Source organism: Ovis canadensis, chromosome 14 (assembly GCF_042477335.2).
Source record: "Ovis canadensis isolate MfBH-ARS-UI-01 breed Bighorn chromosome 14, ARS-UI_OviCan_v2, whole genome shotgun sequence".
In the NCBI taxonomy this organism is placed as follows: Eukaryota; Metazoa; Chordata; class Mammalia; order Artiodactyla; family Bovidae; genus Ovis; species Ovis canadensis.
This window is the reverse complement of record NC_091258.1, coordinates 59,520,593-59,588,272: the sequence shown is the minus strand read 5'-3', so window position 1 is coordinate 59,588,272 and position 67,680 is coordinate 59,520,593. Positions and strand designations below refer to the sequence as shown.

Sequence of the window (67,680 nt, the reverse complement as noted above, 5' to 3'; positions counted from 1 at the left end):
TCATCGCTGCTGAGTTCTTTTCCTCCCTGTTGCCTTATTTCGTTCCAGTTCTGTCTCCTGATCCTCTTTTATCTCTCTGGCCTGGTTTCAATTTATCCTTATCTTTTCCATTTCCTTTTATCTTTAGTACCCATTTTCACTATATTTCCTTTTGTAGCAGGGCACACTGTTGGAGATTTAACTTGTTTTATAATCCCTGTTTTATTCTTTAGTGGCTTTAATGAGGGAACTCTGTGATTGTCTCTAGGAGGGTGATGGTCTAGGAAAGCATTTGTCCCATCCTCGCCAACCCGCCCAGCAAGGTGGATGGGACTTGTGTGATTTTCAGGTGTGAGCCCTCTGTGGAATCGACTGACGATGGCCATCTTCGAAATGGAATGGAGAAAAGCTTGTTAGATTTCCAGGATTGACTGAGAAAGAAATCAAGTGATTACCTTTGGAGGTTTTGGCTTGTGGGGAGGCAAAGGGAACCCAGATACTGGGTTTACAAGGCATGGACCCCAGACCTTGGGAGGCCCACTCCTCTGCAGCCGGGTGTCAGGGGCGGTACCCCTGGGCCAGCCTGACAGTGAGGACAGGGAGCCATCCCCAGCCATCCATGCAAAGCTGGAGTTGGGTGAGACATGTCAGCTGCACCTGGGTTACAGCCACCATCAGCGACCACATGTGGCCACAGTGGACGTTCCAACCTTGCCTGGATGACTGTCATGGTAACCCACTCTTGGAGTGTGTCAGCCCAGGTTTTGTTTGCAGCAAGAGAAGGGAAAAGGGAGTAGGGAGTCCCTAGCAATGGCAGATTAAACAGTCCTGTTCACCTAGCAGTGGTGGAGCTTGAGCTAGCTTGAATATGATTCAGAAAAAAACCCCCAAAGCTGAGATGTCACCATGTTAGAACTCCAAACACATGGAGCAGGTCACACTGTACAAACCCAAAGCCTAATCTCTATATAACCTCCTCCCCCATTTTCTTTTTAACCTCTGGTCTGAGTTCCTTTGCAGGCTTTCCAGATGGTTCAGTGGGTAAAGAATCCACCTGCAATGCAGAAGATGCAGGTTCGATCCCTGGGTTGAGAAGATCCCTTGGAGGAGGGCATGGAAATCTATTCCAGTATTCTTTCCTGGAAAATCCCATGGGCAGAGGAGCCTGGCGGGCTACAGTCCATAGGGCTGCAACGAGTCAGACACGACTGAAGTGACTGAGCATGCACTGAGTTCCTTTGCAGCTGGGCTGCCTCACTCCATTTCCCCCATGATCCCTGGACCCTCCTGCTTGATCTCTTTTTCTTCCTGCAGCTTGACTTGAATCTAGCTGTCATCTGGAAATACTTAGTTCTCTTTACTACTTAAATCTGCTCATATCCCTTCAACCTTGCCTCCCCAGCTGCCTAGTTAAACTTCTATTTTTTTTTTTTTCTGGCCACGCCTTGCAACATGCAGGATCTATCTTAGTTCCCCAACCAGGGATCGAACCCATGCTCCATGTAGTGAAAGCACAGCACCCTAACCACTGGGCCACCAGGGAAGTCCTGATTATGTTTTATTCTTGCTGTTGGATTTCCTTTTTCTGTCTGTTGCTGTTTACTTTTGCTGCCTTCTTTCTTTTTACCACTGCTGCCACATTCCTTTTGCCTTCTCTGCCTGATTTCCTTTGTAACCCTGCGGCTTCACTTCCAGTGCTGCAGCCTGGGATATCAGTAGGTGTTCCTCCAGCCCTCCCTCCACCTCGCTCCCCCACCCGAACTGCCCGCCGCCTGGACCCTGCACCTGTACACGAGGATGTCGTCGGCTGAGCTGTTGTACTGGATCTGGTACATGCGGATGCCCGGGATAGGCCGCTGATCTGGCCACTGGACGAGAGCCGCTGTGGCGCCATGCTCCGTCACCTGGACACCACGGTCAGTAGGGGCCCCGGCCTCAGCCGCCTTGGCAGAGGCAGAGGCAGAAGCGGCAGAGGGCGGAGTGAGGGCATCAGGCTCCCCGTCCCGCGGGGGGTCACAGCTGGTGCTGTTGGCTAGCTGAGGGGGTGGTGGGGGACCCACGGTCAGCTCAACAGCGGCCGTGGCCTCGCCAGCTGCGTTAGCTGCGATGCACGTGAAGATGCCACCATCTCCCGGCTCGGTGACCAGCAGCTCCAGTGTCCCGTTGGGGAAGGCGCGCGCTCGGCTGGAGTTGCCCAGCAGCCGGCCCTGGGGTGACACCCACCGCACGCGGGGCTCAGGGTCCCCCACTGCCCGGCAGCGCAGGGCGGCCGGCCGACCAGCAGGCACGGCCAGGGGCGGCGAGCGGTGGGTCACCACGGGGGGCTCGCACACAAACTCCTCCTCGCCCACTGCCCAGAAGTAGCGGCCGCCCAGGGCCGGCGGGGAGGCGCAGGCCTCCAGGTCGTCCTCCCGCGCCAGCCGCCGCAGCCACACCAGCTCGCAGTTGCAGTGCAGGGGGTTGCCGCCGAAGGCCAGCACCAAGGCGGAAGCGGGCGAGCCGCGGGGCCGGGCCAGCAGCGGCAGGCGGGAGAAGAGCGGGTCCGGCGGGATGGTGGTCAGGCGGTTGGAGGTCATGTCCAGCCGCGCCAGCTTGTGCAGGCGGGAAAAGGCGCCGGCGGGCACGGAAGCCAGCAGGTTGTGGTCGAGGCCCAGCGTGTTGACGTTGCCTAGGCGGCCCAGCGCCTCCCAGGGCAGCTGTTCCAGGTTGTTGTAGGAGAGGTCGAGGTCCTCCAGCGTCTCGGCGCAGTCATCCAGGGCCCCGGCCGCCAGGGCTGCCAGCTGGTTGTTGCTCAGGATGAGGTGGCGCAGGTTGACCAGGCCGCGCAGCTGCCCCTCACCCAGCGAGGTCAGCCGGTTGCCATCCAGGTGCAGCGCGCGCAGGGCGCGCAGGTCTGAAAAGGCGCCGGCGGCCACGTGGCGGATGGTATTGCGGGACAAGCTTAGGTGCAGCAGGCCCGTCATGTTGGCCAGGTCCCGGCGCCGCACAGTCGCGATGAAGTTGTCCGCCAGGCGCAGCTCGGCCGCCCGACGGTCCAGCGAGGGTGGCACGAAAAGGAGGCCTGCCCCGGGGCACAGCACGCTTAGGGGCAGGGACTGTGTCTGGCAGCGGCAGCGCCGGGGACACGGGCTGGGTGAGGCTGGCTGAGGTGGAGATGAGGCGGGGGCCAGCGGCAGCAGGCAGAGGAGCAGCGGGAGGACGGCCATCGCGGGCAGGGGCGGCCTGCTGGGAAGAGGAGGGGTCGTCAGCGCAGGCTGAGGCCAGAAGAGGGGTGCTGGAGGGGGTCGGGGTGGTCTGGGACCAGAAGAGAGGGTCACAGCGGGCTGAGAGCAGAGAACTTGATCAACGATGGCCAGAGAGGAGTGGTCAGACAGACCAGAAGCCAGAGAAGATGGTTAAAGACTCAGAGAGGTGTGTCACGAGGGAAGAGAGGGAAAAGAACAAAGAAAGTCAGAGGGAAGAGAGGTGATTAGAAACGAGACAGGCAGAGAACAGGAGCAGTGATCAGGGTGGGGAGAAGGTAAGCCAGAGAGCTTTAGATGTGGTCAAAGAGAGATACTCAGAGATGGCCAAAGAGAGAAGAGGTGGTCAGGGCGGTGGGAATGATTAGGAGTAGCCAGACAGGACCAGACGAGAGAGGTTGTTAGAGATGGTCACGAAGATGAGGAGTGGCCAAAGAGAGGGGAAGTGGCAGGGGGGGCCAGATCCAGGAGAGGTGGTCAAAGATGGTCTGAAATGGTCAAAAGGCAGAGAGGCGGTCAGAGAGAGGAGGAGGGGACAGACATGTCAGAGACAGCTGGAGACGGGACAGCTGGTGAGATTGATGGGTGTGGGGAGAGGGCACCAGCGAGAGGAAGGGCAGTCAGAGATGTTAGAAATGATCAGAGAGCATCAATGAGCAAGAGAGACTGAGAGAAGAGAGGTGGTCAGTGATGGCCAGGACGGTCGGAGACTGGCAGCTGGAGTCAGGGGTGTGTAGAGGGCAAGAGAGACAGTGAAAGATGGTTAGACAGAGGAAAAGGTGGGTAGAGGGAGTCAGAGAGGAGAGACAGAAGACAGAAAGAGAGGGTGAAAGATGGTCAGGGACAGTCACGGGTCAAGGCTTAGAGTCAGGGGTAGACACGGGTAAGAGAGCTGCTGAAAGATGATTAGAGAGAGGTACTACAGACAGATGTCAAGGGTGGTCATTGAGTGAAACAGTAGACAGAGGTGGCTGGAGAGAGATGCTGTGGACAGGGGTGTTAAAGGCGATGATCAAAGACAGCAGTGGCAGACAGAGATGGTCACTTGAGAGGAGTGGGGGCTAGAGGTAGCCAGGGAGAAAAGCCAGTGGACATAAGTGTCAAAGATGATCAGAGAGACAAGAGGTGAATAGAGATGGTCAGTGAGAGGAAGAGATGGAGAAAGGAGATTGGAGAGCGGAGTGGTGGACACGAGAGGCAGCTGGAGATGATCAAATAAGACAGATGGTAGGAAGAAGCTGGAGAGCCTGAGCAGGGTGGGGGGAGGGGGGCAGTCACAGACCTGGAGATGCCATCAGCTGGGGATGAGGAGGTCAGAGAGGGGCAGGGCTGGCCAAATGTCCACAGTGTTCGAGGCAGACTCTTGTGAAGGGACATCTGTTCCCTGGGGAAATTCCAAGGGTGCCCAGGGGGACATGGTCCTCCTTACCTCCACCCCCAGCGATGAAGTTCCTCCCAAGTCCCTCCCCACCACAGGGTCTCCCAGTAGCCTTACCTGAGCTGGAAGCTGCCCCAGGGAGCAAGAATCCTCAAGCTCCGAGGGGTCAGGGGTCAGGGCTCTGGAGGGGTTGCCTGGTCATGCCTTCCCTGCTCCCAAAGCCTCTGTCTGTTATGTCTCTGCTCAGATTTATGGCCAGAGTCTCTAGACCTTGATACTTAGGGTCTTAGATCTCCAAATATTGGGCCTCTTAAGGGCCCAATTTTAGGGACCCAGGCCCCAATTTGGGTTGCCCGGAGTCACCGTCTCCCAGCTCCTGTCTTGGGATGCTAAACAGATAGCTGGAGAGTCTAAGATCTGACTCCCAAGCCCAATCTTGGGATTTGATGCTAGGGGTCTGGGTTTAGATATTGGGGCGCTGAGTCAAGATTCTCCCCAGATTTCAGCATTCAGCTTAGCAGCAAGGATTTCAGGCCCATGAGTTTGGGCCCTTTGCAATGCCAGGGTTCAGATCTTGGACTCTGAGGCCTAAATTTCAGGGTTCGAGTCTCAAATAGTAGGCTCCAGGGTGTAGAAATGAGAATCCAGTCCCAGATTTGAAGGTCCCAGGCATAGAACTCAAAGCTCAGCTCCAAATTTGGGGATTCAGATGCCAAATCTCCAGGTTCAGGCTCCAAATATTGGGGTGCACATTCCAATTCTTGGGGTTCCAGCTCCAAATCTTGGGGTCCCAGGGACTGATGTTGCGATTTCAGCCCCAAATACTGCTGTTCAAGCTCCAGGTCTTAGGGTCCCAGCCCCAAATCAGGCTCCGAGGCTCAGGTTTCCAGACCTCTGGATCCAATCTCGGGGTGCAGGCTCCCCAGTTTCGGGTTGCGGGTCCTGGTTGTGGGGCGGCGGCGTCTCCACTCGCATCGCGGGATGCAGCGGGGGCTGGTCCAGAGAGAGGGGGGCGGCTGCGGTAGGGGGGGAGCGGTCAGGCAGCCCCGGGGGCTGGGGTGGGGCGAGGCCTGGGCGCGGACAGACGGACAGACAGGGACACGCGGGGTGGGGGCACCGCAGCAAAGGCCGGAACGCAGGGGGGAGGGGCCGCGCTCAGAGACCCCTCCCCCGCCGGGGCCGGGGCGGGGGCCGGGCGGGGGCCGGGCAGGCGGGCCGGGTCCGGGCGCTCTCGCGGCCTCCTCGCCGGGAACCCAGGGCCGTGCGCGCGCCCGCGCTTAAAGGCGCAGGTCCCCCGCGCGCCCGCGCTTAAAGGTGTAGGCAGGTCCCCTCTCTCAAAGGCACGCCCCTAGCCCCACCTTTCATGGAGTCGTCCTGGCTTTCCTTGGGAGAGAGAATCCTTGGATAAAGAGTCAGGAAGACAGAGAGGGACATAGAGACTGAAACCGAGAGACATACAGAGACAGAGAAAGACAGAGCAGAAAGATAGGCAGGCTTAGATTGAGGGACAGAGAGGAGCAGAATCAGAGAGGCAGGGACAGAGAGATAGGAAAAGACACACATATTCAAGGAGAGATGGAGATACAGAGACAGTGAGTGACCCAGAAAGAGAAAAAAGAGACGAGAGACGGTACAAGTTAGAGATAGGCAAAGAGACATAGAGATAGTCAAAGAGACAGAGCCTGAAGGAGAGAGAGAGAGAGAGCGACAGACTGAACTGGGCAGCTTAGCTGTGAGGGTGTGTGTGTGTGTATCTGTCTGTGTCCAGCTCTCACTCGCAGCCTTGAATGTGATTCTCTATCCCAGAGCCCTTTGCCCCCCAAGCCTGTCCCCTTCTGCCTTCCTGTCTCAGCATCACCTCTCTGGGATGTCCTTTAGGTGGAATTTCCTTGCTTGGGCCCTTCCTGTATCAAGCCTGATCTTTCAGGCCAGTGTGGAGACTCTGCCCTGTCCCAAAGCTCTTTGCATTGGTTGCAAGGGGAAAACTTGGCTCTGGAAGTACAGCTAGATGTCAAGTCACACTGGCCAGATATCCCATGGAGGAAGGAGAAGATAGGAATTGGAACAGAGGCAGGGGGCCAGCCAGGTTGACCCAGAAAAGTCTATCCACTGCCTCCCCCCTCCTCAACTCAGGTCCACTGCCCCACAGAATATCCTACTAGAATCGTACTAACACATGACTCACCAGGAGTGGTGTCTGCCTGTGCTGATGCTCGCAGAGGATAGTGGAGGGGAGGATGAGGGTGGGGGGATCCCACGTGTTTCCTGGCAGATGGTGTTGCGGGAAGAGGAATGTGGGCCGTGGTCTACAAGCCTGGCCTCGGAACTTGGTTATAGCAACCTGGGGACCTAATCTTTTGGGAGCCCTGGTCCAAGGAGGACACACCCTTGGCTCATGGTCATCGCCCTACCCTGGGGGAACCTGGTTACAAACCCTCCCCCGCACCCCAGAATCCCCCATCTGAGTGGAGGAGTAAAGTAACCCTGTTGGGGGCGGGGGCATGAATGCACATCCACCCTGGCATCACTAGCTCTGCTGAAGGTTTCAGAACAGACTTTTGGCTCCTTCCACTTGTGTCTATTGAAAAATTGCAGCTAAAATTAACTCAGCTCTAGGGCCCGCCTTTCCCGATCATTAGCAAAGTTCATCAGTGTTCCTGGCCCAGTACAACAGATACTGGTTTCTCAGACACTCAGGAAAAGGATGAGAAGTTTCAGAGATGCTATATCAGTGGCGGAGGTGGGGGAGACAGAGGAAAATACCTGGAGAGTGAAACTGATCTTCCCGACCCAGGGATCAAACCAAAGTCCCTTCCATTGCAGGCGGATTCTTTACCAACGGAGCCACCAGGGAAGCCTGAAGATACCTGGAGACAATCCCAAACAGACTGGGATTAGAATTCAGTGGAACTGGCTGATTTGGGGTGTGGCCCCGGGAAATGCGCAAGAGGGGAGGGAAAGAGTGAGGCAGAGGAGGGACCAAGTAAATAGAAGGTGCGGACAAGGAGTAGGTTACCCTTTTGGGCAACTGGGGCTTGATTCTGCTGGGGAACATTAAGGAACCTTTTAGAACACATCAGAAGTGTTGTTCCTTCCCTTCTTTCCCTGATGCAGAGTTCAGACAGCCTGGGGCATTTATCCACAGTCTTGCCTTCTTTGATGATGACTGTTCCTTGGTGAGAGGGGGTGGTATTGAAAGCCATCTGAGATCAGAGGGGGCTGCCTTGCATGATCTAGATCCGAGGTCCTCACATTTCAGCCTTATCAGAATTACCTAGAGGATGTGTTATCCAGAGATCTTCAGGTCCCAGTTCCAGAGTTTCTGATTTGCATTTCTACCTTCCAGGCTGGAGGTAATGCTGCTGGCCCAGGGACCACACTCAGAGAAGCACTGGGCCAAACCAGGAACATCTGCAATGTGTGTGGTCCTGGCCACCACACTGAGCCAACACCTGGTGGATTGAGGGGACATAGCAGTGCCGTATGTTGGGGGACATAGTGCCAAAGAAGCTAACATGTTTAGAGGCATAAAGAGAGACTTGGCAACAGAGAAAGAAAGAGGCAAAGATGCTAGTTCAACATTTACTTTGGGTTTCTGGGCATGGTTGTGCACTTGATGACACTACAGTAAAAGTGTTACCAAGACAGTGTCAGGTCCTGCTTCACTGAGCTCACACTCTAACAGGGAGAAAGACAGCCTGGGGTGGTCGGGGCTGGCATGGGGGAAGCTTGGGCTAGAACGACTGGGACTAGACAGAGCGGTCAGAGTATGACAGAAGCACAGGGCAAAATAATAAGGGCTTTGATGACAAAGCACAGGGCCGGGTGGAGGAACCGGAGGGTATTCTGATGGAGGAAATGGAGGGTGTGCATCTCGGAGGCAGAGTGCAGCCTTTTCCTCCACCTTCCCACCCTCCAGGAGTCAGGAGGACTTCCTGGAGGAAGAGACCTTTATACTGCGATTGAAGGATAAGTAACAAATGAAGCAGGTGGCCAAAGGGACCCCTATGCTGTTTGTATGCCCTTAGGCCATAGCATGTGCAGGCTGGGGGGAGTTCGTTTCTGAATAGTTCCGTGCGTGTGTCTGCATGTGCTGTAATCCCTCATTAGCTCCTGGAAGGAGATCCTGGTGGGATGGTTGTTTGGGGGACTCCGCTTAATTGCTGCATTTACTTAATTGCAACATCTGGAGAAGGGGACCGAAGCATCGGAAACAGCCACAGCAGGAAGAATGAGGTTAAACTGCCTGAGAGCTGAGGGAGCCTTGGGAGGAAGGGAACTGCTCATATCCACACACACAGTCTATCCAAAAATACACATCCATACTCACAATGCACATCACATCCTCAGAGGCTCACCAGCACACACACGGATACAGAAGGCACACGGAACACACATCACGTCCAAATAGAGACTTATACAAGTTGGGCTTCCCCAGTGGCTCAGCTGGTAAAAAAAAAAAAAAAAAAATCCCACCTGCCAATGCAGGAGACACAAGAGCCGCGGGTTCAATCACTGGGTTGGGGAGATCCCCTGGAGAAGGAAATGGCAACCTGCTCCAGTATTCTTGCCTGGAAAATTCCATGGACAGAGGAGCCTGGTGGGCTACAATCCTTGGAGTCACAAAGAGTCTGACATGAATGGGGACGCACACATGCAGCGGGGTTGGGGGGCACACACATACATACTTAGACACACTTCCAAAACACACACACAAGCTCACATTCAGACATGAGAAGTCACATGTGCAAAAACACACTTGGCACACAGATTCTCTCTTGTACACGTGTGTGAGCCACATTCCCACACATAGACACAAGGAATATTCTGAGAGTCACATCAGACGTCTACACAGGATGGACACAACGCATGCACATACATGTACATTCAAATCAACAGATTCAGTCTATCTGCCAAAAAAGGGTGGCTTTTTAAATAAACTGAGGCCCCTTCCAAGTCAGGGGGTTGTTAGAGCAAGAAGGGACGGAGGTGGTATATCTCCTTATCCTCAACTAGTACCTACCAACTCTTCATACAACACAAGTCCAGCCAATGGGGATTCATTGAAATTAGCTCAGCTTTGTAATTAGCACATGAATCAGTGCTGAGGACTAGGGACTCACTTTAAAAAGATCATGTCTGAATGTGCACCCCCAAGTGGAAAGGGGCCAGGAGATGAGTACATCTTCTCCACCCACCCCCTGTACATACACACTAACCACCCTAAATCAGACTGATGGGTCCCAGGCAAGCACTGACTTCTACATGGTAACCATGAGACCCTGTATTGAGGTTCTGCTGAACTATGGTAGAAGACAGAATACAGCTTTCAGGGACTGTTTTAATGACTTCCAGCTATCAACATGGAAAAAGACTTCTGTAAAAACATGGGGGAAAGTTTACATTTGTGCCAAGAATTGAGGGAAATATGTTGAAAACTTTTAGCCAGCAAACGTAGAGACTCAGGGCCATTGTAGAGACCTGTTCTGTGAAATCCTGAAAACCACAGTTAGGGATTTGAGACTCAGTTTACAGAATGACAGGAGGGCTCAAGCTTTATTGATATCTGGGGACCAGAAAGGAAGGGGCAGTGTATTAGTGAATGTAATGCCAACTGCTGTAACAAATAACCCCCTGAATTTCAGTGACTTCATACAATAGTTTATTTCTTGCCAGAGGTGTCTTGCCACAGGTAGCCAGCTATCCTCCAGTCAGTCAGTTAGTTCAGTTGCTCAGTCGTGTCCGACTATTTGTGACCCCATGGACTGCAGCACGCCAGGCCACCCTGTCCATCACCAACTCCCGGAGTTTACTCAGACTCTTGTCCACTGAGTCGGTGATGCCATCCAACCACCTCATCCTCTCTCGTCCCCTTCTCCTCCAGCCTTCATCTGCTGATAAACAAACCAGTTGTTTATCTTGCACCTCTGTTATTTCCTGGGGCTCAGAATTATCTGCTTTCACCAGGTGGCACTAGTGGTAAAGAACCCGCCTGCCAATGCAGAAGACGTGGGTTCCATCCCTGGGTCAGCAAGATCCTCTGGAGAAAGAAATGGCAACCCATTCTAGTATTCTTGCCTGGAGAATCCCATGGACAGAGGAGCCAGGTGGCTATAGTCCATGGGGTCTCAAAGAGTTGGACAGCAGTGAAGTGACTTAGCATGCATGCACGCACCTGGTAAATGGGGGGGAGACAGGGTGGAGAAGGTGGTGAGTTTCTTTCAAAACCTTGGTCCAGAAATGACCTTCCACAAACTTCCCTCTTGCCCATATTTTATTGGAGAGATGCAGTGGGGCTGGGAACATATTTCCAGGCTGGATAGCTCCTCCCCCACCCAGTCACAGTTATACAGAGTATGGATTTAATGGGCCCAACATCAACCACAACCAGATCCACAACTTCAGGGGGCTGTGGAATCTTCTTCCATCCACTACAACGAATCCTGCTCCAGAGGATGTTCCCAGCCCCACCCTGACTACCCTCCCACCCACCTACCCTGGTCCTCTGCTTTTGGGGTGGGTGACCACAAATTTGACTCTTTTAAGAGTGAAGAGAATCTGGCTTGACTTGATACATGTTTAGATCACTGCAAAATTTTAATGGTGAGTTTAATGCTCTTTCTCCAAGCATTTATTGAGCTGTTACTGTGTGCCAGGACGATACTGGGAACATGCCCATGAATGAGACACAGTTAAGGGTTTGGAATTGCATCTCCTCTTTCTCAGGCAGAAAGAGAACAGACGATTTCTGAACCTGTGCTTGTCGCTGTGATATTTCACTATGAACAACATGGGAGAGAGGGGAGGGGCAAGGAAATCATCAAGTCTGTCTGCCCGTTGGTGATAGAGGGGGTAGGGTTCAGGGAAAGGATGGGGGCAACATTTCAGGGGGGAGGTCACCTGGATCAAAAGGGGTGGGGAGGGCTTTCTAGGTGTGAATAGAATCTCTGTGTGCAGACTCATGGTCTAATCAGAGACCTGTAGTTCCAGCTTCTAACGCAAACCATTGCTGATTCAAGTGCTAATCAGAAATCTTATCCCTGTGAAAGCAAACCTGGGCTGATTCATGTGCTAATTATAAATCTAAGCTGATTTGTAAACTCTGTCCTGGAGCAGGATCTAAATCACAAACGGGCAGGAACTTCTGCTGACAATCATCAGCTCAAAGAGGTCTGCGTTGCTAATGGCCATCTAGAGTTGATTCGTGTGCTAATTACAACCTTGGGATAGTTTAATAGAATGATCAGAGCGTGTCAAATTCATAGTGAAGAAGAGCACAGACTCTGAAGCCTGACAGTCTGGGTTCAAATTCCATTCCTGTAAAGAGGGGGCTGATAGAACACCAAATGTCTTTGGGAGGATTAAACGAGTAAATACAAGTAAACCACTGGGAGCAATGCCTGGCACCTAAGTGCTTACTCTTTTAAGTAGTAGCTGTAACATTAATAATATACAGGCAACAGTTATTCTGATTTCATTTAATTCTTCATGACAGGCCCCACTTCCAATTTCTTCACCACCTTCCTAAGCCCAGGTCTGAGGGCCTCACCCTCTGGAAAGGCTTCCCAGGGGCCTGGGAGTCCCCAGTCCCGCCCCCGCCGCTATCCCTTTCAGCACCCTTCCCAGGTCTGGACGTCACCGCTCAATCGCCACTGGAGGGCAGCAACACACCGTCCAGCCGCTGCGCGCGGTGCATTGTGAGGCGCGTAGTCTTTGGGCTGATTAAGCGGTAGCTTGGGCCTGGCATGCGAACTGCATCTCCCGGAAGGCCATGCGACACACTATGCCTCACCTTGCTTAAACCTGTAGGCGGAGATCTCGCCCTCCTCAGAGAGCGAGCCTGTAGAGCGGCGCGGGGGATTCATGGGGTGTAGGGACAGCCCGGCGCCTAGAGGAGGGATTGCTGCGCAGGCGCGGCAGCCTGTGTCTCCTACTGGGGGCATTAGGAAGCGGGTGACCCTATAGCCACAGACTCCGGAGCTGAAGTTGAAGCAGCTGTGGAGGCTTGTTGTTCAGTCGTGTCCGACTCTTTGCGACCCCATGGACTGCGGCACGCCAGGTTTCTACGTAGTCCTGACTCGTGGAAGAGCTTAATACCGCCTGGCTCCACCCCCACCCCCGTTGTGTGCCCGGTAGCCTGCTCGCCCGCCTTCCTGCTCTCCTGCATCTCCACTCTTCCTAGTATTTTCTTGGCGCTCTAGTCTTAAGAGGAAAAAATAAAATCCTTTCCTTTCTTTTACCTTTTCCTCACAGGCACGCACCCCCTTAAAACACACAAACCCCTTATGGTAATGTTCAACCAAGCACAAAACTAGAAAAGTATAATGATCCTCCAGCTACCCATCACCTTTCTTCAATAATTATCAACGTATGATCTTGTTTTATTTTTTCCGCTTCCCTCCCCAGGCGAATTCATTTAAAGCAAATCCCAGACATATTATTTCATCCATAAACACTTCTGTATGTATCTCTAAAATAGAGGGTTCTTTAAAAACAATATTTTATAACACCTAAAAATGAATAATAATTCCATAATATTATCTAATATCCAACCCATCTCCAAATTTTCCTGATCATCTTATGTCTTCTGTTTGCTTGTTCAAATCAGACTCCAAACAAGGTAGTGTATTCCATTGTGTTGACACCTCTTTAAGGCTTATTTGCTGACAGTTCCCCCTTATTCTCATCTGTTTCACAGTCTGATCTGGCAGGTTGCGCTTCTTGGTGTCCTTTAATATGTTCTGTCCCACCTATGCTGTGTAAACTGGTAAATCTAGAGGCTGGGTCAGATTCAGATTCAATTTAGGGGTAAGTGTACTTCATGGCTTACCTGGTGGCTCAGATGGTAAGGAATCCACCTGCAATGCAGGACACCTGGGTTCGATCCCTGGTTTGGGAAGATCCATGGAGAAGGAAATGGCAACCCACTCCAGTATTCTTGTCCAGATAATTTTATGGACAGAAGAACCTGGCAGGTCCTATAGTCCACCGGGTTGCAAAGGGTCGGACATAACTGAGCAACCAAGCTCAACTCCACTTCTTCCATCAGTTATCATGTGATAATGCCCGGTTGCTTCTTTTTTGTGTGTGATGTTAATATTCACTGTTGGGGCTGAGTGTTGTCACCCTAATCCATCCATTATAAAAGCACGGCCAAACTTCAGGAAGTGTGTCCATGCTCTCCCTTCCAGCTCTCTCCGGCTGTTTCACAAATGTGGTCTGTTGCTAAAGCTCTTCCTTGTTGCTAAACTCAGGAAGTAATCCTCCATCCTTAACTCGCTGGTCCTGTAATAAGTGGCTACTGAGAGCTTGTGCCTGCGAGCATGCGGGACACACAAGAAGTCACTACAGTTGTGTTCAACTCTTTGCGACCCGCCAGGTTCCTCTGCCCATGGGATTCTCCAGGCGAGAATACTGGGGTGGGTTACCATACTCTCCTCCAGGGGCTCTTTTTGACCTAGGGCTCGAACCCACGTCTCTTATGTGTCTCTGATGCAGGGTCTTTACTGCTAGTGCCACCTGGGAAGCCCTTTTGAGAGCTTAACTAGTCCTAATTGAGATGTGTGCTGTACGTATAAAATACACACTGGGATTTCAAAGAGTACCAAAAAAAAAAAAAAGAATTTGATGATGAGAAGCCCATGCTCTGCAACAAAGAGTAGGCCCTGCTCACAAGTAGAGAAAGCCTATGTACAGCACTGAAGACCTGGTGCAACCAAAAGAAATAAGTAAATTATTTTTTTTTAAAGAGTGTAAAATATCTCAAGACTTTTAAAAATATGGATAATGTTGAAATGATAGTCTTTGGTATATAGTAACAATAAAATACATGTGTGAGCTATCTAATTAAAAATTACTTTCACCTGTTGCTTTTTACCTTTTAAATGTGGCTACTAGAAATGTTAAAATCACATATGTGGCTACGAGTTATATTTCTAGCAGAAGGTGTTGTTCCAGAACAGTGGTTTTCAAAGTGTGATCTCTGGATCAGCAGCGTCAGCATCAACATCATATGACAACATGTTAGAAATGCAAATTCTATGTTGCGCTGGGCCTACTGAACCCAAGTCTCCGGGGATTGGGGCCCAGCAGTCTGCAGTTGATTAAGTCCTCCAGATCATTTGTGTCTGAAAACTCCCTTCCCAGTTTGTGTGACACAGAACCCTCCCAAACCCACCTACTTCTCACCCCTTCACTGTTAACACCTTGGTCTGAGCATCTCTTGGTTCTACCTGGACCCCTGCAGTCGCTTGCAAATTGGTTTCCCAGCATCTAATCTTGTGCCCTACTTGTAGCCCTCACACTCCCATTTTGGGCCTCCTCCAAAAACATAAATCAGCTCACATTACTTCCTTTCTTAAAAACTTCCAATGGCTTCCTATTGCACTTTAGAGTAAAATCCAAACCCTTTCCTGTGGCTCCTGCAGCCTCCCCATCTTCACATAGACCCCCCGACTCCACCTTCACTCTTTCTGCCCCAGCCTTGCCATCCTTCCTGCTATTGCTCACACACTCCCAGCTCCTCCCTGCCTCAGGGAATTCGTGATGGCCATTCCCTCTTCTAAGAATGTGGTTCTTTGTAGGACTGGCTTGCTCTTCCTTTGGGCCTCAGCTTAGATGCCCCCACCTCAATTGTCACTAAAACCAAGCCCATATCCATATTCACACAATGTCACCCACCTTTCATTCTCTGCATGGTACTATATAACACACACTGTTCTTGTCATTTGTCTGTTTCTCCCACTATCAGGTATTCCTACAAGGGCAGGAACTCATCTCTCAAGCTCACCACTTTGACCCCAGCTCCTCCCACAGGGCCTGCACACAATAGGTGCTTTTAAAAAGTCTGTTCATTGACCCAGCATGTGAACTGCTGCAGCTGCTCCTCTTCAGTCTCTCTCGCTGCCTCCATCCACTCTGAAGCCAGAGGACCATTGCCATCCATGGTGTTTGAACTCTCGGAACCTTCCCCATGACCTCCTCATTTCTGGCTTCTGCCACACTGGGATATCTGACAACACAGAGCCCACTTTCTGATTTGGGATCGGCACGCTGGAGCTGCTATGCCTGTGAGGGCTTCATGAGGATACAGAAACCACTTCAGTGTTAGAACAGAGGGATGTTAACACATTGGGGTGGTTATGCAGTGGATAGAGGAGCTGAGGAGCCAACAAGAGCTAGTGAAGCCAGTGGAAATTAACAGCAGTGGGAAGCCACCACTGCTCCAGGCTGGAGGAATAAAGCGAGGAGGTGGGGTCACCAGGGCCTGGAGACAAAGTTACCTGATGGAAGTTGGAAACCCAGTGGGATTGTCTAGCTGGCTGGAGTGGTGGAGGGGGCAGAGCCACAGGGAGAGAGGCGGGCTTACCAGGCAGGGGGAGGATTGCCCTGGCCTCTTCCTCCTCTCTTCCAGGCTCCTGCCACTGCTTTGCAGTGGCGGAACCCAAGGTAAATCCAGATGAAGGGGAGATGATCTGTGGCCTGGGATGCAGCAGGAGGGCGAGGAACAGATTGGGGCAAATACAGCCCAAAGTAGCACAGCATGGTTTCCTCTGTGCACCAAAGAGCCCACCTGGCCACCCACACTAGGCCTCGAATTGTTGTGTTCAGTCGCTAAGTCATATCCGACTCTTTGCAACCCCATGTACTGCAGCATGTCAGGCTTCCTGGTCCTTCACTGTCTCCCGAAGTTTGCTCAAAATCATGTCTGTTGAGTCGGTGATGCCATCCAACCATCTCCTCCTCTGCCACCCGCTTCTCCTCCTGCTCTTGATCTTTCCCAGCATCAAGGTCTTTTCCAATGAGCTGGCTCTTCGCAGCTTACTGAATTACATCACGTGTCTGGCTGCTATAGGATTAGGATTTTTTTTTAAATGTTTATTTATTTGACTCTGCCGGGTCTTAATTGCATGTGAGGCCTAGTTCCCTGACCAGGGATTGAACCCTGGCCCCCTGCACTGGGAGCATGGACTCTTAGCTACTGGACCACCAGGGAAGTCCCTAGGGTTAGGGTTGAGTTTGCAACCCCAGTGTTTCAGATATCTATTGCTGCATTACAAATTATCCCTAAATTAAGCAGCTAAAGATGACCATTTTCTTTTTCCTCTAACTTTAAGGATCAGAAACAAAGGTTTCAGCGGGATTGTTTTCATATGGTGTCTGTCCTATGGTTGAGTCAGATGTTGACTGGGGTGGTCACTTGAAAACTCGACTGTCCAAGGTGCCTTACTCACAATGTTGCTGGCTGTCATTTGAGAACTCAGTGGGCTGTTGATCAGAGAGGCTGCACATGGCCACTCCAGCATCATGATATTACTTGGGGGCAGGCTTCTTCCAGAGCATGTGTTCCAAAAGACCCAGGCAGAAACTATTTTTTTTTAATGACTTGGCATAAAAAATTCACACAGCATCACTTCTGCAGTCAAGATCCACCCAGATTCAAAATGAAGCTACATAGATCCCATCTTTTGATGAAAGGAATTGATGGCCACATCTTGCTCCAAAGAATGTTATTTGAGGCACTGATATGAGTTCTTTTCTGTCCTGACTTTAGACAGTCTCCTGAGATGAACATCTCTGTTATATTCTGGGGGCTCTGATGACTAACTGCATGGCTACGTTTTCAAGCCTTATATGCAGCCCAGCCCATCTCTTGATCCACAGCATAGTTCCTAACTGGACATTCCTCCTCCCAGGTGTTGTTTCAGTTCAGTTCAGTCACTCAGTCAAGTCTGACTCTTTGCAATCCCATGGACCACAGCATGCCAGGCTTCCCTATCCATCACCAACTCCCAGAGCTTACTCAAACTTGTGTTCATGGAGTTGGTGATGCCATCCAACCATCTCATCATCTGTCACCACCTTTTCCATCAGCCTTCAGTCTTTCCCAGCATCAGGGTCTTTTCTAAGGAGTCACTTCTTCGTATCAGGTGGCCAAAGTTCTGGAGTTTCAGCTTCAGCATCAGACCTTTCAATGAATATTCAGGACTGATTTCCTTTAGGATGGACTGGTTGGATCTCCTTGCAGTCCAAAGAACTCAAGAGTTTTCTCCAACACCACAGTTCAAAAGCATCAATTCTTCAGTGCTCAGCTTTCTTTAAAGTCCAACTCTCACATCCATACATGACTACTGGAAAAACCATAGCTTTGACTAGACGGACCCTTTTTGGCAAAGTAATGTCTCTGCTTTTTAATATGCTGTATAGGTTGGTCACAACTTTTCTTCCAAGGAGCCAGTGTCTTTTAATTTCATGGCTGCAGTCACCATCTCCAGTGATTTTGGAGCCCCCCAAAATAAAGTCTGTCACTGTTTCCATTGTTTCTCCATCTATTTGCCATGAAGTGATGGGACTGGATGCCATGATCTTAGTTTTCTGAATGTTGAATTTTAAGTCAACTTTTTCTTCTCCTCTTTCACTTTCATCAAGAGGCTCTTTAGTTATTTTTTGCTTTCTGCCATAAGGGTGGTGTCATCTGCATATCTGAGGTTATTGATATTTCTCCCAGCAATCTTGATTCCAGCTTGTGCTTCATCCAGCCCAGAATTTCTCATGATGTACTCTGCATATAAGTTAAATAAGCAGGGGGACAATATACAGCCTTGACGTACTCCTTTCCCGATTTAGAACCAGTCTGTTGTTCCATGTCCAGTTCTAACTGTTGCTTCTTGACCAGCATACAGATTTCTCAGGAGGCAGATCAGGTTGGTCTGGTATTCCCATCTCTTAAAGAGTTTTCCACAGTTTGTTGTGATCCACAGAGTCAAAGGTTTTGGCATAGTCAATAAAGCAGAAGTAGATGTTTTTCTGGAACTCTCTGGCTCTTTTTATGATCCAGCAGATGTTGGCAATTTGAACTCTGGTTCTTCTGCCTTTTCTAAATCCAGCTTGGACATCTGGAAGTTCACAGTTCATGTTGAAGCCTGACTTGGAGAATTTTGAGCATTACTTTGCTAGCGTGTGAGATGAGTGCAATTGTGTGGTAGTTTGAACATTTTTTGGCATTGCCTTTCTTTGGGGTTGGAATGAAAACTGACCTTTTTCCAGTCCTGTGGCCACTGCTGTGTTTTCCCAATTTGCTGGCATATTGAATGCAGCACTTTCACAGCATCATCTTTTAGGATTTGAAATAACTCAACTGGAATTCCATCACCTCCTCTAGCTTTGTTCATAGGGATGCTTCCTAAGGCCCACTTGACTTCACATTCCAGGATGTCTGGCTCTAGGTGAGTGATCATACCATCGTGATTATCTTGGTCGTGAAGATCTTTTCTGTACAATTCTTCTGTGTATTCTTGTCACCGCTTCTTAATATCTTCTGCTTCTGTTAGGTCCATACCATTTCTGTCCTTCATTGTGCTCATCTTTGCATGAAATGTTCCCTTGGTATTTCTAATTTTCTTGATGAGATCTCTAGCCTTTCCTATCCCATTGTTTTCCTCTATTTCTTTGCACTGATCACTGAGGAAGGCTTTCTTATCTCTCCTTGCTGTTCTTTGGAACTCTGCTTTCAAATGGGTATATCCTTCCTTTCCTCCTTTGCCTTTCGCGTCTTTTCTTTTCTCAGCTATTTGTAAGGCCTTCTCGAACAACTATTTTGCCTTTTTGCATTTCTTTTTCTTGATCCCTGCCTCCTGTACAATGTCCCAAACCTCTGTCCATAGTTCTTTAAGCACTCTGTCTATCAGATCTAATCCCTTGAATCTATTTGTCATTTCCACTGTATAATCATAAGGGATTTGATTTAGGTCATACCTGAATGGTCTAGTGGTTTTCCCTACTTTCTTCAATTTCAGTCTGAATTTGGCAATAAGGAGTTCATGATCTGAGCCACAGTCAGCTCCCGGTCTTGTTTTTGCTAACTGTACAGAGCTTCTCCATCTTTGGCTACAAAGGATATAGTCAATCTGATTTTCGTATTGACCATCTGATGATGTCCATGTGTAGAGTCTTCTCTTGTGTTCTTGAAAGAGGGTGTTTGCTATGACCAGTGCATTCTCTTGGCAAAACTGTATTAGCCTTTGCCCTACTTTATTCTGTACTTCAAGGCCAAATTTGCCTGTTACTCCAGGTATTTCTTGACTTCCTACTTTTGCAAGATGGACAAGTCATGGTGGAGAGTTCTGATGAAACGTGATGCACCGGAGAAGGGAATGGCAAACCACTGCAGTATTCTTGCCTTGAGTATCCCATGAACAGTATGAAAAGGCAAAAAGATAGGACACTGAAAGATGAACTCCCCAGATTCATAGGTGCCCAATATGATACCGGAGATCAGTAGAGAGCTAACTCCAGAAAGATTGAAGAGACAGAGCCAAAGCAAAAACAATGCCCAGCTGTGGATGTGACTGGTGATGGAAGTCAAGTCCGATGCTGTAAACAGCAATATTGCATAGGAACCTGAAATGTTAGGTCCATGAATCAAGGCAAATTGGAAGTGGTCAAACAGGAAATGGCTAGAGTGAACATCGACATTTTAGGAATCAGCAAACTAAAATGGACTGGAATGGGTGAGTTTAACTCAGATGACCATTATTTCTACTACTGCGGGCAAGAATCGCTTAGAAGAAATGGAGTAGCCACCATAGTACAAAAGAGTCCAAAATGCAGCACTTGGATGCAGTCTCAAAAATGACAGAATGATCTCTTTGTTTCCAAGGCAAACCATTAAATATCACAGTAATCCAAGTATATGCCCCAATCAGTAATGCTGAAGAAGCTGAAGTTAAATGGTTCTATGAAGACCTACAAGACCTTCTAGAACTAACACCCAGAAAAGATGTCCTTTTCATTATAGGGGACTGGAATGCAAAAGTAGGAAGTCAAGAGATACCTGGAGGTATTGTTTAAACACATCGAAATAGCTAAACTCAGGTAATTCTGATACCCATTTGCTGGTTGGGAATCACTGTTCTTCAAGATGAGTGCTAAAAACTTCCCTGATGGTCCAGTGGTTAAGAATCAAGGGATGCAGTTTTGATCCCTGGTCGGGGAACTAAGATCCCACATGTCACAGGGCAAATAAGACCTGATGCAGCCAAATAAATAATAAATAAATATTTACAAAGATGAATGTTAGATTTCTTACAGTGATACCCAGGGCCTCCATCATCTCCCGTTATATAGGTTCTGATTTGGCCCCAGCCTCATCTCTCTGCCTTTAGACTTTAGGGGTTCAGCAAGACAGTCTCTAAGTGGTTTATCACCTGTGTACCCTAGGTGACCTCCTGACTTTTAAGGCGCATCCCTGGGGTTATGGCCAATGGAATCCACCCTCTCTCCGACTGGGAGAGGTACCTGCCTCAGGGCCCAGTAATGGCCTGGGCCCCCACATTCACTGCATTTCAGGAGCCTGTGTCTGTGAGGCCTGCCAATAGCACCTGCTTCCAGCCTGGCCCTTGTGAATGGTCAAGGGAGCCATTTACTGAATAGTGGAAGGCAGTTTTATACTAAGATTCCCAAAGAGCTATACCTCCCTATTCATACTCGTGTAATCCTCTCTCCTTGAATCTGCCTTGGATGTGTGAATGTGACTCACTTTAACCAATAGAGTATGAAAGAAGTCACTGCTCCCTGCAGCCAGTTCTGGCCTAAATGTTAAGATTGGGAGCTTTTGCTTTTGTGTACTCAGGAGCTCTGAGCTCCATACTGGGAAGACCACATGGAAAGGCCACGTGGAGACCTAAGGAAGCCAGGTGACAGTGAGAATAGATGCCCCTGATATATGACCCCAGTGCAGCTGTTCAAGTTATCCCTTAGCCATTTGAACTTTTCCCAAAGCAGCAGGCTCACAAGTGAAGAAGCCCCTTGGATGTTCTTTTCCTCTTGGGTGTCCTAGCCAGAGCTGACATCATGTCGAACAGAGACAAACTATCTCTGCTGTGTCCTTTTCAAATTCTTGAAATGCAGGACAGTGAGCAAATAAAGTTGCTGTTCTTCTTTTTTTTTTTTAATGGGGAAAATCAGGGTGTTTTATTGATAATGGTAATATACATGACTTCATGGTTAGGTAGGCGGGGCTATAAGGCCTGAGCCTAGGCTCCGTGCTTCTCCTTGGGCTTCCTGGGGACAAACTTCTGCAGTTTCTTCCACGTGCCTTTATTCATCTCCTTAAACTCGTCCAACATATCTGTGGACAGGATCAGTTTGTACTCTTCCAAGGACAGGCCACCGAAGCTTGTGTCTCTGGGGTGAGGGTACTTGTGTTTGCAGTAGTTTGAATGGAGCCAGGCTAAGCTCTTGCACACCTGACTATAGGCCTCAGGCTCTGCAATCTGGGTGTCCTCTCTCTCCTGAAAGGCCTGCGCTACCCACTGCCACAAATAAGTGCCCAAGTTCCTGTCTGTTTGGCCTCGTCCCCGGCCATTCCTCACAGAGCTTAAGAAAAAGCCCTTAGTGGCTGGCTGCCGATTTAGGCCTCGCTTGACTCTGCTCCTGAGGGAAGAGTTGGCCCTTGGTTGTGGTTTTAAGCCATTAGTTGTGAGGAATTTCATTATGCAGCAATGGCTACCTGATATAGGCTGAGTTAACTGTTTCCTGTTTATCCTTGGGCCTCACAGAGGAACGAGCAGAATGTTGTAACCAACATAAATACACTCACTGCCCAGATCAGGGCTAGCGTATTGTATATATGCATTTATTTGCTCACTCATTCATTCACTCACTCATTCATTCATTCACTCATTTATTCTTTCACTAGATATGGAGATCGTGGCATATGCCAAGCTCTGCTCTAGGTGCTATGGATACACTGGTGACAAGATAGACAAAATCATGGAACTCATATCATATGAAGTGTGATGTCAGTATAAGAGCAATCATCCTGTGTAATATACCAGAATGACTGGCTAAAGACAGAGTAAAGAAAGCAAGACTATTATTGAACAGAAGCATAATGTCACACCAGTTGGGTTTATGTCTCAGCCATTTGGGGGAAAATATCAATTTGGAGCCTCATCTTGCATGATAAATGAAAATAAATTCCAGATGGACTAGAGTAAAATGTGGGAAGAAAATTACACAATAAAAATCTTGAAGATGAAATAAATATTTAATAACCTCTGGGTTGAGAAAGACTTTCTGAACTTTAAGAGAGCAAATCACAGGGACTTCCCTGGTGGTCCTCTGGTTAAGACTCCATGCTTCTACTGCAGGAGGCGTAAGTTGGATCCCTGGAGATCCTGCATGCCTACCACTGGGTGTGGCTGAGAAAAAATCCTGTTTAAAAAAGAGGGAGAGAATATATCATAAAGGAAAAGACTGACAGATTTGACTGTATAAAAAGTTGAATATCCCATGTGTTTGAAAAGGGCATGACTAGGGACTTCCCTGGTATTCCAAAGGTAAAGGCTCCTTGCTCCCTAATGCAGTGGGTGCTGGTTCAATCCCTGGTTGGGGAACTAAGACCCCACATACCGACTAAAACAAACAAAAATAATTATTTTTAAAAAGACATGACTAAAATTGAAGTGAACTAGTAGAGAAAAATATTTGCAACAGGTATAATAGAAAAGTGATAAACATAATAAACATATTAATAAATTAACATGGAATTAACAGGAAAAGCCAGTACCCAAAAGAAAGATGGGCAATTAATATGAAAGGACAATTCAAAGAAGAAACACGAAGAGCCAAAAAAGATAAAGGCCAAGTTTATCCCTGGTAATATTCAAATAATTTACCCTTTGAAATACTGAGAGGCAGCCCTTTGCCTGTCAAATCAGCAAAGATGTTTGAAATGTGGTTCCCTTTGGTGAGGAGAGTTTGGGGAAATGGGAGACCCTGTTCACATTCACCACAATTGGGATGTGAAGGGGAGCAAATTTTTATAGAGAAGGATTGGGCCCCAAGTCTAAAACTTGAAAATGCTCATATCTGTTAATTCATCATTTACACTACTGGAAAGGATCTGGCAAGTGGAAAGGATTTCTCCCCAAGGATTTTTATGGCATCATTAAATTTTTTTTAAATTTGTTTATTTTTGGCTGTGCTGGATCTTTGACTTCTTGCGGTGGCTTCTCTTGTTGTGGAACATGGGTTCTAGGGTGCATGGGCTTGAGTCATTGTGGTGCAGGGGGCTCAGTTCCCCTGTGGCATGTGGGATCTTAGTTCCCGGACCAGAAATTGAACCCACATTTGCTGCATTGCAAGGTGGATTCTTAACCACTGGACCATCAGGAAAGTCTCTATGGCACCATTTTTTAATAAAGCAAAACAAACAAAACCAAATTGGGAATAATTTGACTATGACCTACTAACATTTGACAAAGGTCCATGGGATATTAATTGGTGTTTGAGAATAAAAGCCTCCTTAATAAAATGAATGTGGGAAATGCTGACTTGAATGAAGCTAAGCGAGATGCAGGAGCTTTAATTAACATGCTAGCGTCCATGATAACTGTAATAAGAAGGGCCCTCCTAGGTATTTTTTTCTAAACAAATTTATGTATCACTTTATTTTCAGTTTTTCGGCAATTGTTGTCAACTATCAAGTCATTTCTTCCACTTCATTCTATTGGCCACCTCATGACCCAAGACCTACTCAGATCAAGGGGTGGGGAAATAGATTCCTCCCTTTGATGGAAGTTGCTGTGAAATCAGATGGCAAAGGGCAAGGAGACAGGAAGGGGTGAAAAACTGGAGCCATTTTTGCAGTCTGCCAGAGCCCTTTCTTCATGTGTATGAGGAAAGGTAAATTACTAGCAGTTAAAAAAAATTATTTATTTATTTATTTGCGTGTACCAGGCCTTAGTTTCGGCATGTGGAATATAGTTCCCTGACCAGGAATCAAATCTGGGCCCCCTGCATTGGGAGCACAGAGTCTTAGCCACTGGACCACCAGGGAAGTCCCAAATTAATAGCAGTTGTTACTTGAAGAAGTAAGTCTCCTTCCCCAAGTCTCAGTGGCTTGATACAACCTTTTCATTTTATTTTTTTCCCAGGATAGCATGATGCACTCAGTGGGGTAGAGCGACCCCGTCTGGCAGCTCTGGGCTCCTTTAGCTCCCCTGCTCCCGCCCCTCATCCTCTCCATCAGTGAATGTTGAAAGAGAGGAGGGGCATACTTGAGAGGTTTTGGGGATCACTCCTGGAAGTCGACTGGAAGTCGACACACATCTGCTCACTAGCTCTTTGGGTCACATATCCAATTGCAAGGGAGGATGGGAAATGTAGTCCAGTCCCGAAGGGGCAAAGGAGAGTAGTGTTGGTGAGCCATTAGTCTCTACAACGTGTTTAGGAACATGCTGTATCTGAAAGTAAAGAAGGGTTATTGTGTTTATTTATTTGTTTTCTTGTATATCACTTGTCTTCCTTCTCTAGGTTGTAAGCTCCAGGAAGGCAGTTTTGTTCACCATTTCACCAACTAGGGGCCCGGTAAGCACTCAACAAATATATGTGGAATAAATCAGTGAATGCATGAGTGAATGAAAAATTCAGCAGTTTCACAGGATGCAATACTATGAACCAATTAAGACTGATATGTCTAAGATTCTGGGAACACGAAAAATTGTTTACATGTGAACATTTAGGTAGGGCCTAGGTTAAGTATGATAGATCCTCTGGAGGAGGAAATGGCAACCCATTCCAGTAGGTTTGCTTGGAGAACTCCATGGACAGAGGAACCTGGAGGGCTACAGTCCAGGGGGTCGCAAAGAGTCTGACATGACTGAGGGACTCACACTTTCACTTTCAGGCTAGGTACGATAGGAGTCCATAACAGAACACAATATAACAGTAGCTTAAACAAAGGAGAACTTTATTTCTCTCTAACCAATAGAAGTATCAGTAACCTCAGATATGCAGATGATACCACCCTATGGCAGAAAGTGAAGAACTGAAGAGCCTCTTGATGAAAGTGAAAGAGGAGAGTGAAAAAGTTGGCTTAAAGCTCAACATTCAGAAAACAAAGATCATGGCATCTGGTCCCATCAGTTCAGTTCAGTTCAGTTGCTCAGTCATGTCTGACTCTTTGCGACCCCATGAATCACAGCACACCAGGCCTCCCTGTCCATCACCAACTCCCAGAGTTCACTCAGACTCACCTCACATCCATCGAGTCAGTGATGCCATCCAGCCATCTCATCCTCGGTCGTCTCCTTCTCCTCCTGTCCCCAATCCCTCCCAGTATCAGAGTCTTTTTCAATGAGTCAACTCTTCGCATGAGGTGGCCAAAGTACTGGAGTTTCAGCTTCAGCATCATTCCTTCCAAAGAAATCCCAGGGCTGATCTCCTTCAGAATGGACTGGTTGGATCTCCTTGCAGTCCAAGGGACTCTTAAGAGTCTTCTCCAACACCACAGTTCAAAAGTATCAATTCTTCGGCGCTCAGCCTTCTTCACAGTCCAACTCTCACATCCATACATGACCACAGGAAAAACCATAGCCTTGACTAGATGGACCCATCACTTCATGGCAAATAGATGGGGAAACAGTGGCTGGCATTATTTTGGGGGGCTTCAAAATCACTGAAGATGGTGACTGCAGCCATGAAATCAAAAGATGCATACTCCTTGGAAGAAAAGTTATGACCAACCTAGACAGCATATTAAAAAGCAGAGACATTACTTTGCCAAAAAGGGTCCGTCTAGTCAAAGCTATGTTTTTTCCAGTAGTCATGTACGGATGTGAGAGTTGGACTATAAAGAAAGCTGAGCGCTGAAGAATTGATGCTTTTGAACTGTGGTATTGGAGAAGACTCTTGAGAGTCCCTTGGACTATAAGGAGGTCCAACCAGTCCATCCTAAAGGAGATCAGTCTTGAGTGTTCACTGGAAGGACTGATGTTGAAGCTGAAACTCCAGTACTTTGGCCACCTGATGTGAAGAGCTGACTCACTTAAAAAGACCCTGAGGCTGGGAAAGATTGAGGGCAGGAGGAGAAGGGGATGACAGAGGATAAGATGGTTGAATGGCATCACTGACTCGATGGACATGAGTTTGGGTAAACTTCAGGAGTTGGTGATGGACAGGGAGGCCTGGTGTGCTGTGGTCCACAGGGTAACAAAGAGTGGGACATGACTGAGCAACTGAACTGAACTGAACTGAACCAATAGACCAAGCATAAACAGTCCAAGGCGTCATGGTGTCAGTATGGAGGCTTCATGGCATCAGAGAGGCAAGCTGCTTTGACCGCTGGCTCTCCCATTCCTAGGGGAGTGCCCTGGGCTGAGTGGTCCAAAGTTGCTCCCACCATATCCACATTCTGTTTTTCATGTGGGAAGGGGAAAAGGAAAATGGTGACTCATCCTATGGTTCTTCTTAAGCATAGGTGAATTGAGAAATAAAATCTCAGCTTTGGTGTCTAATTTATTCTGAAGGTCAACTCTTTGCTTTTTTCCCAGGGCAAAGAGCAGATGTGTAACAGTGAGGTCAGGTCCCGAATGAGCAGTCAAAGAGAATATAGCTCCTTGTTTCAGGTAAATACAAGCGGTTTGCAAAGATGGGCAGGATGCAGATTTGCATATATGATATGGTCAGAAATATATAAAAATATATTCAGGAAAATGACAGGAAGGAAAAACAACAAAATACTGTAATGAGATTGTCTCTCAGATGTAGGTGAAGTGTTTTTTTTTTAATTTTTCTTTTTGTATCTTGCTGTATTTTTCAAAAGTTTCATAATGAGCAAGCATTAAGATCTTTTAAATTTTATTTATTGTGACATATCAAACACCTATCCAAAAAAAGCCCACAAAACCCCCAATCAAAAAGCAAAAGCACAGGATAATGAATCACTGAGTGAACACTCAGGCACACACATCCACAGGAAAAAAAAAAAAAGATGTCATTGATGCATTCTAGAAAATGTTTTGTCCTATTTTATTCATAAAACTTCCTTCTTTCTGACAGGTTACCCTAGACTTGATGGAATCCTTTCTTTGGTTTTCTTAGTAGTCTTGCCACCTATGTGTGCTTCTTAAACACTATAGCCTAATCTGGACTACTTTAAAACTCTATGTAAATGGGAACCATATTGCATATACTCTTTCATATATGTTTTTCTCCTTTCACTCAACATTCTGTTTGTGAGATAAACCCATGTTGTGACAAGTATTAGTACCTACTGTGTTTATTCTACGCAGTCAAGATATTTATTCTCATTATCACATGATGTCCCATGGTGTGAATCTACTACAAAGTATGTATCCATCTTCCTCTGATGAACATTTGTGTTGATTCCCTTGAAGGGCTTTGCAAGTAGGGCAGCTATGAAGAGATTTACACAGGCTTCCTGGTGTCCATCCACCAGTCTCTTTAGGATATAGATAGAGAGGCAGAAGTTCTGAGTCACTGGGAATACCAATGCCAAATTGTTCCCAAAGTGGTTAAACCACTGCCGATCACTCCTTCTGCAGGGTGTGGGAGTCTTGGTTGCTCCCTATCTTTTAGCAATCACACCTAGTATTGTCAGATTTTGCCATTTTTGTCATTTCTAGGTATAGAGGGGAAGGTGTCCTTTTTTGGCCTCACTGCATGGTATGTGGGATCTTAGTTCCCCCACCAGGGATCAAACCTTTGTCCCCTGCTTTGAAAGTGTGGAATCTTAACCTCCGGACCGCTCAGAAAGTCCTGAGGAGTAGGTGTTTTAATTCACATTTCCCACTGAACTTCAGAACCTATTGATACCTTTACTGCCATATAGATTTCCTCCTGTGTAAAGAGTCTGCCTAAGAGTTTTGCTCATTTTTCTTTTGGGGTTGGCTGTTTGTTTTTGAAGGAGTTACTTCTATATGCCCTACTCAAATCCTTAGTCTACATTATATGTTGGAAATATCTTCTCCCACTCTGACCATTTGGTAATGGTATCTTTTTAATGGAAAATCTCAAAACATACACAAAAGTGGAGAGAACAGTGTAATGAATTCCCACAGACTTATCACCAGCTTCAACAATTGTCAGTGTATTTGTTGTTGTTTAGTCGCTGAGTCATGTCTGACTTTTTTGTGACCCCATGAACTGTAGCCTGCCAAGCTCCTCTGTCCATGGGATTTCCCAGACAAGAATGCTGGAGTGAGTTGCCATTTCCTTCTTCCAAGGATCTTTCCCATCCAGGGATCGAACTTACACCTCTGTATTGGCAAGCAGATTCTTTCCAACTGAGCCACCAGAGAAGCCTGTCAGTATATGCTGCTAAGTCGTTTCAGTCGTATCCAACTCTGAGCAACCCCAGAGATGGCAGCCCACCAGGCTCCCCTGTCCCTGGGATTCTCCAGGCAAGAATACTGGAGTGGGTTGCCATTTCCTTCTCCAGTGCATGAAAGTGAAAAGTCAAAGTGAAGTCGCTCAGTCGTGTCGGACTCTTAGCGACCTCATGGACTGCAGCCTACCAGGCTCCCCCGTCCATGGGATTTTTTCCAGGCAAGAGTCCTGGAGTGGGGTGCCATTGCCTTCTCCGCTGTCAGTATATAGCCAATCTCATTTCCTCTCTACTTGCACCTCTTCCCCCTTTGGTTATTTTACACAAATTCTAAAAGTCTTATTATTTTATAAAAAAAAATTTAGTAAGTATCTCTAAGCAATAAAGACCTTTTAAAATATAAATATATAACCATATCACTCTAAGACATCTTTTGATGAATACAAATTATTAACATTGATTAGCCAAATGTAACAATCTTGTCTTTTGTAGTTAGTGCTTTTTGAGTCTTGATTAAGGAATCTTAGCAGATGTTAGCTATTATATATAGAATGGATAAACAGCAAGGTCCTACTGTATAGCATGGGGACTGTATTCAATATCTTGTGATGAGCCATAATGGAAAAGAATATTTTAAAAGTATATATATAATATGTCTATGTATAACTGAATCACTTAGCTGTGCAGCAGAAATTAACACATTTCAAAACAACTATACTTCAGTTTTTAAAAATTAAAAAAGGAGAAATCTTTTCTCTTCCTTGCAGTTATGCTACATTATCTTTTAAATTTTTTTGTTTAATTTTTCAATTTGGGTCTGTGATCTACCTAAAGTTGATTATTGTGCTTCGTATGAGGTGGGAGTCTAATGTAATTTTCATCCAATTAGATAGCAAAGTCAGTATATTTATTGAAAAGATCATCTTTTTCTTTTTTTTGCAGTAAAAGCCTCTATCACAAGTCAGGGGGCCATATGTACATAGGTATACTTCTAGAATCTCTGCTCTAGTTCACCAATCGTTGAATTAATATCCATTGCTTTACAAGTCTTTTAAAAAATATTTATTTTTATTTATTCATTTGATTGCACTGAGTCTCAGTTGCAGCAGTGGGATCTTTAGTTGTAGCATTTGGGATCTTGTTCCCTGGCCAAGGATCAAACCCTGGCCCCTGCATTGGGAGTATGGAGTCTTAGCCACTGGACCGCCAGAGAAGTCTGGCTTTATAAAAAGTCTTCATATCAGCTAGGGTGGAAACTATCACATTATTTTTCACTAAGAGTATCTTTGTTATAATTGGCTCTTTGTATTTTAGTATAAAATTTAGAATCTACCTGCAAGTTCCACAGAAAAAAGCTTTTAAAATCTAGATTATGAATGGATGGACATACAGGTAAACCCAGGGTTTGAACCTGGGTCTCCCACATTGGAGGCAGACGCTTTAACCTCTGAGCCACCAGGGAAGCCCAATTCAAGGGAAACTACTATCCAAATCCAATAACATGGTATAACAAACCATTATCTTCCCTGGTAGCTTGGATGGTAAAGCGTCTGCCTACAATGCGGGAGACCCAGGTTCGATTCTTGGGTCGGGAAGATCCCCTGGAGAAGGAAATGGCAACCCACTCCAGTATTCATGCCTGGAAAATCCCATGGACCGAGGAGCCCGGTGGGCTACAGTCCATGGGGTTGCAAAGAGTTGGACACGACTGAGCGACTTCTCTTCTCTTTACAAAGTTCCCTTATACAGGCTTTTCATACAGTTTGCTAGATTTATTACCAGTCACTTGATCATTTACGCTAATAGAGATGGTTACTTTTCTCCACCTTTGTTTGGTTTATGACTGGTATGTGGCAATAAAATTGATTTTTATACATTGATTTTATATCCAGTTACCTAGCTAAGTTCTGTTTTGAATTCTAATAAATTAGTCTGTAGAGTCTTCTGAACATTCTTTAGCCAGAATCATATAATCTATTAATAATGATGCCAATAACTTTTTACTTATTTTCCTGCTTTACTTCAGAGTTAAGGTTTCCAGGACAAAATTGAACAGAAGTAATAACAACAGGCATCTTTCTTTGTCTTATTCCACACTTAGAAGGAAAACTTTTTTTTTTTAGAAGGAAAACTTTTAATATTTAACCATTAAATATTTAAATCCATGTGTGCTAAGTCGCTTCAGTCATGCTTGACTCTCTGTGACCCTATGGACTATAGCCCGCCAGGCTCCTCAGTCCATGGGATTCTCCAGGCAAGAATACTGGAGTGGGTTACCATGCCCTCAGCCAGAGGATCTTCCCGACCCAGGGATCAAACCCGCATCTCTTAAGTCTCGAACCCGCGTCTCTTAAGTCTCTTACATTGGCAGGCAGGTACTTACCACTGGTGCCACCTGGGAAGCCCAAATATTTTAATACTTAACCATAAATGATGTTAGCTGTAGGTTTTTGGTAATGCTCTTCATCAAAAGATTTTTTGAAATGTTTATTTGGCCGCCCCAGGTCTTGGTTGTGACACTTGGGCTCATCAGTCTTAGTTTTGTCATGTAGGATCTTTAGCTGCAGTATAGGAACTCTTAGTTGTGGCATGTAGGATCTAGTTTCCTGACCAGGAATTGAATCTGGGCCCTGTGCATTGGGAGTGCAGAGTCTTAGCCACTGGACCACCAGGGAAGTCCCTCCTGGTGCATTCTTACCTTGATGACCTCCAGGTCTCAGCTTAAAATGAAGAGCTGAGGTTCAGACTCTCCAGTCTGGGTGGATCTGGGCCTTTACTTTTGCTCAAACCATCTTTTGCATGGAAGAAGGCGTTTGTCCCAAAGGCATTTGAGTTTTGAACTCATCTTTTGTTTTATTCAGAGTTTTCAATACTATTTCCTTACCCTTTTATTAGTGTGTGTGCTCAGTCATGTCTGACTCTTTGTGACCCCATGGACTGTAACCCGCCAGGCTCCTCTGTCCATGGGATTTCCCAGGGAAGAATACTGGAGTGAGTTGCCATCTCCTTCTCCAGGGCGTCTTCCCAACACAGGTGTCAAACCCGCATCTCTCGCATCTCCTGTATCGGCAGATGGATTCTTTACCCCTGCACCACCTGGGAGGCCCTCCCTCTAATTAGTGTTTTGCTGCTTTTAATAATTTTTTACCCCATAGATTTCATCCTGCATTTTTATCTGTTCTGCAGTGGAGATGGTTTTTGGTTTCTTTAGAACACCATTCCTGGCAGAAAAAGTCACATTATTTTTTTTTCTGCAAAATTGAATTTATTTGTTATGCTTTCTGAAATTAAAATATCTTTCCCCCCAATTATATATACTTAAAAAATGCCCTGTAAAAACAAAAAAGACAACCAAGTTTTAAAAAAGAAGAAAATAAAAATGATCTAAATCCCATTGCCCAGAGATATCACTGTTGACATTCACTTGACTACACGTTCATCCTTCTTTCTATTCAGATATACACAGTTTTACATATATCACTTTATATAAACAGCATCATGTTATACACACTGTTGTTTTCATATAGGTCCTTTACATTCAACCTTATTTTGTGTTTACCCTTCCCCATCTCCTATCCTGACCGAGGTCACCAGTGTTGCCAACGTTAACAGCCTGAGTGTATCCTTAGGTAGTTTTCTCCACCGTCACTCAAATATGCAAACATATATATATACATACATATTTATAAGGGATTCATTTTAATCATTGTTTGCACTTGTACCACCAATAGAATCACTTCTCTGCATCTTGCTTTTCTCAGTTAAAATCCCTTCAAATCAGCTTGTAGAGTTCTAATTCATTTGTAATGACTGCATTGATGATATGGGTGAACCACAATTGATAAATCCATCAAGCATTACCTTAATTATATTTAAAAGACCTACATTTTATGAATGAAAACTCAACCACTGTGGTCTAAGATGCATGCCTACTGCCAGCGTCAGGGCCACATTCCAGCCAAGAGGAAGGGCAGAGACAGGGAGATTCTCACTTCTGCCTTTAGAAACACAACCTGAAGCTGCCTGCTTTTTTTCTTCCTTTATTCCATCATCCAGAAGACAGTTAGGAGGCCGCACCTGGCTCCAAAGAGACTGAGAAACATAGTCTTGGCCAGGGGACCAGATGTCTGATTCCAAATGCTATTCCAGTAGAAGGGGAAAGAGCAACGTCTGCTGATGAGGGGTATTCCACCTTGCTTCCCTGGTGGCTCAGTAGTAAACAATCTGCCTGCCAATGCAGGAGACTCAAATTCGATCCCTTGGTCAGGAAGATCCCCTGGAGGAGGGAATGGTAACTCACTCCAGTATTCTTGCCTGGGAAATCCCATGGACAGCGGAGCCAGGTGGGGCTACAGTCCAAGGGGTCTCAAAGAGTCAGACACGACTGAGCAATCAAGCAGGAATGCACATAGAACTTACACAGAGTAAAATTCATCCTTTTTAGTGTATTGTTCTATGGGTTTGACAAATACATTGTTATTGTTCAGTTGCTAAGTTGTATCCAACTCGCAAAGAGTTAGACATGACTGAAGCAATTTAGCACGCATCCCAAATAGTATTCCATTGTATGGATGTACCACAGGTTGTCCATTCATCTGCTGAAGAACACTTGGGTTGTTTCTAGTTTGGACGTTATGACTAAACCCACTATTCATATGGCAAACTGCTTTTTATGCGAATTTAAGTTTTCATTTCTCTTGGGTAAATACCTAGGAATGGTATTGTTGGATCATACAGTAAGCATATGTTTAACTTTATAAGAAACAACTGAACTGTTATCTAAAGTATCTGTACTATTTTGCACTCCTATCAACAATGCATGAGAGTTCCAACTGTTCACATCCTTGGCAGCTCTAGATATTGTCAATTTTTTGTTGTTGTTTGCCATTCTAATAGACATGTAGTGGTATCTCACTGTGGTGTTTCTTTTTGTTTTAACCAAAGAAACTATTATCCTACATAGGAAGGGTAAGGCAGGCTGGATAGATTGGTTCCCCTGGTATTTTGGACAATTCTCATGCTTTCTATCCCAGCCGTCCAGAGCCCTCTCAACATCATCTCTATTTTTTTTTTTTTTTGGCTGTCTTCTACTTTTTAGGAATTTCTTACCTTATGAATTCAATCTCCTCAGAAATCCATTTTCCCACTTTTCCTTGCAGCTGTGGTACGGGTGTGTGTCCATGCAGATTCATCTAAAATTCCATCACTTCCTTCCCTCTGATATTTGGGTGCTCATCTTTCTTCTTCGATCATGTGTGCACTAATCTCCAAATCTTCACAAACCTCACCTGGTAAACTCAGCTAGTTCAAGCAGGGCATTTGAAACTACAGAGTTGGTTGTAGTTGCAAGGTCCCCTGCCCCCTAAGGCTTCCTAGGTGGCTCTAGTGGTAAAGAACTCGCCTGCCAATGCCAGAGACATAAGAGACGCGGGTTTGATCCCTGGGTAGGGAAGATTCCCTGGAGGAGGGCATGGCAACCCACTCCAGTATTCTTGCCTGGAGAATCCCATGGACTGAGGAGCCTACAGTCTGTGGGGTCACAGAGTCGGACACAACTGAAGGGACTTAATGCACACACATGCATAAGATTCCCCCAAAGTACCAGGGCTCTTTCCATTGTCTACTTTGTAATAGACCATCCCAGCATGTAGTGGCTTAAAACAACATTGTTTCTCATGATTCTATACTGTAAGCTGACGGGATGATTCTTCTGCTTCATGTGGTATTGCCTGGGAGTCATTCAGGGGCTCTGCATTTAGCTGGTGGCTAGAAGGGCACAGAAGATCCAAGATGACTGGATCTTTTGGGGCCCTGGGCACTTCCTGTCTGCCAGGGTGCCTTGGATCTTATCCTTGTGGCCTCTCTCTCCTCATGGTATCTCATCCTCTAGGGCCTCTTTGTATGACTTCAATCTCCAGGAAGGGAGCTTGGACTTCCTTACAGCATGGCAGCTGGATTCCAGGAGAGTAAGAGCAAAAGCTGTAAGGTTTCTTACAGCCCAGGCTCAGAACTGGCACAGCATCACTTTCACTGTGTTCTAAGTCAAAGCAAGTCATGAATTTGGTTCAGATTCAAGGGGAGGGAAAATGGACTCTGTAACTTAAATATATATATATATATTTGGCTGTGATTGGTCTTAGTTGTGGCCCAAAGGATCTTTCAGTTGTGTCATGTGGGATGTAGTTCCCTGGCCAGGGATCAAACCTGGTCCCCCTGTGTTGGGAGCATGGAGACTTAGTCACTAGACCACCATGGTAGGTTTTTTAAAAAAATTTATTTAATTGAATAATAATTGCCTTACAATATTATGTTGATTTCTGCCATACATCAACATGAATCAGCCATAGGTGTACATATGTCCCCTCTCTCTTGAACCTTCCTGCTGCCTCCCTCCCCATCGCACCCCTCTAGATTGTCACAGAACCCTGGTTTGAGTTCCCCACCAGGGAAGTTTTTAAACATGTATTTGTTTTTGGCCATGCCACATGAGATCTTAGTTCCCTGACCAGGGATCAAACCTGTGCCCCTCACTATCCCTGCAGTGGAAGTGTGTGGAGTCCCAGCCACTGAACCATCGGAGAAGTTCCCCCTCTGTAATTCTTGATGAGGGGGTAGTATGTGCATATTGAGATGAAGAAAATCTTGGTGACTGTGTTTGGAGACTACCTACCATGGGTGGCTTAAATGAGGTAGAAGTTTCTCTCTCGCATGAGTCCAGGGCTCCTCCAATGTGATGGGTACAGAGGTTCCTTCTATCCTGTTGCTCTTTTGTCCTCATCCACTTGTTTTAATGTGATCACTCCCTTACTGAAATTCCAGCAAATGAGAAAGTTGAAGAAGGATAGAGTATACCCTTCCATGAAAGCCATGGCCTATACATTGCTCATTCACTTCCAACATGGCCCATCAGCCAGAGTGAAGTCATATGGCCTTTTAAATGCAAATGAAGCCAGGAGACACAGTCTTTAGTCTAGTGGCCAGAGGCCCAGAGGAAAATTCTGCATGAGGGACAGCAGGTATAAAGGCCCTGAGGTGAGAATGAGCTTGACTTACTGGAGAAACAGCAAGAAGGCCAGTATAGCTCCAGTAGGGGAAGTAAGGGGAAGGGAGGAAAGAGGAGGGGACAGAGAGATGGACAGGTCTTTATATAAACATATGTTTTCTTTTTTTAATTTAAAAATTTTTATTATTTATTTTGGCTGCACTAGGTGCTGGCCGAGGCACGTGGGCCCTTAGTTGGTGCGTGCAGGGTTCTTTAGCTGCCGCTTGTAGGCTTAGTTGCGGTATCTGGGAGTTCAATCCCTGGGTTCCCCGACCAGGGGTTGAACCCGGATGCCCGATCCCTACCAGCCTGGTCGCATTGAGAGTGCTGAGTGCTATCTGCTGGACCACCAGGCAAGTCCCTGAATATGTGTTTGCAGGTCTCTGCAGTTCTCTTCCTTTGTGGAATTGCTGGATCTATGTGTAGGTGACTATTTAAAATTTAAAAATATATGTATTTATTCTGGGGGCAATGTCAGGTCTTAGTTGCAACACTCAGGATATTCCATTGCAGTGTTGCAGCAGCTTAGTTGCTCCGAGGCATGTGGAATCCTAGTTCCCCAATCAGGGGTTGAACACATGCCCCTTGCACCGCGGGGCAGATTCTTAACCCCCGGACCACCATAGTAGTCCCTGTGACTAAGTTTATAAGAAAATGGAAGCTCTTTTCCAAAGTGATGGTTCTATTCCACATTTCCAATTGCTCCTCATCTCTGCTGACACTTGACAGGCTCTGTCTTTTGAATGTTCGTCACTCTAGTGGGCGTGTAGTGGTGTTTCACTGTGGTTTTAGCTTGTGTTTCCCTCATGACTAATGATGTTGAACGCTTTTTCACATGTTATTCGGCTAGTCACATCTCTTCTTTGGTGACGTGTCTGTTCAAATCCTTCGGCCATTTTAAAAAGTGAGTGATTTGCCTCACTTTTCAAAAAGCTTCCCCTGGCTGCTGAGGGGAGGGTGGACGCTGGTGGGGTTGGGAGGAATGGAAGCAGGGAGTGGGGGAAGGGACTGTAGTTTCCACAGAGGCGAGCTTGTCACAGACTCAACCCATGGCTTGTTTTTTGGGACAGTCAACTTTGACCTTCCCCAACGCTTGGGCTGCTGCCAAGAGTCTGAGACACTTTACAGATCTCGTGGGGTTTGGGGCAGCCCTGCTTCCTGGAGTTGGGCACTGCGGGGAGGGGTCTGCCCTCCATCTCTGTCTCTTCCTTCCCCCAGTGGGATGCAGACTCTGGACTGGAGACCAGCTGGCATATTAGGGTCTGTACCAGTACAGCTTTGCTTGTGCTTAGTCACTCAGTTGTGTCCAGCTCTTTGTGACCCTATGGGCTGTATGGACTGCAGCCTGCCAGGCTCTTCCGTCCATGGAATTTTCCAGGCAAGAACACTGGAGTGGGCTGCCATTTCCATTTCCGGGGAGTACAGCTGTACCTGTGGTTAAAATATTGGAATGCTTCACATTGCCACCACTTCAGCCCATTCCCTTGGAACACCCTGGACTTCCCCACATCTCAGCAACCAAAGGGGGACCCCAAGACTCCAACCCAGCCCTGCAGCCACATCTGATTAGATGGTGCCTGGGTTGTGGGGCTGTTAGACTGGGGACAGCCCGGGCCTGGCTGGAATTGGAAGAATCAGATCAGGAGGCTGAGACTGAGAGGTAGAAGGAGGATTTTTTTTTTCTGAAGGGGAGCCCAGAGCTGGAGACATGAATTGTTTAGTCACTATGGCATGTCCAGCTCTTTTGTGACTCCATGGACTATAGCCCGCCAGTCTCCTCTGTCCTTGGGTTTCTCTAGGCAAGAATATTGGAGTGGGTTGCCATTTGCTTCTCCAGGAGATCTTTCTGACCCAAGGATTGAACCCATGTCTGCGGATTCTTTACCACTGAGTCACCTGGGAAGCCTTGAATTGCTAGTAACAATAACAACGATATTGATAATGATTAACATTCACTGAGCATTTACTGTGTGCCAGGCAGGCCTGATTCTCACGGACCTCACAAAATCCTCACAAGAAACTGGACCACTGCTGCCACATCCTGGCCCCCTGCTCCCAGCCCTGCCCCCAACAGTCACGTCCCCACGTCCAGCCAGAGGGAGCCTGTTGACTCCTGAGTCAGATCAGGGCCCTCCTGGCTCAGAGCTTCCTCTGGTCGCTGACTGCCCCCGGCTCACTGGGCTGCAGCCACTTGAGATGCCTGAGCAGGCAGGCCCTGCTCACTCCAGACCTGGGGGTGGTAGCGGCGTGTTGATTCTTCTGTGACAGGACTCGGCCAGGCCTGGGCAGTGGCAGTGTTTACCCTCTTCCGGACTCCAAATACCCACCCCCAACTCCAACAAGTCACTCAGGGTCTGTCTCATGACTGGCATCCAGTTTCCCCTTTTTCTTTCCTGAGCCCAGGCCCGGGGAACTGTGAGTGTGCCGCCTGGACGGGGCTTCCTGCCGCTGGCCCATCCCCCTGTAGCCCCTAACCTCAGGTTCCTCCTTCCCCAGCTGTGGCTCCTCTCCTGTTGCGGCTAAAAGTCCTTGTCATCTCCTGGGTGGCCTCTCTCAGTACGGGCTTCCAGCCACTTCCTCATTTGACAGGGGCAGCCCAGCCTGGCCGAGTGTCACCCATTGCCCCCACCTGCCACACCCCAAAGCCCTAGGCCTGGGTCTGTGCTGTGTGCATCTGTGTGACTGCCTAGTCTTCTCCCTCTTTCTCTGCCTGGTCGCCACTTTCTCCTTCCCTCGCCTCCATCTTGGTTCTTTTCTCTTTTTCTTCAAGGGTCAGATATCTGTCCTTGGGTCCTGGGTTCTATGTCCACATTTATTTGCTGTGTCACTTTGGACGAGTGTCTTTATCCTTCTCTAAAATGGAATAAAAGCATCTACCTCCTCAGGAGGGTGTGCTGTGCTTCATTGTTCAGTCATGTCTGACTCTTCGCGACCCCATGGACTGTAGCCCACCAGGCACCTCTGTCCATGGGGATTCTCCAGGCAAGAATACTGGAGTGGGTAGCCTATCCCTCCTCCAGGGGATCTTCCCAACCCAGATCTCCCGCATTCCAGGTGAATTCTTTACCATCTAAGCCACCAGGGAAACTCAAGAATACTGGAGTGGGTAGCCTATCCCTTCTCCAGGTGATCTTCCCAAGCCAGGAATCAAACCAGGGTCTCCTGAATTACAGGTGGATTCTTTACCAACTGAGCTACCAGGGAAGCTGCCTCAGAATGGTGTGCTTGGGTTTAAATGCATTAACACTTGGACAGGGTGCCTGTGCGTTACTAAAACCCGTATCCTGGTGGTCTCTTTTAATATCCTATGAACATTACAAGGTTCTGATTGTCAAATAAATATAACTGGTGCTTATAAAAAGCTGACAAGTGTCAGACCCTGTTCTAGAGATACAAATTTATTCAACCCTCACAACACCCTTCAAAGTAGGTATTATTTTACTCCTTGTTTTACAGGTGAGGAAACTGAGGCCCAGAGAGGTTGAGTGACTTTGCTCAAGGTTGTCCAGCCAGGAAGAGGCAGAGATTAGCTCCAATCACAGTCAGCCAGAGACCCTCCTGTGACAATGATGGTGGACCTCTGTCTGGGGGTGGAGGTTGAATGGACACATGCGCCCATCGCCCTTCATTCTAACCACTGGAGGCTGCAGCCTGGGGTGTTTGGGCCTGACTCTCTTTGGTGATGTCTGTCTGTCTCTGTTCCTCCTCCCCCACCGTCCCCTCCTCCCTCCTGCCACCACCCACCTCAGACTTCCTCCTTTACTTGGTTGGACACTACGCCACATCCCACCCGCCTTGGACTGTGGTGTCCAGCAGCGTTGCCTGCATCATGGGGGGCCTTAGACCCTCCGATAGGCTCCTATCTCTCCTTCTGACTGTGGGTGGTGAGTTGGGGGCTTCTGCAGCTTCTGGGCTCAGCACGGGGCAGGGCAGGGAGCTGGGTGGAAAGAGAGAATTGAAGTGGGGCGGGGGAGTGTTGGGACTGCAGCAGATCCCCAGCTCCCCAAACCCTATGAGTCTCTCCCAGAGCCTGCGCTCCTACCCGCCCCAAGATTTAGCCTCGGGGAGAAGCAGAGGGAGCGGACTCTAAGAGTGTTGCGACAGGACAAGTCGATGTAGAAGGAACACAGTCCAGAGGCCTTGATGACGGCCCCCAGCTCCTTCTCGTGCGCGCCGGGCATCAGGAGACACCCTCCCCAGCTTCTATGCCTACCCCGCAGTCACAGCCCCGTGTCTCGGTTTACCTTCTTTTCCTCTCCTCAGGTCTCAGCCTCGTCCAGGCCCAGAGGGGTAGGTCTAGACCTTGCAATCCCCCACCCTACCTCCCAAAGATCGCCCCACCTCTGGACCCTTCCCCGGCCTCTCCACACCTCCCCCGCTGATGACTGACACCTCCTCCCAATTCCTACTCCCAGTGGCCTCCCCTGACTCCTATAACACATCCATTCCCAGAATGCAACTGCTCCTCGTTGAGCCCAGGCGTGCTGGCAGGGATCGTGCTGGGGGACCTGATGCTGACCCTCCTCATCGCTCTGGCTGTGTACTCCCTGGGTCGGCTGGTCCCTCGGGGGCGAGGGGCTGCGGAGGGTGAGTGGGGCTGGCTGGGGATGGCCTGGGACCCTCTGAGGACTTGCCTGGCAAGGGAAGGGTAAGCTCCCAAGTCACAACCTCCCAAAGGGAGGTGATGGAGGGGCTGACTTTGGAACAAGAAAATAGTCCCAATTCTCACCCCACCCCTGAGCAGTGACCCGGAAACAGCACATCACGGAGACAGAGTCGCCTTATCAGGTAAGGAAACCAAGTTCTTGCCTCATCTCTCACTCCGGCCCTGTGGTTGTCTGTCCGAAATGGCCCTCTCCCAGTCCCGGCAGAACCCAGACCCTGAAGCCACTTTCTCAGGAGCTCCTCAAACACTGAACATGAAGCGTCCAAAACTGCTTTCAGTGATCAGTCATGACCTTACGCTCAGCTTACCATGTACGGAGGGGAAATTCAGGGATGATTTGCCTCAGCCAGAAGGCAGGAAAAGCCCAGCCCAGGACATGCTGATTTCTCAGAGAAGTCCTCTGAAGAGCAGAGGATATAATTCAACCCAATTTACTAACTTTAAAATGAGGAGTTTTAGAATTAATAGTGGGGGGCAGGGAGCAGATCTTGTCTCCTTTTGAGAAACTGACAAAAGCCAGAGACTCCTCAGAAAAAATCCATACGAAAAACGTAAAACTGTTCATATAATCTACGGGCAGTGCAAGTATCCTTGAAACCCTCCTTAAGAACGATGATACAGGGACTTTCCTGGTGGTCCAATGGCCAAGACTCCACGCTCCCAATGCAGGGAGCTCAGGTTCAGTCCCTGGTTAGGGAACTAGATCCCATAGGCCGCAACTAAGAACCATGATGCAAATGTCATCTTTCCATCTTCCACCCCGTCAGTGTTATTCTTAACCCTTTACGGGGTCATGAGTTCCTCTGAGAATCTAATGGAAGACAAACAGACCCTCTCCAGAAAGATGAACTCCCAGACCAGGCATTTGTATGTGATTTTAGGGATATCTGAGGCGGGCATCTTGGGGCCACAGACCCTTACCCCACCCCCACTGTGAACCCTGCTCTGTGAAGTCTGTTTTATTTGTCTGCAACCAGCTCTGGTTTGCCCCACTCGTGGCTTGAAAGTCTCTCTGTAAAGTATAAGAATCTCAAGTTTGGCTCCATGAGGACCAGAAGACTCAAGGGAATTTCCAGTTCCTGGGAGGCAGTAACATTTTAGGGCAAAGCCCCAATTCATTCATTCCTTTGGTGAAATTTGTTGAGGGGTTATTTAGGCTAGATGCTGGCGAGCTTACATCCTAGCTGGAGAGACAGTCTTGAAGCAAATTAACAAGATCACTTGGGGAGGCAGTGTGAAGAAAATAAAGCATATTGATGTGACAAGGACTGGGCTGAGAGGAGGAGAAACTAGAGATGAGGGAACCAAGAAATGTCTCTCAGGGAATTCCCTGGTGGTCCAGTGGTTAAGACTCTGTGCTTCCAATGCAGGGGGGCCCAGGTTTGATCTCTGTTCCACATGCCATGTGGTCAAAGGAAAAGAGAAATGCCTCTCTGAGAAAATGCCATGAGCTGAGACTAGAAAGGGGAGAAGGAGCCTCCCATGGGAATATCTGGGGGACTGGTGTTCCAGGCAGAGAGAAGAGCACACCCAAAGGCCCCTTGCCTGGGGCGTAATGGTGAGGCAGAGGGAAGAGGCGAACACTGAATGCCTTTGAATAAAATCCCAGATCTCTTTCATGGCTACAAAGTTGAAGAAGCTTCCAGAGGCCTTGCCAGCCCCTGGAAGAAAGCTAGATTTTCAGTTTATTTGGTCCATACCCTGGTGGTCCTTTCACTGATGGTCCATACCCTATCCATCCCTTAGGAGCTCCAGGGCCAGAGGACAGATGTCTACAGCGACCTCAATACACAGAGGCCATATTACAAATGAGTCCAAAGCAGGGCAGTCAACAACCTGATGTCTGGATCCAGTCATTCCTGATGCCTGCTCAGCACTCTACTCCTAATCTCACCAAGACACAGATGCACAGAGTGGCCTCCATAAGATGTCAGACCTCTCCCCACTATTGCCCCCAAATAAACATTCGAGCACACAAGCAATGCTGAGTTATTCCAGATCCCTGGGCTGATGGGGTGGGGATATATGGAGTCCTGGGGGGATCAAGGACTCAGAAAACAGATAAATGAGAAGGAGCCTTTGAGAAAGAATTAAAACAAGAAGTATTCCAATGGCTTTATTCCAGCCCCAAAGCAGGGTGGATTTTCTTGTGCCGCCACCCACATGCAGGATGAGAAGGTCAGAAGTCAAAACTCGCAGTTACAGGGAAGTCAACCCCTGCTAGGCATGTTGATGTAGATTTTGTCATCTTCTGGGGGTGGGGGAGAGAAAACATGAGGCCTGACCACCCACATCCCACCCACACCTCCACCCCCTTGGGGACCCCTAGCCTCAGGGGTTTTCTCAGGAGTTCCCCCAAGCACCGCCCCCAGGGTTTCCCCGGAACCTCGAGGGCTTGCCCAAGGGGGACCCCCACCCTGGGGACCCCCTCCCTAGGGACATCTTGTCCCTTTAGGCCCAGCCCTGTCCCCATTCTCACCTTGGGTGGGCCTGCTGCGTAGGCGAGCACACACAAACACCACCACCACAATTAGTAGTGACACAACAGCATCCGCAGCCACAAGGCCTGCCAGGAGTGGCAGAGAGAGGGGCCCACATCCGGAACAGGAACCTGAAGGGTGGGGACCAAGACAAGAGGCAGCTGAGGGGGGTTCCAGACGCTCAAGGCTGGGCTTCAGGCATATGATGCAAAGGAAATCCCTTTGAGGGTGGGTGGGACTCCTTCCTGGGGAAGGAAAGGGGCAATGGAGATTCAGAGAGAAGCTGGGGATGTCCTATTGCTTCCAGGACTGTGCTTTGGGCACAGTGAGTACCCCTGAAGACAGGTCGGGGGGTTGGCGCATCGTTGGGCCTTCAGTTTGGTGATGAGGATGGTGACATGGGGACCCAGAGAGGGCTGCAGATCCTCCGGCGGCTCCAACTTAAGGATGAGAAGTGAGATTCAGGACTCACAGGCCACACTTTAGGAATGCAAGCAGGACCTGAAGTGATGCTGCAAAGGGGAGGGAGTGTTGACTTCTCACCTGGGGTCATCTGAGCTGTAGCCACTGTGGAAGGAGAGGGAAGGCAGATCAGTGGGCAGAGGTGGTTCTCAAAACAGGGTGCAGGGAAAGGAGATGCCCTGAGAAATAACCTCCACTCCACAGAGATCAAATGAGAAGAGGGGCCAAGTGGGAGGGGAGTGCCCAGAGACCCAGAGAGAGACAGGAAATCAGAAGTAGAGCCAGAGACGCAGCAGTAGAAAGGGATGGACAGGCAGCCATCCAAATTCAGCTTCCCTTCCCAAAGAATCAGCCCAGAAGTTTATTTCTGGAAAGGAAAGGGCACTGAGAGAAGGACCCGCCCTCAGCACCCCTCCCTTTAGATGCCACCCCAAACTGTCCTGTTCACAAAACTCTAACACCACCCCCCCACAGCCCCCGTAACCACTGGCTTCACCTGGGAGCAAAAGCAGGAACAGGATGTTGCCTGGCAGGACCATGATGGGCTGGGGGCTGGAAGGGACCTCTCAAAGGGCTTTGGTCCAGAGAAGTCCTGAGGAACAATGGGGGAGCGGAGAGGCAGCAATAGCGGATGTCACCCTGCTGGTGACAAGGCCACCTGCTTCCTGTGTGTCTGTGTGGGAGGGGGAGAGGTGATGGATCCCTCTGACTGCCTTCAGGGACAAACCAGGGGGAGGGTCAGAGAGGCCAGGGAGGCTGCTATGATTGTCCAGGTGAGACGTGACAGGTAGACCAGGGTGTGGGCACTGGGGAGATTCTGGCAAGATTTTTTAAGTAGAGACGACAAAACTTGCTGACGGAGTGGATATGAGTGTGTATGAGAGAGAGGGGTCCAGGGTGACCAAAGATTCTGGTCTGAGCAACAAAGGACAGAGAATCCTTTGATAGGATGGAGAAGGAAGGGAGGTAGGTTTAGATGAAAAAGTGCCTAGGTTTGGCAAACTGAGTTGGAAATGCCTGATAGAACTCCCTGTGGAGAAGCTGAATGACCACAGCGGCCTCTTTTGAGTTCATGGGATGTCTGGTCTGGAGATGTAAATTTGGGGACTGATGGCTCATGGATGGTATTTAAAGCCATAAGACTGGATGAGATCATCAAGGAAGTGAGTAGAGACACGGGAGCAACACTACCTCCCCCAGCACCAAGAAAGGGTGACGAGGAGTAAACAGGCAGGGAAACGGAAGGAGCAGCAAGTGAGGGAGGAGAACTAGGAGAGCACAGTCTTGAACGCAGGGGAGAAATGTGATTTACATGGTAACCAAGATGGGAACTGAGAAACGAGCCTCCCACTGGAATGACAGTCTGCCCGAGGGCTGGGAATTCCTGCCTGCTTAGTTCACAGATACACCACAGCACCCAGCAAAGTGCCTCCCTTGCACTAATAAATTCTTTTTAACGACGAATGAACAAATGAGAACTGGCCTCTGAAAAAGACGGTGATGTGGGGAAGAGGGGACATTTGAGTTCATCTATATTACTCTTACCTACAGACCTTTCCTGCCTTGAGACCAAGGAGTCCAGAACCCCAGCCCCCTTCTCCCTGGACCTGGTATTACTGGCAGCGTCCTCCCACCCTCTACCAGCCCAGGGCCTTGAAGTCAAGGCCTCCAACATCCACTTGGACAAAGATTCAGAAATTCGGGTCCCCAGTTCCCTCCTTCTTCAGGAGTCCGCCACCCTCTCAGGGTGCCTCTGAGGCACCTTCTCCCTCAGACCAAAGATAGGGTTCCCAATTCCTCTTTCCCAGGAGACTTCGGAGTCGGGCCTTCAAAATGAGCTCCGCCCATTCAGACACCAGATTCGCTCGAGCGCACCGCGGGGACTCCCGGGCTTGTGGGCGGGGCCCTGCCCAGCACTGGGCGGGGCCAGACTCTCTGGTTTAAAAACTCGCGGGGAGACTCGGTCCAAGATCGGGGACCCGGCGGCGGCTCCGCGGGGAAGCAGCGACGCTGGCGCAGCGCCGAGGCCGGGGCCCTGGGGGCCCGCAATCAGCACCACGGAATCCCCGAGGTAACTGGGGGGCGGGGAGGTGAAGTACGCTCGGCCCCTAAGAGAGGGGCTGGGGAACGGACTCCTGAAGTTCGGAGGGACGGAGATGGACATCAGGAGTGAGGGGTCTAGCATCAAGCTGAGAGTGAGAACCCAATGTGTGCAGGGGGCAGAGGGTGCAGAGTCCTGGGTCGTGATGTAGGAGCGGCTGGGATTCTGGGCTCCGAGTCCGGAGAGCTAAAGGACTGGGGATCCGGAATCTTAGGTCCTGGGGGTGAAAGTGCTGGGAGGCCCCGAGCACTGCCTGAGTCCTAGGAGGAGGGGCTGGCGACCCAGCCGCCATACTCGAGAAAGAGGCTGGATTGAGACCTTGGGGGCGTTTGAAATTGGCCAAGGTCTTGATAGGCAATGTCCAAGGCTTGGCTGCAGGGATGCTCTCTGCCCGTGATCCTGCCCCCCACCCTGGGATTTCCCGAGTTGCCGCCCGGCCCGGATCCCCGGGCTTAGCAGGAATTCCCCATGTGCGGGGATTCCACGAACGCCACGCTTGGCCACGCATCGTGTTTCGGAGCCGGACACCTGGTGTATGGGGTAGAGAGGAAGAGGGAGATGGAAGATTCCCTTGCGTGAGCGCCGTGACGTCAGCGCGTCGCGTCTGGGCTGTTTCCGAGTCCGCCCTCCCGCGCTTAACCCTTTTTCCGCCCGAACCGGGTGAGGGCCGAGGGCCCAGGCCTCTGGGGTCGCGTGAACAAGGAGTCTGGAAACTGGGAGCTGAGGCCCGGACTCCTGGGTCCTGGGGTAGCAGTTAAGAGTCTCCCAGACTCCTGTGGGGTGAGGCTTGGACTCCTGGGTGTGAAGAAGGGGGCAAGGTCCGAACTTTTGGATCCCTGAAGAGCCAGGGGACTGTTGAATTCGTGGTTCCTCAGGGAGAGGGGCTGTGGACTCGGATATCTGGTTTCCCAAGGAAAAGTATCAGGGCAGCTTCTAGGGCAGGGAGATTTGGGAACCTGGATGTGCGTCTCTGTGAAGGGAAGCCCGGCATCCCCCCGAATTCCTCAGGACTGGGAGATCTGGGGGTGGGGTGCGGTGGGATTTTTCACGGAAGTGGCGGTCAGAGGGAGGGGGGCTGCAGAGGGCGCCTTCCACCCCCTTCCTTAGTTTCCACGACGCTGGTGGAAAGTTGGGTCAGAGGGGAAAGTGCGGAGCAAAAGGAAGGAAACGGCGGAGGCGGCTGCGGCGCCTCACCCGAAATCGTAGATTGGCTTTGGAGTTCTCAGGCGACAGCAATGTGCCAGTTTTTTCCGCGCGGGAGGGCGAGGAGGATGTTCAGATCCACTCCCCCGCGCCTTTGGGTGACTTAAAGACCCCTGATAACTTCACTCCCTCCTCACCCCGCAGTGAGCCGGAATGAGCGCAGCCATTGCCCGTCACAGACGGTGAAGAAGCTGCTAGAAGAACAGAGGCGCCGCCAGCAGCAGCCAGACGCCGGTGGGCTACCGGTGAGCCCCAGGACGCCCTATAAACTACAACTCCCGTGAGGCCGTGTCCTGGTGGGCAAGGGCCCTCAGGGCTGAGGAGAGATGTAGTTCTGACTTAGATGCCCTGTAGGTGGGGAATGGGTGCCGCGGAGTCTGCTGGATAAATTCCCCCTTGTTTCTTTTTGTTTTGGCCTCTACAGGGACAGTTCCCACCTCCCCTGGCCCAGCCCCTGACTTCATCTGTGAATGAAGGTGAAGCTGGTAAGTCTAGAAACTCACTGGGTTCCCTCAGGGACTCAAACATCCCCGCTCTTAGAACTTTCTAGAACTTAGATGTTAGGCCCTTATTCTTGCTGAGACCTGGTAGAAGTTTTATCTCCCAGATTCTCTGAAGCTCAGTAGTTTATGCAGGTAGTCCTGGGGCCCAGGCTCCCAGCCTGGAGTTTAGGCCCTCACTCACTCAGTGTTCAGGCATTTAGGCCCCCATAGTCCAAACCTCCAGCCCTTTGGTGCCCCAGAAGTACTAGCTTTCTGTATCCTGGGGACACTGGGCCCTCATACAGCTCCTGTCTGGGCTTCCGCTTCCCTGACTCTGGTAACCGGGCCTGCCCCTGCTCCTTCTCTCACACACAGGCCATACTCACTTCCCAGCACACCAGGAGACTGTGGGTTCTGGACTTGGCAGCCTGGCACCCCCCACTGGCTTTGTAGACTGGGACCCCAACACGCATGCTGCCTACACGGACAGCCTCTACTCTTATCCTGCTTCTGCTGCTGAAAGTTTTCTGACTCCTGACTTCTACTCACCCTCGGACCCAGGGCGGCCGTGTTCGTTTCCCCTGGGGATGGAGGTGAGACTGACAATGGGAACTGGATGCTGAAGGGTCCCTGAGATGCCCAGTTGCCCTTATTGCAGCACAGCATTCTGATATGTCTGGGTTAGGAACCCATTCCTCAGATGGGCAAAACTGAGGCCCAAAGGTCCAGGGTTACTGGCCGCAGATGGAACATCCAGCCACTCTGCCTAGCACTCTGTATGTATATGTATGTGGTGGAAAGGGAATTCTCAGCTGACTGGCTCTCCCCACCCTCTGTACCCTTCAGGACCCCCTGGACACTCGGCTCTATGCAGACCCTTCCCTGCCACAGGCAGGATCCTGGAGGGCTTCTGGGCTTCCCTCAGGACCTCCACAGTTGCCTCCTGTGGTCACTGGACCATCCCTGGACACTGCCCGTGCTCACATGCTGGCTCTAGGGCCCCAAAAGCTGCTGGCGCAGGATGAGGAGGGAGACACGTGAGTACAGGGGAGTGGAGTCTGTGGGCTCCCTGCTCAGCTGGGGTGCTGTGCTCATTGCTACCCCCAACCTGTCCCCAGGCTCCTGCACCTGTTTGCGGCGCGGGGTTTGCGCTGGGCAGCATACGCCGCAGCTGAGATGCTCCAAGCATACAGACATCTGGACATTCGTGAGCATAAGGGCAAGGTGAGGGCTGGAGGCTTGGTCTCCTGGATCTGAGGGCAAAAGGGCTGAGGGCCTGGGTCCCTGGTTTTCAGAGGGTAGAGGATGGGGGCCCCAGACTGACCTTTCCTGACACCTGCAGACCCCTCTTCTGGTGGCTGCTGCTGCCAACCAACCCCTGATTGTGGAGGATCTACTGAACCTGGGAGCGGAACCCAATGCCACTGACCATCGAGGACGTTCTGTCTTACACGTGGCCGCTACGTATGGGCTCCCAAGAGTCCTCTCGGTATGTCCGTTTGGCAGATGGGATGAGTGGGATGGGCTAGATTGCCTAGATCCTGACTTCCAGGGCTACATGGCCTGGAGAGACTCTAAGCCAGCTCTCTGCCTTCTCCTCCAGGCTGTAATTAACTCAGGGGTTCGAGTTGACATAGAAGCCAGAGACTTTGAGGGTAAGTTGAATTGTGGGCAGGGTGTTGTGGCAGGTGGGGCTGGGTCAGGGGAGTGCTCCAGATACAGAGTCCTCACTGTCTCTGCTCTGCAGGCCTCACCCCACTCCACACAGCCATCCTGGCCCTCAACGTGGCTATGCACCCACCTGACCTATATCCCCCAGTACTGAGTACCCAGGCCCAGGACAGGCTGGCTTGCGTCAAGATGTTGCTGCACATGGGTGCTGATCACACCAGCCAGGTGAGCTGGGCAGTGGACAGCTAGCCCCCAGGAGGGCATGTGGGACGGGAGCTCTTGAATGTCCAAGAAGGCTAAATAAATGCTGACTTGCCCCTTGTCAGTGGCGTGAACTTAAACATGCTACTTCACTTCTCTGTGTCCCAGTTGTCAACTGGGAATAATATTAATGATTTTAGCTTACATTTATCAAGCACTTAACTATTATCAAACACTGAGTTTCACCAATTAGCTAATTGAATCCTCACAAACATTCTTTGATGTGTGTGCTATTAGTGCCTTCTCCATTTTAATGATAATGAAACTGAGGCTCCAGGACTCAAAAATCTTGTACCTTGTAAGTGTCAGAGAGGGAATTCAAGCCCAGGTGGCCTGACCCTAGAATCCAGCTCTTAATACATATACTCTCCTCCTTTCTGACAGTAGCTCCTTCAAAGGCTGGCTGAAAGAATTACACATCCACTCATTGTTTTGGATTTTTTTTGTTTTAGTTAAAGAACTTTGAACGCAGATAAAGTACAGAAAATGATATTGATACAATAAACTCCACCTGTTGCTGTTGTTAAGTCGCTTTAGTCATGTCCAACTCTGTGCGACCCCATAGACAGCAGCCTACCAGGCTCCCCCGTCCCTGGGATTCTCCAGGCAAGAACACTGGAGTGGGTTGCCATTTCCTTCTCCAATGTGTGAAAGTGAAGTCGCTCAGTCGTGTCTGACTCTGCGACCCCATGGACTGCAGCCCACCAGGCTCCTCCATCCATGGGATTTTCCAGGCAAGAGTACTGGAGTGGGGTGCCATCGCCTTCTCTGAAACTCCACCTACCCAACATAAATAACCAGCAACTCAAAGCTAGTCCTATCCCATTCGCTTCTCCACTTCCCTGTATTATTTTTAAGTAAATCCAAGCTTATAATTTTATGGGTAAAATTATGCCTATAAATATTTGTCTTAAAAGATAAGAATTCTTTTTAACCTCAGTACCATTATTCCACCTTAAAAAAATTAACAGTCTCATAATACCAAATATTTTGTGTTCAAATTTTTGTTTGGCTCTAAAGTAACATAAGGGCTTCCCAGGTGGCACAGCAGTAGAGAATCCGCCTGCCAAGCAGGAGACGAGGGTTCGATCCCTGGGTTGGAAAGGTCCCCTCCAGAAGGAAATAGCAACCCACTCCAGTATTCTTGCCTGGAAAATCCCATGGAAGAAGGAGCCTGGCAGGCTGTAGATTCTGGGGTCACAAAGATTCTGACACAACTTAGTGACTGAGCATGCAAGCAAGGTAACATACATTTATTTTTTTCATTAAAAAAGTAAACCAAAAAAACTACGATCCAAATAAAGCCCACACATTGCAATGATAGATCCTTTTCTTTCCTTTTTAAAAAATTTTTTATTGAAGTATAGTTGATTGACAACATCGTGTTAGTTTCAGGTATACAGCATAGTGATTTATTTGTACATATATATACATATTCTATTCCATATTCTTTTCCATTATGGTCTATTACAGGATGCTAAGTCTAGTTCCCTGTGCTACACAGTAGGACCCTGATTGTCTATTTTATATGTAGTAGTTTGTTTCTGCTAATCCCAAACTCCTAATTTATCCTCCCCCACCCTGTTTCCCTTTTAGTATGTTTTCTATGTCTAAACACACAATTTTCCATGTTTATTATCATTAGGGATTCTTTGAAGGTACATAATAAAGTTTCATTGTGGAAAATGTCTTTATTTGCTTCAAAATATGAAGAGAGCTACTCAATATGGAAATAGATACAGGGTTAGGTAGTCCACTGATAAGTGCTTCTCAGCTCCCATCCTTGTAGATAAAATAGTCCATGTGAGATGTGGGTGCATTTTATTGTGTTCAATAGAATGTGGGCTGGCCAGGGCAGCTACTAGTCCAGAAATCCAGAGAGCTACTTTGGAGGACTAGAAAAGGAGTCTTTTTCTCAATGATACCTGGGCTGGAAGACTGTCTTAATGAATATACAGTTCAATGGTGCTTATGATCTGAATGTGTGCTTGTGTTCGCTCAATTGCTCAGTTGTGTCCACCTCTTTACAAGCCCTTGACTGTAGCCCGCAAGGCTCCTCTGTCCGTGGGATTTTCCTGGCAAAAATACTGGAGTGGGTTGCGATTTCCTCCTCCAGGGGAAGTGGGTTGCGATTTCCTCCTCCAGGGGATCTTCCCAACCCAGGGATGGAAACCATGTCTCTTGTGTCTCCTGCACTGGCAGGCAAAGTCTTTACCACTGCTGCATGATCTGAACGGCACCCCCTTAAATCTGGTGTTCTTGTAGAGTGCTCAGTGCGTGCAGCTGTATAATGCACATGTGCTGCTGCTGCTGAGTCGCGTCAGTCGTGTCCGACTCTGTGCAGCCCCATAGACGGCAGCCCACCAGGCTCCCCTGTCCCTGGGATTCTCCAGGCAAGAACACTGGAGTGGGTTGCCGTTTCCTTCTCCAATGCGTGAAAGTGAAGTCGCTCAGTTGTGTCCGACTCTTAGTGACCCCGTGGTCTGCAGCCTGCCAGGCTCCTCTGTCCATGGGATTTTCTAGAGTACTGGAGTGGGGTGCCATCGCCTTCTCCGATGCACATATGGATGCTTGCAAAAGAGGAACAGAGTCTCTAAAGGCTCTTGGGTTCCATGGCTGGAGGCCTGGGTATGAGGACTGGCCTGACCTCTGCCATTTCCCTCTCCACAGGAAATCAAGAGCAACAAGACTGTTCTGCACTTGGCTGTGCAGGCTGCCAACCCGACCCTTGTTCAGCTGCTACTGGCACTGCCACAGGGAGACCTGCGGGCCTTTGTCAACATGAAGGTAGGGGCCTGGGCTGGAATGTGCAGATTGGGTGAGATGTGGCAGAGATGGGCAGCTGGGTGCTGGGGGTCCTGTGGGCTGTGGCTGTGGAGGGGACGATGTATAGGATGTGGACCTAGACCTGAGGCACGTGTTGGGCATAGGGCTGTATGGAATGTGGTGTGGAGCAGGGCTCGGGGACATGAGAGGGGACATGTGGGACGTGAACGTGGCAATATAGAGAGTGTGAGGTCGAGAGCCCTGGCCAGCTGAGTCTGCATCCTTAGCAGTCCTCCCCTCACTGTCTCCAGGCCCATGGGAACACCGCCCTCCACATGGCAGCCGCCCTGCCCCCTGGGCCGGCCCAGGAGGCCATTGTGCGGCGCCTGCTGGCAGCTGGAGCGGATCCAACACTGCGCAACCTGGAGAACGAGCAGCCTGTCCACCTGCTACGGCCTGGGCCGGGCCCCGAGGGGGTGAGTGCTGAGCCAGCCCTTACTGCAGGGTGAACCTCTGACCCCATCCATTCCTGACTTTAGAGGGTGACTTGTGGTCTCAGAAGGTGACCTTAACCCTTCTCCAACCCCAACTTCAAAATGTGACCTTGAGAGACTTCCCTGGCAGTCCAGTGGTTAAGACTTCCCACTTCCGCTGCAAGGGGCTTGGGTTTGATTCCTGGTCTGGAAACTAAGATCCCACATGGCGTGCAGCACAGCCAGAAAACAAAAGTGACCGTGGACCTCAGTGTCTGCTCCCCTGCCTGATAAGGTGACTCCACCTGATCTCTATTTAAACCCTGACCTCAGAGTATGACCTCTACTTTTAACCCTGAATCTTGACCTTAAGGTGTGACCTTTGATCCCCAGGATAACCTCCAGCCCCCTGACTTTTAGTCCTGACCTCAGAGTGGGACTTCTGACCCTCAAATGTGACTGACTCCTAGCTTCTCCCCTTGGACTCCCAGTCCTCAATGCTAATCACAAGGTGGGAACTCCCAGCCAGCAACACCTTTGCTCAGGAGCCTTGATTCATTGTGTGCACGAGGCTTCACCCCCATTCCCACGCATTTAACCTTCAAATCCATCTGACTCGACTCACTTCTTTCTAACCCCCAACTTCACAGGGTGCGCCTGCCCCATCTCTCCCTGCAGCCTCTCAAACTTCTTCCCCGTCTTGTTTTGTCCACAGCTCCGGCAGCTATTGAAGAGGAGCCGAGTGGCACCCCCAGGCCTGTCCTCTTAGGACGCAAACCCAGAACCTGGACTGATTTTCCAGTCCCCACCGTCCTGTGGGACAACCAGCGTATGCTAATGTTGCAAATCAGTGATTATGTGGACAATGTCCAGCCTTTGGGGTCTTACATTAAAACCCCAAAATGGCTGCTAGGGAGTAAACAGTCCCCAATATTTGGGGCAGTATGATACCCCTCTCCCACCCACAAGGAGCCCACTTGATGATTTCTGTGAAATCGAGGCCCCTTGATTGTTTCTGTGAAACACCCTAGATAGCCCCACCCTTTCCCCAGCAGGATCTTTCGGGGTCCCCTCTGCTAACTCAGCTCTTTACATCTGGAACCCCAGATAGAACTCCCTTACATGTTACTTGGAGTACCCCCCGAAACAGCTTCTCGTACCATCCCAGTAGAGCTCCAGGATGACCCAGTGACCTCCCCGGGACCCAACCCCTTTAGGTCCATAACCCTGAGACATAGGAAGGACTCTCCTAAGTTAGGGTCCCCTAGGTCTTTTTAAGTCAGCACTCAACCAGGCCCCTGTCCCAGACATCGGTATTTCCAGTGAATCCCCTCCCGTCTCTGAAACTCCCGATTAAACTCAACCTGGACTGGAACCATTCCTCTCTAATCACTCATCATTGGTGCAGGGAAGCGACTGAGGAGCTGTGTTTGGGTGAGCGTGTCTGGGTGGGCTGTTGTAGCAGACACCGTGGGGGGGCCAAGTCCACATCCTGTCACCCTCCCCGCTCAACGCCTGGTCTGACGGCCAGGGCCAGCACGCGAGTCTTTGCCTGTGGGCCTTCTCAGACCTCTGGTGCCTGCTTTGCGTCTTCCCACTCCAGTAGCCCTCAACCAGTGACTGAAGGGAGGTGGTATGTAAATGCTCCAGGCCCACCGCATCAGTGGGGATGACTATGCGTTCTACATGGGCTCATCTACATATGTTCATCCCTGATGGGATGAACCTCCAGTTCTCTACCCAGTGGTTCTGGCTTGCTAACATGCCCTTTTGTGGCAGCTTTTCCCCTTTGCTGTGTTACTTCCTGCTTTCCCCACCAGTATTTTGCACCCCTTTCAGGTAATCATGTCCTCAAATCCTTGCCTCAGCCTCTGCTTCTGGAGAAACCTTAACTAAAGACAGAAGGCCTGGTCCACAATGCCTCTTCTCACATCTGCCCCACAGCCTCTGCTCTGGCCTCCATTCCAATCTCATCCCTCCAGAAAGCCCTCTGACCCACGTTAGCCCCCACCGCTTGGAGCCTCTCACAGACAGCAAACCAAGCACATTTGAGGGTGCGGGCCAGTGTCTCTACCCCAAGACCTAAGGCTTAAAACAACCACCGCTTTTTATGGCCATGATTTTGCAGGCTGGGCTGGGCTGAGCTGGGCAGTTTTGCTGTCTTGCTTTGGTCATGCGTGTGGCTGAAGTCAGCTGGAGGCCTGCTTGGGCTGGGCAATGGCACTCACATGTCTCAGAGTTCCGTCAAGATGGCTGAAACCCCTGAGAGTGAACCGAGCATCTCTCTGGTCCCTCCAGGAGGGTAGGAGGATCCCTTCACATGGTAGCTCCAAGAGAACAAGCCCCTGCTCACACCATGCTTGCAGATACCACACTGCTCAAAGGCCGTCATGTGGCCAAGCCCAGGATCTGTGGGGAGGAGGGTACTACCCAAGGACAAGAAGACGGAGGTGGGGTCATTGGCGGTGCCAGCGCAAGCCTCCCACACCAGCTGCTTGGGACCAGCACGTGAGCGCCTCTGTGTGTACTCACATACTGGCAGCTGACCCATGAAAAATTCATAGAAATATGTCATATTTCATCAATTCTAAGGAGAACTTACAGGAATTTATCTTACAGTCAATTATGTGACCTAGTTTAATGTCAGCATATTTTTCCTTTGTGGTACACAAAATAATGATATTTATTTTTTATAGTATCTTAGATTCTGTTGACATATATGTATCCCAACATGTTTCAAAACACACACATTCACACACACACACACACCGCTAACGATAACATGTCTGTATATGTGTGTGTGTGCTCTCTGTTGTGTCCGACTCTGTGACCCTATGGACTCTGGCCCACCAGGTTCCTCCATCCATGGAGTTTTCCAGGCAAGGATACTGGAGTGGGTTGCCATTTTCTTCTCTAGGGAATCTTTCTGACCCAAGGATTGAACCCACCTCTCTTGAGTCTCCTGCATTGGCAGGCAGATCCTTTACCACTGAGCCACCTGGGAAGCCCAACATATCTCTAAGAAAACTGCTTTAGTAAAAGAAGAATTAAATTGCTTTCAATGGGAAAATAAGAGTGGCTTAGGGACACAAGAGCATCAAATAAGCAATAGTAAAGTTATTTTTCCTGCTGGAATTTCAATAAAACCGTGTTTTTAAACTAATTACTCAAGTATATCCATTAAAATGCAAATATTCTTAAGGAATTATGCACTGAGCATATTGAGCAAAATGGCCTTTCATTTTCTATCCCACCTGCTCAGAGCTCCTTACCCAGTGTTAGCCTGTTAATCACCCTTGGCTGTGAAAATAGAAAGGCAGGTTTTCCCGATTGTAGTGCTAGTTATAGGTTTCTGACCTGATGTTAAAACCAGATCAGAATGGTGTTTCTAGCATCATGGGTTCTTTTTTGGACCACACTGCAAGGAATGTGGGATCTTAGTTCTTCAACCGGGGATCAAACCCGTGCCCCCTGAAGTGGAAGCACGATGTCACACTACTGGGCCGCCAGGGAAGTCCCAGAAACCGCTTCTTAATAAACTGTAACATTGTATCCAACTTGCATCATGTAGACATCTTTCTCCCAATACTTTTCACATCTATATTTAATATACACGACCTATATTTATATGTATATATTATGTAGAGCCCACCACTGTGAGCTCATTGGTCCTTTGGGAAAAATAGAAATACTGCTCCCTCCCTTAGGTCTGTCAGAAAACTGTGCTATCCTGATATTGGGACACAACATATTACTGCCATCTGCTGGGAAGCTGTGGTAAAAATGCCATCTGCAATGTCTAGGTGGAGAAGGTGATGGCATCCCACTCCAGTACTCTTGCCTGGCAAATCCCATGGACAGAGGAGCCTGGTAGGAGATGAATGGTACCACTTGAAATTTTGCAGTGAGCAACCTGAACACCATATGGGACATACATGGATTATTAGCCAGGAGGTTAGCAAAATGGCCAAGAGTGTGGGCACTGGAGCCAGGTTTTCAGGGTTGAATTTCTAGCTCCAGCACTTCCTGAATGGCGACCTTGAGAATGTGATGAAACGTCTCTTTGCCTCCATTTCCTAATCTATTAATGAGGATAGTTGTAGTACCTACTTCATGGGGTGATTAAGCGTGCCAATGCATCTAAGGCCCTTGGATCAGTGCCTGCCACAGGGTACTATATGAGTTTGCTCCCATGTCACTTTAGAATTTATTCAACAAATATTCACGAAGTGCTAGGTACAATTCCAATGTCTCAACAAACATTACTCCTTTTAATCCTCATAACAACCCTCTTGAAACAAGTAATGTATAGAGGGATAGCTCTGGCATGTCACAAAATGGGAGGCACTTGCAGACAACACATAAGCCTTACTGGGACACGTGGTTGAATTTCCACACTCCAGGGGGATTCCTATCGCCTCCCCAAGAAGGGATGAAGACTTAGGAATGGGAAGTACGGTTCAAGATTCCCTGTCCTTCACTGAGCTCACAGGTCAGGGATGGATGTTGTATGTGACTGTGTATGAGTAGAAGGCAGGGGAAATTTGCAAAGTCTCCTTGGAGTCCAGCCTGAAACCCAGCTGATACTGGCCTAGAAAGGGCAGTCCGTTCAGTACCACGGAAAGCTCCTGGGTGGGCGGGAGAGCCTATCCTAGATTCTGGACCCCGCCCCCTTCCAAGGTCCCGCCCAAATTTAAAGATCTACCCAGGTGGTAATGAATCCGCCTGCCAATGCAGGAGACACAGGAGAGGCAGGTTCCATCCCTGGGTTGGGAAGATCCTCTGGAGGAGGAAATGGCTACCCACTCCACTATTCTTGCCTAAAAAATCCCAGGGACAGAGGAGCCTGGCAGGCTACAGTCCATGGGGTTGTAAAGAGTCCAACACGACTGAGTGACTGAGCACACAGTTTAAAAATGTGAAGGAGGTCTGGGTGGGGCTGCACACCAATGTCCAGAACTGATTACACCCTCATTCCCCCAGACAGACAAAGGATGGCCTGGTGGGGAAGAGGACTTTATTGGGATATTAGTGGAGGACACAGGGGAGGATGAATTCCAGGGAACAACAGACACTGGGACCAAGCTGCTGGTCACCTTAAGGACAATAAATTAATGTACAAAATAAATTAAAGTGAGGAGGTCTCAAGGAGGTGGGGAGGGCAGCTGGGAATACCCAGGGATTTCTTAGGGATGAAATTTGGAATTGGAAAGGGGAAATAAGAATTTCCAGCCCCATCACAAAGGGTCTGAAATGAACTTTTTCACCCTCTCCCCCAGGCTGGGAGTTAGGGTTCAGGGGTTCCAGGAAGAGGGAAGGTCTGGGCTCAGCTGAAGGGGTGAAGGGGGTTGGTTCAGGGTCGTTCCTCCAGGAAGCGGTAGGTGGGGTTCTCATAGCCATGACGCTGCAGTTCACGGAGCTGCTGCTCCTCCAGGGTCAGCATGGGGTCCACCTGCAACGGGGGCAGGGGTGGGAAAGTGGGCTGTAGGGACCCAACCACAGATCTCCCGGGCTCTGGGGCTCCTCCCCACTCCAGGTCTTTGTGCGCCTTACCTCCACCACTCCATGGCTGATGGCCCCATAGGGCTTCTTCCGGCGCAAGAGCAGCAGGGAGAGGACGATGAGGGAGCCCCCGCCGGCTCCCATGATCAGCAGACCGGACACGGCCTCTCGGGACACGCCTGTGCCAGCTGGGGCCTGCAGTGGGAGGAGAGGGCACCGAGGTCATCTTTGAGGCTGACCAGGGCCCTGTGTGGCTTTGGGAGTCACAGTCTAGCCACTGACCTCTTGACCCCTCCCCCTAAGTACCCTGAATATTCCTCCTCTTACCAGCTCATCCCTCTGAATCTCCGATGAGTGGAAAGGAAAGCCCCTTGGAATGGACACATTCACCTGGAGGAGTAGGAGGTGTCAGGAGTCTGGGTTCAAGCCAACTCCTCCCCTGGGCCCAGCAGGGCATCCCCCCCGCCCTCTTCTCCCCTAGGACCCTGAAGTGCAAGTTCTCAGTCCCCTCTTCCCTCCGAGGCCAAGGAATTCAAGCCCCCCGCATGCTCCTCCTGAAGACCTAAGAATTCAGGACCCTCTCCCGCCCTGCCTCAGGTGCCCACAGGTCTGGCTGGCTTACCTTCCGTTCGTACTGCTCCAGGGGAGTCATCTTGTCTTTCCCAGAGGATGCGGCATCTTGTTCTGTGGACCCTAACCCCCAAATCCTATCTCATTCCTGAGAGTCCAGAATGGTGATACCCCTGCCTGAGGAAGGGGTCAGAGGGGCACCAGACCCCACGCCAGGAGACCTGGGGTTCCCAGTATGTGGGCCCTTTTCCACTCTGGGCTCAAGGACTCAGAGGGATGTGGTGACCAGGGGCGACTCTGTGAGCTACTCACCTTTGGGAAGGGCCATGGGGGTGTCTGCTGGCAGCCAGAGGAGACGAGACAGGCGGAACCGTGAAGAGGAGAGCATCATGAAGAGAGTGCGGGGACGCCCCCTCCCGGGGGACCCTCCAGAGGCCTCCAAACCTCAGACATTCCTTCCCACCCTCTACTGCTCACCCGGTGGCTAAGACACCTCCAGACTTTAGGGGATTGGAATTGAGATGGAGGGCCTGGCCCCCAAGGTCTGCAGTTATGTGCACTTGGGTTAACTTACCACCCTTGGGATCCAGGGGCTGTAGCCCACTCTTGTCCTCACTGCTGCCCCCTGGGGCAGGGGCTTCCAGCTCACTGGGGCCCAGGTGTTCAGAGTGGAGGAGTTCCTCTGAGTGGAACATGCAGAGAGGGGGTGGTTTCATGAACACAGGGATCCCCAAAACAGGATGGTGCCTGTTAGGGTGAATGAATGGCACCCTAACAACAGCATGATTGGGGGGAGCCATATGTGAGATGTGGGAAAACAGGGAGCTGAATGTTGGAGAAGCGAGGTTGAAGTTCAAGAGAACGGCCTCCTCAGGACTTCCCTGGTGGTTCAGTGGCTAATGTAGGGGTCCAGTTTCAATCCCTGGTCAGAGAACTAGAATCCACATGCTGCAACTCAGAGCCCACGAGCTGTAACTAAAGATCCTGCATGCCACAGCAAAGACAGGGTGTAGCCAAATAAATAGAGAATGGCCTCCTTACAGAGCAGGAGAATTAGGGAGACCCAGGAGGAAGTTACAGTAGATCTAGGGGCTCTGGGGGGTTGCACTTCCTGGTATTCACGCTTTTGAATAGATCCCACAGTGTAAATCTGGGTTGGGTTTGTGACTTGCTTTAACCAAGTGGGCCCAGGTCTTAAGAAGACCTGACAGTTTCTACTTCGGTGCTTTGGGGAGCTTGAACCACCACGGAAGTCCATGTGCCTTGCCGGAGAGACCGCATGAAGGGGTTCCATGGAGAAGAGAGGCCTCTCTGGAGGGAGGGAGGCTCATTCGTGCCAGAGTCCTAGCTCCTAGCTGACTTGCTAGCCCAAGGTAGCTACACGCTTGCCTACTGACAAGACCCGCAGAAGAAGCACCCAGCACAACCCAGATGGCAGAATCACGAGCAGTGAAAATGACTGATTTAAGTCACTAAGTGTGTGTGTGTGTGTGTGTGTGTGTGTTGGGGTGGGGGGGATGGTTGTTACATAGGAATAGATAACTGAAACGGCAGGGGAGTCAAAGGTTGGGGGCTCATGGTCAGGCACTCACGGATCTGGGGCCGCAACTCCTGAGCCAGGCGGGGGTTTTGGTCGAGCAGCCCCAGGCTCTGATTCATCCTTTCCTCAATTACTTGAAGGTGGGTCTGCACCTGTTGGGGAGTGAGTGTGAGGGATGAACTGAGCCGTGTGGGCTACAGAAGGGGAAACTGAGGCAGGGTGAAGGAGGAAGGTCAGGAGGGTCCCAGGAATAGTAGCACCTACAATGGACAGGAAGGAGGGTACAGGGGCCAGGAATTGGGCCATGGGGGGCGAGAAACTGGATGAAGAGAAGCAAAATACAATGAAAAGGAAAAGATGGATGGGAGACAGGCGGTGAGAGTCTTGGGAAGGAAAGCAAGGAAGAAGGAAAAGGAGTAGCTGCTAGGAAAGCCTGGGCACAGGAGGCACGCTGAGTCTAGGGTATGACTATGGTATAGAAGACAGCAAGAGGAGATGCGTTGGGGGAGAGGCAGAAAGTAGGGTCTGAGGAGTAGGAAGCAAGGTTTGAGGGGGTCTGGAGAAGGAAGTAGAATTGGAGTCATGTGGGGACTTCCCTGGTGGTCCAGTGGTTAACTGTGCCTTCCAAGGCAGGAGATGTGGGTTTGAGCCTTGGTTAGGAAACTAAGACCCCATGTGCTACAGGGTGTGGCCAAAAATTAAAAATAAATAAATATAATTAGTTTCTATGTAAACAAATTATAACTTGCTATAATTAAAAATAAATGAATAAATAAAATTTAAAATAAATAAATTATAATTTGTTATAATTTAAAAAATATAATTCATTATAAAAAGTTAGAAATGATGTGGTTCAAGGGCAAGGCCTGGAGCTCAAGAGTATGGAATCAGTATTCTTGGACAGGAAGAGAGTATCCAAAAAATAAGAATTAGGATCTAAAGGCACTAAACAGGGGTTTTAGGGAGAAACAAGCAGAGTTAGGGAAGAAGGAGCATTGAGGGACAGGAACAGGGTTCCAGGCACAGGAGGGGGATTCTAGGACAGGAAATAAGAATCCAAAGGGCAGCAAGTGGGAATTCAAGAACAAGAAAGGGGTCAGAGGCACAGGGGGTGGTGGAGGCAGTGTTCCAGGGTCAGCAACTAAGGATCTGAGGGATTAGAATGGGTCCCAGGCACAGAAGGGGGGATCCAGGGAGAGGAAGGAGGTCCAAGGGGCAGATAGAGGGTCTGAGGGACTTCCTGGTAGTCCAGTGGTTAAGAATCCGCCTACCCATGCAGGGGACACAGGTTCGATCCCTGGTCTGGGAAGATCCCACGTGCCCTGAGGCAGCTGGGCTGGCGCACCACAACTGCTGAACCCCCGGGCTATAATTACTGCAGCCCGCACGCCTCGAGCCTATGCTCCACAAGAGAAACCGCTGCCGTGAGACGCCCGAGCACCACGGGGAAGAGCAGCCCCCACTTGCCACAACTAGAGAAAGCCCTTGCACAGCAACAAAGACCCAGCTCAGCCCCACAGAAATAGATGAATAAATGAATTGCTAAAAAAGAAAGAGGGTCTGAGGGGCAAGAGAAGCATCTGAGGGATGGGGTCCAAGGTCCGAGGGATGGCAGAGCGTTTGGAGCTGGAAGAGCTGAGCACCTGGAAGCGCATCTGCTGGGCCTTCTCGGGGTCCACGGCAGCCACGTGCTGGTAGTGCCTCAGTGTGTGCCTCTGCTCCTTCTGCTCAGCTCGCAGGTAGCGCCGCAGGGCCAGCAGGACCCGCTCCGGCTGTGGAAGGGATGGAGGCTGCCCAGGCCCGTCCCAGCCCTCTCCACCCTCTACCCTCCGCCCACCCCCCACGGCTCCCGTACCTGAGGCGGATCCCCCTGCAGCGCCGCCAGGAAACCTTCCAAGGCGGCCCGGCGCTGGTCATTGATCAGGGCAATAACTCGGGTGGCATGGGTCTCCACCAGGCGTTGTCGCTCGCCGGACACCTGCTCCTCCAGGGTCTGCAGGATGGACTGGAAGTGCTGGTGACGGGGTGGGCACAGGGTCAGGTGAGAGGCCCAGCTGGATGAAACCCAGGTCAAAGGGAGTCTGGAAAGGGAGGGCTATTGGACCATAAGTGGGGTGGGATGCCCTGGATCCAGGCCTAGGCAGAGTCGAACTGGGGTGGGACTGGAAGACAGGAGACTGGCTGGAGGGGCCAGGTAGAGTAGGGGCAGAACCAGCTCTACTGGGAGCCCGGGTGAAGCCCACTGTATGGGTAGGAAGAGTGTAGGAACAGAGGCTGTGAAGCTGAAAGGGACCAAGTTTTGCAGGAAAGGTGGGGCTTGGGCCTGGGCAGGGCCCTCTGGAGACAGGCTGTAACTAAATAAGCCTGAGTGGAGCGGGAGCAGGAGTCAGGGAATGGGGCTAAGCCGAGCTGGGTCTACACAGGGTAGGGCCGTGCCAAGGTGAGGCTGAGACAGGTGGCTGGGAGAGTGATGAGGCTGGGTCTACTGAGGAGGGATTGGGTAAAAGTGAAATGAGAGGGGCAGGACCAGAGTCGGGGGTGGGGGGCCAGGGCTGAGCATCAGAGAGAGGCTGAAAAGGACTTGGCTGTGTCTGCGGGCCCCAGCTTGGGAGAGGTCTCCAGAGCCAGCCCTCAGAGGTTAGGATCAGGTTAAGAGAGGGTAAAATATGGCCAGTGGGAGGAGGAAGAAGAGGAAAGCAAAGTCAGATTGGATGTAGGCCAAGAGAGGCGGAGCCAAGGGTAGGGGTGGGGCCAGGAGAAGCCCATATCAGTAGGAAGGGGTGAAACTGAATGAGGCCAGAAAAAGCCTGAGCCAGGCTGAAGCTCATTACACCCCAGGTAGTGGATAGGCCCAAGTACCAAAGCAGGACACTCTGGAGGCTGTCCTACCTCATTCAGGGCCTGTCTGTCGGCTTTAGGCAGGTTCTTGGACTGGTTGTCAGCCATGGCCCACTCACGCATCACCTGGGAAAGGGGAGCTTCAGGATCCTAGAAGCCACTCTGCTGTACCCAGTTAAGTCCCCACATCCCATCCTTCTTCAGAGTCTCCAGATCCCTTAAGTCCCGCGGCCTCTTGGATCACCAAGAGAGAGAGGATTCGGGAGGCATTTAAAGTGGAAGAGTACCACGCATCAGAGTGTCCATGGAATCTGGCGGTGTCTCAATGGGACTCTAGGTGGCTTGGGGATCCTTGGTCATCTTAGGGGTGGGTGGAGGGCTGGGGGATGATGGAGGCTGCGGGAACCTTGAGAGGTAGTCTCAATGTGTCCCTGAGCAATTTCCTGGTAATTAGGGAGCTCTGTGTTATGGGGGATCCTGGGGCCCTGGGTACCATCACCTCATTAATCTGGCGCATCCTGCGCTCCTCCAGATCCATCTTGGCCCTCAGGAAGCCTTCATGCTCACTGATTTCTCCAGGCATGCCAAAGTACACGTCCACACCATCTGTGGGTCTCGGGGTGGGAGTCACTGCAAGGCCGGGAATCCAGGAGTCAGCCTGAAGCCCAGCTCCAGGTCAGCTTCCCTTCCCAGAGAACTGCATTTCCTAGAGCGCAGTGGAGACCCCTGTGTGTTCACTTCAACCATAGCTGCTGCCTGGCATCACAGATCTGGTTCTGAATTGGACCTGTTCTTGCAAAGTTTAGGAATCCATCACACTATCCTTCAAGCTTTCCACCAAATAATCCTTCAGACATACCAAATGGCTCCTTCACTCCTGGGTACTCCCAAACCACCCTTACCCTTTGTCTTCCTCACAGGGTGGCCCTTTCACCTCCACTCTATCCAAAGCCATTCCCATCCCTCCCATTTCCCCCCACAGGGCTTCTCCCCAGCAGGTCCCTTCTCAAATGCCCCTACACCAAAGCTCTCTTAAATCCTCCTCCTTCTAGGGTGGAGAGGGTGGGGTTTAGAGATGGCTTCACCTTTGCTGACCCCTGCAGGGGTCTGGGAGCTTGAGGGTGGGACTCTGTCGTCGTCCTCCTCCTCCTCAGCTCGTGGGGGCTCCACAAAGTAATCATCTACTGGCTGCAGGAAGGATTCCTCCTCTTCCTCGTCATCACCCCTCTCAACTCTGCCTCCCGGGGGCCAGGACCGGGTGGAGGGGTCACTGAGGGAGCAGAAGACCCAAGAAAATAAGAACCTGGGCCCAGGTCCCCAGGCTTCTATCTTCTGCCTCAGGAGCCTGGAGGGTTGGGCCTGGAAGGTTCCTTCTCACTCACCCGACTGCTGTCCCAGATGGGTTGGGGGTCACTGGAGGTGGGCAGCACACATATTCCACACCTCGGAACCGATCCGCGCCACAGGGCAAAAGCATGCCTGAGCCATGCAGGATGAGGCCCTGGGAGCTGCAGGCCTGTGAGCAGAGCGGGCATAGATACCAGGACTGGGGAGTAAGGAAGGGTGGAGGGGGAGCCTGGATGAGGACCTGATGGGGCTTGGAGCCTGGATTCCTGGTTCTGTCCCACTGGGAAGAGGGGGCTGAGGCTCAGACTCCGGTTGTGGAGGAGGAGGGTGTTAGGGGATTGGAATCCTGGGTTCTCAGGAGGGGTGGGAGGATGAGGGGCTGGGTCCTTACTTCCTGTGCTTCCTGCTGCCTCCGGGCTGAACTCTCGCACTGGTCCATGCGCTCCTGGTGCAAGAACCGGCAGCCTTCAGGCACCAGCAGGGCCTCGCTCACGAATTCGCCAGCTGGAAAATGGGCGGCATCGGTGTGAGACACTCCCATAGCCACCAGCCCTACCCACTCCCCCCACCCCAGAATCCAGATCTTTTATCCTCAGAGGCTTCTGTCCCACTGTGGACTCAGGCACCTAGCTCCCTAATGTGAGCCTGAGACCAGGGCCAGACTCTCACCCCCTGGGGACTACCACCCAACCCCCGACCTTCCGTTCCCCAACCCGCCAGCCTGTGACTCACGCAGGCAGTGGAAAGGCACAACTTGGTGGTGGGGGTGGGCACAGTGGCCACCCCGGGCACCCCCGCACCATTGTTCCATGGGGATGGCCTGTGTCGCCTGCTCCACACGGGCAATCTGCAGCTCCGGGTACATCTGGGGGCACCGAGTCGGGGCGATTAGCCCTCTGTCCCTCCCCTAACAGGTGCGCTCCTGCGCCGGCGTGTCCCTTTTCAAGGCTCTAGTATTCGAAAGAACCACTCTTCCCTAGGCCCTGCTTCTCAGTAGAACAGGACTTAGATATCTAAGCCCCACCCGTCACTGGGCACGCCCCTTAGTACCTCTCCCTTCCATCCTTAGGCTGCACCCCTTTGCCTGTCGGGTTTCTTTATGAAGGTCCCTCCATTACCCCAAAGCTGTCCTTCTAAGCCCATCTCTTTTCTAGTCGCTTCTGCCCTTTCCCCCAATCAAGTTCATCTCCCCATAGATTCCACCCTTCTTTAAGCCTCGCCTCTGGCCTCTCAGGATCCTTTCTTTTTGTATTAGACTTGCTTTTTCATAGCCACACCTCCCAGCTTTCCACTCTCCCATTGGGTTCCATCCCTTTCCGAGTCACTCGAGTCCACGAGGTCTTTTTGTCTTAGCCCCGCCTCTTAATTGCCACGCCCACCTACACCTGCTCTTTAAAGTGTCCACCACATTGTTAAATTCCATCTCATCACTTGGACACTGTCCTCAGCTGGCCGTGTTTGCATGGTTCTTCTCTTTTCTTGACCTAGTTTCTCAAAAACAGGTAAGTCCTATCCTAACTTTGCCTCTTTGTTGGCCATGTCCCCTAGTTTCCCATGCCTTCTTGAACCCCTCATTTCCCCGGACCTTGCCTTTGCACGGCTAGCTTCTTAAGGGCAACCGGGTCCCAGCTTGGACCCGCTCTTTTGCTGGCCACGCCCCTCTCAGTCGGTCCCGCCTACCTGTCTGCAGTACTCCAGCACGCGCTGCGGGTCCCGAAGACAGCGTCGGGAGAGCTGTGGGTCTGGTTCCCAGCGGCCGGTGCGCAGGTCCCGGTGAAGGGTTGGTCGCCCGCATAGTCCAGCCACCTGCGCAGACCCCGGGGCCTGGGGGTGGGGCGGAGGGATCAGCGAGGGCACGGGGGACGCTGACATGTGAGTCCCCCGGTCCTTTGCTCCCTAGGACCCAGATGGTCACACCCTCAGCACCAGCCCCCTCCATCAAGCGTCGCGCACCCGCCTCTGTGGAGGTTTGGTTCCCTGGGAAACAGCTCCCACTGGGCCGGGGGCCGCCCCAGCTCTGCCGTTGCTATGGCGACTCGGGGTCTCCCGGGATTCTCACGGCCTTGTTGCCGCGGAGACAAGCCCCGCCCTCACCCCAGCGCAGCCGCACTGGAGCTCGAAGGGGTTAAACTTGAATGGCGGGGGAGAAGGCCAGAACCCAGGCGTTCTGGCCCCTCCTCCCTCCGCCCCTAGCTCACGCTCGCATCATTCTCGAGTGGAAAGACCACAAGGCCTGGCTTCAGGGCCCTGCAGGCCTGGACACTAAGTCCTTGGGGGATGGAGAGCTACAGCCTGGGTTGGGGGGGCGGTGACTGGAGGTCTAGCCTCCTGGGTTCTGGGAGCCTTGCGGGAGCCTTCATATGGGTCCCGAGGATAAAAAGGGCCCAGATTCTTGGCTCTAGATGCCTTGCTGCCCGGCGGGTCCTATTCAGATGGGCTGGGGCTGAGTCACCTAGGTCCAGAGTGTCTCAAGGGGCTAGACTTCGGGACGAGCTGGGGCCTGGACTTAGGGGTTTCTGAATGCCTAGTGCTATTAGGGGCGCCTGAGGGCTGGCCACCTGGCTGAAAAGACTGCGCCTTCTGCTCCGGACCTATCCGCCCCGGGGTCCAGAGGAGCGGTCCCGCCCCTTCCCCCACCCACTAGGGCCCGGCCGGGCCTCACCTCGGCCGCGCTGGGGCTCCCACCGGCCAGGTTCCCTTCGGCGAGCTGCACGCGCAGAAGCAGCAGCAACAGTGGCAGCAACCGCAGCAGCGGGCCCAGACCTCGAGCGGCGGGGCTGGCGGGCCCCATGTCCGGGCCCTCGAGCCCTCACGTCTCCAGCACTCCCGCCCGGCCGGGCCCCAGCGGTGACAGGAGCTCCCAGCGCCACAGCCGCCGCCTCCTCCGCCGACGCCCCCGAGCTGCGCCGGCGCCGCCAGCCCCGCCCCGCGCCGGCCCCGCCTTCCCGGCCAGGACAATAGCGTGGTAGCTTTGCGCACAGCTGAGCAGCCTGGAACCCCCTGGTGGGAGCCTGCGCCAGGCCCCCGCCCCCTTGAGACTCCAGGCGTCCCGCCTATGGAAGGGCCTACCCGGGAGTCTGGGTCACAGGCTTCGTAGTTGTGGATTTTGAGTTCTCCAAGACTGTCACCTCCAGTTTTCTCCTCCCTCGGACCCAGACCCTCACTAAACGTCTTTCTTCTCTTCCAGGGACGCCAGCACAGGAACCCCGACCCCACCCCCAAATCCTCTTGAGGTCCCCTCTTGAGGTCCTAGGCCTCCAAAATTTCCTCAATCAAGAACACAGCAGTTGAGCTTTAAATGATTGTGAAGCTAGGGAGATTCTGGCCAGGAAAAGGAGGTCTGATCTCATTGTTCTCCCGGCCTTTCGATCCTCCTCTGAAACCCTTCAATAAAATGGCTTGATTAAAAAAAAACAAAAAAACAAAACCCCACAGCAGTTGACACCCAGTCCTCTTCTCCCTCAGATCCAAGAGTCTGGGTCCCAGGCACCTTCTCTCTCTGGACCAGAGACCAAGCCCTCAGCCCTTTCTCCCTAAGATCAAC

General features: G+C 50.2%; 5 protein-coding genes and 1 pseudogene across 11 annotated transcripts in view; 2 read left to right on the top strand and 4 right to left on the bottom strand.

The window, feature by feature from the left end:
- Nucleotides 1–5,884, bottom strand: part of LRFN3 (leucine rich repeat and fibronectin type III domain containing 3) — a 7,573-nt gene extending 1,689 nt beyond the window's left edge. The window contains exons 1-3 of one of the 4 annotated variants that reach the window (XM_069550408.1): nucleotides 4,717–5,864; nucleotides 4,504–4,605; nucleotides 1,765–3,204 (exon numbers count right to left, since the gene is read on the bottom strand). In XM_069550408.1, coding sequence (XP_069406509.1) covers nucleotides 1,765–3,204; nucleotides 4,504–4,598 — 1,535 coding nt within the window. In that variant the 5' untranslated portion in view covers nucleotides 4,599–4,605; nucleotides 4,717–5,864. Of the gene's footprint in view, nucleotides 1–1,764; nucleotides 3,205–4,503; nucleotides 4,606–4,716 lie in introns of all 4 variants that reach the window. The other 3 variants (XM_069550409.1, XM_069550411.1, XM_069550412.1) reach the window with 3 other exon arrangements.
- Nucleotides 5,885–21,632: 15,748 nt separating this feature from the next.
- On the bottom strand, nucleotides 21,633–24,358 carry LOC138929754 (ubiquinol-cytochrome c reductase complex assembly factor 2 pseudogene; annotated as a pseudogene).
- Nucleotides 24,359–36,582: 12,224 nt separating this feature from the next.
- On the top strand, nucleotides 36,583–42,418 carry TYROBP (transmembrane immune signaling adaptor TYROBP). Its single transcript, XM_069550677.1, has 6 exons — nucleotides 36,583–36,678; nucleotides 39,231–39,658; nucleotides 40,038–40,064; nucleotides 40,227–40,361; nucleotides 40,519–40,562; nucleotides 42,187–42,418. The coding sequence occupies exons 2-6, from the start codon at nucleotides 39,457–39,459 to the stop codon at nucleotides 42,250–42,252; spliced, it is 474 nt and encodes a 157-aa protein (XP_069406778.1). The 5' UTR covers nucleotides 36,583–36,678; nucleotides 39,231–39,456; the 3' UTR covers nucleotides 42,253–42,418.
- A 112-nt stretch (nucleotides 42,419–42,530) lies between these two features.
- HCST (hematopoietic cell signal transducer) lies at nucleotides 42,531–45,249 on the bottom strand. 2 transcript variants are annotated; one of them, XM_069550689.1, is made up of 4 exons: nucleotides 43,879–45,249; nucleotides 43,464–43,487; nucleotides 42,920–43,051; nucleotides 42,531–42,691 (listed from the first exon to the last, which is right to left on the bottom strand). In XM_069550689.1, the coding sequence occupies exons 1-4, from the start codon at nucleotides 43,919–43,921 to the stop codon at nucleotides 42,651–42,653; spliced, it is 240 nt and encodes a 79-aa protein (XP_069406790.1). In that variant the 5' UTR covers nucleotides 43,922–45,249; the 3' UTR covers nucleotides 42,531–42,650. The 2 variants fall into 2 exon arrangements, with proteins under 2 accessions (XP_069406790.1, XP_069406791.1); XM_069550690.1 differs by having other exon boundaries at nucleotides 42,531–42,688.
- Nucleotides 45,250–45,355: 106 nt separating this feature from the next.
- On the top strand, nucleotides 45,356–53,714 carry NFKBID (NFKB inhibitor delta). Of its 2 annotated transcripts, none has more exons than XM_069550605.1 (12): nucleotides 45,356–45,453; nucleotides 46,831–46,931; nucleotides 47,111–47,171; nucleotides 47,544–47,761; nucleotides 48,015–48,205; nucleotides 48,287–48,392; nucleotides 48,511–48,657; nucleotides 48,772–48,823; nucleotides 48,916–49,064; nucleotides 51,771–51,887; nucleotides 52,178–52,342; nucleotides 53,055–53,714. In XM_069550605.1, the coding sequence occupies exons 4-12, from the start codon at nucleotides 47,756–47,758 to the stop codon at nucleotides 53,106–53,108; spliced, it is 987 nt and encodes a 328-aa protein (XP_069406706.1). In that variant the 5' UTR covers nucleotides 45,356–45,453; nucleotides 46,831–46,931; nucleotides 47,111–47,171; nucleotides 47,544–47,755; the 3' UTR covers nucleotides 53,109–53,714. The 2 variants fall into 2 exon arrangements, with proteins under 2 accessions (XP_069406706.1, XP_069406707.1); XM_069550606.1 differs by lacking the exon at nucleotides 45,356–45,453 and adding an exon at nucleotides 46,081–46,263.
- Nucleotides 53,715–57,336: 3,622 nt separating this feature from the next.
- APLP1 (amyloid beta precursor like protein 1) lies at nucleotides 57,337–67,165 on the bottom strand. Of its 2 annotated transcripts, none has more exons than XM_069550424.1 (17): nucleotides 66,799–67,165; nucleotides 65,817–65,960; nucleotides 64,869–65,001; nucleotides 64,528–64,640; nucleotides 64,172–64,305; nucleotides 63,875–64,059; nucleotides 63,289–63,419; nucleotides 62,841–62,915; nucleotides 61,807–61,965; nucleotides 61,595–61,723; nucleotides 60,004–60,103; nucleotides 58,986–59,093; nucleotides 58,724–58,747; nucleotides 58,464–58,534; nucleotides 58,169–58,231; nucleotides 57,893–58,036; nucleotides 57,337–57,791 (listed from the first exon to the last, which is right to left on the bottom strand). In XM_069550424.1, exons 1-17 carry the CDS (start codon nucleotides 66,925–66,927, stop codon nucleotides 57,693–57,695), a joined length of 1,941 nt encoding a protein of 646 aa, XP_069406525.1. In that variant the 5' UTR covers nucleotides 66,928–67,165; the 3' UTR covers nucleotides 57,337–57,692. The 2 variants fall into 2 exon arrangements, with proteins under 2 accessions (XP_069406525.1, XP_069406524.1); XM_069550423.1 differs by having other exon boundaries at nucleotides 58,724–58,750; nucleotides 66,799–67,113.
- Nucleotides 67,166–67,680: the final 515 nt, after the last annotated feature.

Excerpts from the sequence above, each read along its gene's own strand:
- TYROBP (XM_069550677.1), top strand. The coding sequence starts at position 39,457 with ATGTCTGTCTGTCTCTGTTCCTCCTCCCCCACCGTCCCCTCCTCCCTC. Across the intron at positions 39,659-40,037 it reads TCTCCTTCTGACTGTGGGTG|GTCTCAGCCTCGTCCAGGCC; the intron begins GTGAGTTGGGGG and ends TCCTCTCCTCAG. Across the intron at positions 40,362-40,518 it reads GGGGCGAGGGGCTGCGGAGG|TGACCCGGAAACAGCACATC; the intron begins GTGAGTGGGGCT and ends ACCCCTGAGCAG.
- HCST (XM_069550689.1), bottom strand. The coding sequence starts at position 43,921 with ATGGTCCTGCCAGGCAACATCCTGTTCCTGCTTTTGCTCCCAG. Across the intron at positions 43,488-43,878 it reads GTTCCTGCTTTTGCTCCCAG|TGGCTACAGCTCAGATGACC; the intron begins GTGAAGCCAGTG and ends CTCCTTCCACAG. Across the intron at positions 43,052-43,463 it reads TACAGCTCAGATGACCCCAG|GTTCCTGTTCCGGATGTGGG; the intron begins GTGAGAAGTCAA and ends CCCACCCTTCAG.
- NFKBID (XM_069550605.1), top strand. Across the intron at positions 48,658-48,771 it reads GGCTCCCAAGAGTCCTCTCG|GCTGTAATTAACTCAGGGGT; the intron begins GTATGTCCGTTT and ends CTTCTCCTCCAG. Across the intron at positions 52,343-53,054 it reads CTGGGCCGGGCCCCGAGGGG|CTCCGGCAGCTATTGAAGAG; the intron begins GTGAGTGCTGAG and ends TTTTGTCCACAG.
- APLP1 (XM_069550423.1), bottom strand. The coding sequence starts at position 66,927 with ATGGGGCCCGCCAGCCCCGCCGCTCGAGGTCTGGGCCCGCTGCTGCGG. Across the intron at positions 61,966-62,840 it reads ACAGACAGGCCCTGAATGAG|CACTTCCAGTCCATCCTGCA; the intron begins GTAGGACAGCCT and ends CCCCGTCACCAG. Across the intron at positions 58,232-58,463 it reads TGGAGCAGTACGAACGGAAG|GTGAATGTGTCCATTCCAAG; the intron begins GTAAGCCAGCCA and ends CTACTCCTCCAG.